Source organism: Pipra filicauda, unplaced genomic scaffold (assembly GCF_003945595.2).
Source record: "Pipra filicauda isolate LSUMZ 115617 unplaced genomic scaffold, ASM394559v2 scaffold571_size334496_pilon, whole genome shotgun sequence".
NCBI classification, from domain to species: Eukaryota; Metazoa; Chordata; class Aves; order Passeriformes; family Pipridae; genus Pipra; species Pipra filicauda.
The window spans coordinates 90-71,577 of record NW_024104722.1 but is presented as its reverse complement, the minus strand read 5'-3'; the positions used below and the strand labels follow the sequence as shown (position 1 = coordinate 71,577).

The window sequence follows — 71,488 nt, the reverse complement described above, 5'->3', positions numbered from 1 at the left end:
GCCCGTACCCACCTCAGCACCTCCAAAACACACCCCAGACCCAGAAAGCAAACCAAAGCAGCCCTTGGCATCATTGCTACCTCACAAGTTAAAGCAGCTCTGTGGGTTTTCAGCTCTGACTCAGGATTTTTCCGTGCCTGGAGCGGCTGAGCCGTGACTGCAGGGGAATCAATACTAAGGAAGTTCAGGTCCTCCAAACTCTTCTGAGCATCAATAAATGCTCACTTTGCCCTGTAATTTATCCAAACTAAGAGGCAGATCTTCAGCAGTTCCACATTTGCTCCATGCTTGTACCCATGGAGAGGCAAAGCAGCTTTCCCTGTTCCCATGTTCCACTGGGACTGGATTCTGCACCCAGCTACTTGTGCTCTGGAAGCAACTCCCAGTGCCACTTAAAAGACTCCAAAAGGACAGGGATGGTGCTGCCATCCCCAGTAATTTTATGAGGTTCCTTCATTTAATGAAACACAGTTTATACCCCATTGGCTGCAAACAGCTCAGCGAGTTACAAAAGCCATAATTGGCATTTAGAGTCACACAGCCAGGATGGGATTACAGCTCACAGCCTACATCCCCACATCAGGGACTTCACCCCTCCCACACTGGGAAGTGTTAATTAACATGGACAGAGTGAGCAAAGCAGGAGTTTGGATTTGGGAGAGAAGAGCCAGGAATGGCACCTCCTCCAGGCATCACACATCCATCATCTGGGAGCTCTGGAAATGGGATTCAGGAAGAGGAGATGCCCATCCCCACTGGCACGTGGGGGGGGTGGCTTTGCTGTTCCTCCAGTACTGGGGGAGAGCAAAACCTTTCAGCAGGAGGTTTTGGAGGAAGTTTTCATCCCTGTTTTTCTCAGGGACAGGCTGACAGGGCTGGGCAGGGACACTCACCCACCACCCACATCCTTCTCCAGTGGGTACCAGGAGGGAAGAGCCCACAGGATCCATCCAGCAGCACTCTCTGACTCCTGATACCTCCCTTTTTTTTTTCCAATATATTATTTATGATATCCTACCAGAATGGCTGCTCTCCCCCCTCCAGCCTCCTCCTCTCCCACTCCCTACTCCACCTGACCTTTGGGATGCTTCTCCCACCCCATCCAGCTCTTCCTTCCACCACAGAGGTGCCTCCCCTCTCTGAGCACAGGGATTTATCAGGGACTTAGGAGCAGTGCAGCCTTTCAGGGCTCAGCTTTCAGCAGGACTCCAGAGCTTTGGTGCTTTTCTTTTCAAAACCCAGTTACATATATTATATGCATATATTATATGCATATTTACATATTAAATAAATTTTTATATTATATAAATATATTACCTATTCATATATATTACTATAGATTAATATATTTTATACGTTATATAAATATATTTTATTATCTTTTTATATTCTATATATTTGTATGTTCTATAACTTTATGTATTATATAAATATATATTATATATTCATATATATTAATATATAAAATATATAGTATAAATCTAGTATATTATAAATATATAGAAGTATATTAAGTATCTATAAGTACAATATATTATAATATAAATATATATAAATAAGTATATTGAGTATAATATAAATATAAAATATATTTTTATATATACACTATATACTTATATATATAAAATATATTTTTATATAAATATTTATATATATACACTTATAAGAACAATATATTATAATATAAATATATAAGTATATTAAGTATAATATAAAAATATATTTATATTATAAATATAGAGAATCATTACAGTTCAAAGGCCACCAAGATCACCAAGTCCAACCTTCAACCACACACCACCAGACTCACCAAACCACATCCCAGAAAGTGCCCCATCTACTCATTTCTTAACACTGAAGTGTTCCAAACACAAATAAATATAAAAAAATATAAATATATAGATAAAAATATAACATAAATATAAAAAATAGGTATATAGATATACAAATAAATAGGAATATTTATTTCCCTTTCCCTCCCACCTTTATTCCCTCCCAAGCTGAGCCAGCAGAGCTGCCACTCTGCATTGCTGGTTCCTGCCCTGGTTCAGGGACAGGTGAGGTTGGGAGGTTGGACTCTGCTCTCCCAACACATCCCATCATTCCAGCAGCAAAACCCCCCAAAACAAGGCAGAGGCCCCGGGCTCGACTCCCCCACACCGAGGGTTTGCCTTAATGAGGCAGCAACGAGCTAAATATATTTTTAATTTCATATTTTAATTTGTCAAGAGCATCTCGGCGGCTCTTAAATGAGATTTAAAGTGTGGTTTATTCCGCCAGGAATCAATCCAGTCACTGGCTAAAATTAGATTAGTGGCTCCAGTGCTTAATTAGCAAAAAGGTTTGGAGGCTGCCTTTTGGAACATTCTGGGCCACATCTCATTAACCCAGCCCTGAGTAACTTTCTGTGCTGATGTGTGATTTGTAAACAAGGGGGGATTCAGGAACAGGACACAAATATGGAGACATTTTCCCAGTTTATAATATATTATATTCCTTCCAACATCCCATTTAAATCTCCACTCTTTTGGTTTCAAATTGTTGTGAAAGTCAAGCTACTAAGAAAACAAACCAAAAAAAAAGGAGGGAAAACAGTGCAGGGTTTGGGGGACAAACTTTTAATTTCTTTTGTTTTTGGCCAATTTAGTTTTTACTTAAACTTCCCAGATACATGAGCAGACTTTCCAAGGAAATCAGTGGTTTGGATGCTCCTGAATATCCAGTTCTTACTTCTTGGATGAGGCAGGATGTGACTTTGTGTCTGTTTTCAACCTACTTATGGGTAATTAAAGTGGTTTTTACAAGCCTCAGTTATTTTTAGTACCAGAATATTCTTAAAAGTTGCAGCCTGTTCCTCTCTGGGTTTGCTGCTCTTGTGCCTTTGAATCACATTCCAAATTGTCCTGTATTTATGGGGCCTGGACTGACCCAAAAGCTTTGCTCTTACAAGGTGGTACTTTTTATTTTCAGCCACTTTGTGGGTTGGTTTTTCACCAGTTTCGTGTCTTCACACAAAAGGCAAAGGTTGGTATTTGTGACGTGTGTGTTTTTAGCTCGGTTTTACCGAGGACATTGAGGGGATATTGAAACAACATATTGTTGTTCTGGCCAGAACTTCATTTCTCTTATTTATGGAAGCACTGAAGCTCCTTCTGTGTCTTCACTGTCATGAAACAAGTGAAGAGAAAGCTCTGTGGGTTGAGTGGAATTCTGAGCTCAAACATTCCAGTGACACACTGGAAGGATGAGAAACCACCACACAGGTGGTTTCACGAGCCTCAGGATCGTGCCAAGAGCCCCCAGCCATCAGGAGACACAGGGTTAGGAATCTTTGGCCAAAGGAAAAAGGTTCTTTTTTTAATACAGGATTATAAAAACGAAAGGTTGGCCCACTCACGTGGCCATAATTTATCTGTTGAGAAGGAAATGAAAACCAGGAGTGCTCCTGAGATCCTGTAAAACACCAGCCAGAGGCAGCCCAGCCCTGGGAATAAACCCAATAAAAGGGATGTGGAGGTGAGGGAAGGAAAAAGTCTGAATGGGTTCTTGGTCAGGATGTTTGGACCCCAAGCAAGATTTTGGGATGGGACCTTAAACTTGCTTTTGTATTTTAACAGGAACAACCACTGTTCTTCTCCAGTTTGTGAAGAAAACATGACAAGCCTCCCAGTGCTGAGGGGGCCTTATAAAGGACAGGGAGAGGGACTTTGTACACGGGCAGAGAGTGACAGGAGAAGGGAGAACACTTTCAAGCTAAAAGAGATTTAAATCAGGTGTTAGGAAGAAATTCTAGGGCTGGAACTAGATGGGCTTGAAGGTCCTTCCCAACCCAAACCATTCTGTGATTGTGCAATAGAAGACCTTGAAAAGGTGGGGTGGGAGACAAAAATAGCAATAACACCCCATGTTTTACAGTTTTACAGTTTCCCCCCTTATCCTGTCCATGTGCCAACAGAACTGTTATTCCCAGGCTACACTGAAGGACAGTTCTCCCACAGGGATCCAACACCACAAACTCTTGGACTGCACGTGGGATCACTGCAGGCTCAGCCCAGAGTCCCCCCACTAAACTAACTCCTCACTCTGAAAGCTTTTAGACTCTCCAGAACCTGTAAATTCCCAAGGAGGGCCATTCCAGGAGCCATTCCCTGGGTTTGGATCATAACAGCAACTTTCTCCCAAAGCACTTTCCACGAACCAGCTGTGGCAGCACCAGGTACAATCAGCTGGGAGGAAAAAGGAACCAAAGAGCAACTTCACTTTGCAAAATAGAGTTTCCCTCTCTTCCCAAAATTCCTACATGGAAAGGCTGATGGAATAATAATCTATCTCAAGCACTACTATCCTCACTAAGCTGTTCAAATTTCAGTTGTACTAACAACTAAATTTTTGCTTTGTTTTTAAATCATGGAATCGCTGAGGTTGGAAAAGCCCTCTGAGATCGAGTCCAACCCATCCCCACCCTGTCACCCAGCACCACGTCCAGTCCTTCCTGGGACACCACCACCCCCTTGGGAATGTCACACTTCCTTGGCATTGAGCACAGGTTTATCAAGGCCATTCAGAAGGACCTTTAGAAATACACAGAATTGTCCCAGCAAGTGGCCTGAGCAACAGAAAACCCAAAGCTTCCATGCAACAATTTCTACATCTAATCTTTAAGATTTTAAAGGATTACTGTAAAAAAATACTTGAATTCTATTTTTATTTATATTTGTAATATATGTGTATTTATATATAATGTATAAATACATATTTTGTATTATATACTATCTATATAATGTATAATATATGTATTATACATTATGTATATAATATATAAATATACAAAATATAAAACCTACGTTTAATTTTGATTTAGAAGATGAACTAATTTTACAGAGATTCCCTTTCAAAAGATTATTGAACACTGTGAGGGATCAGGCTCAGAGCACAGAGGGCTGGTGAGAAGGGGAGTGAGGGTCCAGGATTTGCTTCTGCTTCCTAATAAAGTTACAAGGGTGAAGGATATCTCACAGTACTTGTACTTTTGGAGAAACCAAGGATGCAGAAGGACAGAATTGAGTTTTTGAAGGGCACAAATGGCCTCACAGACCTGTGTGTCCTCAGCAGCAAAAACCCAGTGACAGCCTGAGAGCTGGGCAGGGCAGCTGGGCCCTCCCTTCTGCTTCAGCTCTGCCCCCTCCCTGTTCCCTCCCAGCACATCTTGGATGGATTTGGTCCATTAGTTTTAAGACACTTGTGATACACTTGTTTTTTCCCCTGTTTGTGTGTCAGATGACAGAACCTTCAGACACTTGGCAACGTCCCACTGAGCTCCCTGCCCATCCTGAGTTCAGTTCATTTAGTTAAACCAATATCCCTTGGAAAGGACACAAAGGAAAGGGGGAACCCACACCCTGCCTCAGCTTCCCCACTTGAGCTCTTGGAATTGTTGTTTGGCCAGTGGGTGCTCAGAGAAGCTTCCATCATGAAATCCCAGACTGGTTTGGGGGGGGAGGAACCTCAAATTCCACCCAGTGCCACCCCTGCCATGGGCAGGGACACCTTTCACCAGCCCAGGTTGCTCCAAGCCTTGTCCAACCTGGCCTTGGACACTTCCAGGGATCCAGGGGCAGCCACAGCTGCTCTGGGAAACCTATTCCAGTCCCTCATCACTCTCCCCAGCCAAGAATTCCTTCCCAATATCCCATCCAACCCTGCCCTCTGGCAGTGAGAAGCCGTTCCCCTTGTCCTGCCACTCAGACATGGGACTCCTGCTGCTGCTCATTAACATTAATTAATTACCTTTGCAGCCTCTCTCCCCAACTACAGCCCTGGGCAGGGGAAACAAGAGATGAACTCCAAGGTGCTCTTTCCCATACAAATAACCTGGAAGATGAGGGAGGAGAAAGCTCAGCTTTAAAAGGTCAAGCCTTGAGATGTTGTTGGTTTTTGGACAAACCCCTGCTCGGGGGGAGGGAAGGAGGAGACCTTGGCACTGTCAGAGAAGTTGAATAAAGTTCAGCACCTTTTTTAAAGAGCAGGAGTTTGCTGATCTTTAAACTTCATTATTGGCTTCCTGACAGCAAATGGAAGGTCTCAGCTAATGTCAATACTGATTTTCTGGCACTCAATCTCCCTCTGCCTTCTGGGTTTCACCGAATTGCAGCAAACTCTGCCATTTCTCCTCCCCTTTCCAACAGGGCCCTGCCAGGAGTTCCCATTGCAAGCTCTGGGTTTGTCCCAACCTGGAAAAGGCAGTTTGAGAGAGAAAAATCAGGGTGTTGTGCACGCACTCAAATCCCCAACTTCTGGAACAGGGCAGGTGGAGTCACCTCTGGGAATTGTTTAGGTTGGGAAAACCCTTTAAGATCAGCAAGTCCAACCCAGCACTGCCAAGGCCACCACTGCCCCATGTCCCCAAGTGCCACATCCACAGGGCTTTGAAATCCCCCCCAGGGATGGAGATTCCACACCCAGGGCTGGACAACCCTTTCCAGGAAGAAACATTCCCTAAAACATCCACCCCAAACCTCCCTGGCACAACTTGAGGGCAGTTCCCCTCATCACATCACTCCCCATCTCCCCTCTTTTCACAGAGCAGGTCAATAGATTTGTGTAACCAATATGTATTTCAGTGAGTTACTCCTCCTGGCAATTAAAATGTTAACACTCATTATAATAAAAACATTCCTAAGACTGCTGTTCATAAACACTTATCTGCATTTATTGGTTAAAAACCACTTTGTGCAGACTTTAAAATAGAGCAAAGGACAAAAACTAAAAGCCACAGCTGGTTCCAATTCTTGCTAAAATAAAGGGAGATGAATTTAGGGATTGTGTAAAGTCCCACCAGAGAGCAGCAGATAGTCTGGAGCCGTGTGTGTTTACAGCCCCTCACACACAGAGACACACCAGGGACCCCAGAGCTGCTCTGGGAAGCAGGTTATGAAATTCTGCAGGAATTCCAGCTGTTCCAACCAAGCCTTGGATAACCAGGATCGGTAAACAACACTTAAGTGAAGGTGTAAACAACACACTGGCTTTACAAGGGGTGCAGAGTGGCCAATAAAGGCAAGAGAAATGAGAGAAATAAAGAGTGTTTTGGTAGCAGGCCCCGGCAGGCACGTCCCACACTGCTGGATGCAAAAAAGTGTAGATCTACATTTAATATCTTCACTACCAAAGCCACAAAAATCTGAGTTTCCACGGAATTTTCCAGGCCAGCCAGCACTGAGAGACAATTCACCCACATCTCCTGCTGGTGCTTGGAAATCCCCGAGATGCAACATTGAGGAGAGTCAAGAAAACTGTTGGAAAACCTCAATAAAAACTGGAAAAAGCAGGAAAAAACTCAGTCCCAATCATGGAAAGGGCAGCCCAGGCAAGGGAATGGGCTGGGGGTTCTCAGGCCTGGCCAAAATTGTAATTCCAGCAGGAACAAACCCCCAGAACATGGATCAGCTCGGTCCAACTCGCTCATGGATGGCATCATCTCTTGTCACTAATTAATAGCACATTGAGCTCCCTAATATTACAGGATTGTTAACATTAAAACAGGATCATTCTGGAGGCTCCTTCCCACCAGGCAGGGATGTAATTATTCCTTATCTTCCCAGACAGCCAAGCCCAGTAAACACAATTACAAAAAATTTACGTTCGCTGGAGCGTGAAAAAATAAGTCATGAAATTAATATTGTATTTATCCCCTTCCTTTTAGCAGTTATTAAAATGCACCAGTGCTTTCCTCACTATTCCTTTTGAAGGCAGCTCTTGTTTGGAATTAATTTTGACTTTGGTTTCCTGCTTGTTTACAAAAAGTTTTTTCCCACCTCTCAGAATTCCAGAGGCTTCCATGCGAAACCAAAGGGCTCCCTCTTTCCCTGATAACAACCTTGGATCAGCTGGTCAAGGATGGTCAGAGGGATGGAGCAGCTCTGCTGGGAGGAAAGGCTGGGAATAGTGGGAATGTTCAGCCAGGACAAGAGAAGCTTTGGGGTGACCTGATTGTGGCCTTGCAGGACCTGAAGGGGCTCCAGGAGAGCTGGAGAGGGACTGGGGACAAGGGATGGAGGGACAGGACACAGGGAATGGCTTCCCACTGCCAGAGGGCAGGGACAGATGGGAGATTGGGAAGGAATTCCTGGCTGGGAGGGTGGGGAGGGACTGGAATAGAATTCCCAGAGAAGCTGTGGCTGCCCCTGGATCCCTGGAAGTGTCCAAGGCCAGGCTGGAGCAACCTGGGCTGGTGGAAGGTGTCCCTGCCCATGGCAGGGGTGGCACTGGAGGGGCTTTGAGGTCCCTTCCCACCCAACCCACTCCAGGATTCTGGGATTTCCTCACTAAAACTCCTCTCACTGGCACGTTTGGCTCCAGCCTCTGGAAGCAGCACAAGGAATGTTCTCAGAGGAACATTTCCAAGCGGATAATGCCCCTGTAGGAAGTTTTTAAGTGTTCCCCAGTCAGCCAAGTGTCAAACAAACACCTCCATCCCAGCCCTGAGTTCACACAACAGCAGCTCCAGCAAAGGGGCCTTTCCCAGGCTCAGACAAACAAAAGCACAATGATAATAATGCAAAAACAAGGAGGCAAAGCCTTGTTTGCAATTCCCCCTCCTCTCCTCTGCCTTCCCAATGTAAAAGGGGGAAAATAAGGAAAGAAAAATGGCTTTATTACGTGCAAATAGTACCTTTAGTCCAAAGGTATATTTCTGTCATAATATGACAGACTTTCACAACAGCCACATTTCCCTCTACTCTTCCTTTTAAACCTCATCCCAGTTTCCATATTATTTTACTCTTATTTTTGCTTAAATCCCTGAGCAAAGCATTCCCCGTGAGGGAAGATGACAATATTCACAGTTCTCACTTTGCAGCAGGTTTTTATTGCCAGCAAACAGGAATAGAAGTGGTGATCCAGGGGTGACTGATGGAATTCCTGAGTTAAATCAGCTGTCAGAGCTCTGGGAGAGAAAGCCAGAGCTGCTGGAAAAGGCAGAAAAGCCTCTGAGCCAGCCCAGGCTCTGCAGGGAGAGTTTCCTTCCCTGGTGCTGGAGGGAAAGGGAAAATCCTGGATTTCATGGTTTGCTGGGGTGGGAGCACCTTTAATTCCAGCAAACAGGAGCAGCTCCAGTGATCCCAAGTCCCAGCAGAGACATCAGGGAGTCTGGGGTGGAAACCTGAGCTTGGAGCCATCCAGGGAAAACCCTTTTCCATCTGTGATGACACTTTCCTAAGAGACCAGGCTAAGACTTGCTTGGGAATAACAAGCCTGGAGTTGGAATGATGCCTTTTCTCAGCCCTTCATTCCCAGAGTGGTTTGGGTGGGAAGGGACCTCAAATCCAGTGCCACCCCCTGCCATGGGCAGGGGCACCTTCCACTATTCCAGGGTGCTCCAACCCCCATCTAACCTGGCCTTGGACACTTCCAGGGATCCAGGGGCAGCCACAGCTTCTCTGGGCAACCTGGGCCAGGGCCTCCCCACCCTCCCAGCCAGCAATTCCTTCCCAATATCCCACCTAAATTTACCTTCCTTTAACCAGTCACACTCACAGTCCCATCCCTGTGAAAATACCCAAAAAACAGTCCATTGAGCTGATTATTGCTGTCCAAGTCACTCCAGAAATCAGGAGGGGAGGTGACCAGACTCTCCAAGAACACATTAAAAGTTCCTGGATATTTATTCTCACCCCATATCCCAACAAACCCAGCAGTCCCTCTCTCAGTTTATCCCTGACTTATAAACCTGCCAAGGGTTTTGTGGGATTAATCCTGCCTGGCTTGCCCCGAGCATCGAGATGGGGAGGCTAAAAGTGATCTCAGGCAATAAAGCCCAAGTACCTCAGGTAAATATTGCTCTTAAAAAGCCATTTACAAGGTCGACAATGCCCAGCAACACCTTAAATAAAACAAAGCACCTCATTGTGTGGAATGGTCTGGAAGGGGAGGGGAGAAATAAGTCAATACACCAGGGCTCTGAAACCCAGAGCAAGCCCCTCCATTTATCCAAATTCAGCCCCAGCACATCAATCCTTCTCAAGTTTCCTCCAGTTTCAGGAGGTTTGCACAGCAGAACTCCTCAAACACCCCTTTTTCCTGCATAAAAGGCTTTTTGTGTTACAATAGTTTATTTTTCCTTAAGTAGTTCTTAAAGAGAGACTTTAAACTTAAGGAGATCTCAAAGAAAACAGGGTCCCTGCACGGTAGGAGCCCTCAGAGGGGTTGTTCTCATCTCCAACGCTCGTGAAATGGTTATTTGAGCTTTGCTAGATAAGCAATTAACTCCCCAATTAATACTAATATTTTGTATGCAACTGGGTTCTTATTTGAATAAGCAATTATGTGAAGTTCCTTTGATTCCAAATTAGTACCAAAAACATCCTGGCATGGATGGAAATTGTTCCAGAAGGGTTTGTTTAGATCCAAGCTCTCTGTACGTGCAGAACAGAGCACACCCCTGGCACAGAATTTATGAGAGTAACTCGTAAAAAAAATAAATCCCTGCCCAGGGTTCCAATGAAGACGTTTCCCCCCTTCTTTGAAGGCTCTGGAAATCATCCACCTGGTTGAAAAAGGAGCAGGGGACAGGACTCCAGTGCCTTGGAGGACACTTGTGCTGAGGGTGCTGCTTTTAACCAGCATAAATCACATTTATAAATAATATAATACAATAATAAATAATATAATACAAAAGCCACAATTCAGTATATCCCTCTGTGATCCTTGGAGGATAATTGAGATAAGAGAATCCCCAGGGGAGCTGAAGGTACATGTTGACAGCACAGAAAATGGGACTCCAGGCTGTTCTGGGGAATTAACTGGGAATATGTGACTGTCAGCCCCTCCAGATCCCACAGAGCCATCCCTGCCATTCCCAGCAGGACCAGGCACACCCGGAGCTCCCTCTGCCCCTGCCCATCCCTGTCCAGCTCCCTGGATTTCCCTGAGCTGTTCTGGCTGACTGGAATCCCAGCTCTCTGAGCAGGGCAGTTCCAGCCTCTTCTTCCCTGTTCCCTCACTGCTTCCAGAGGCTCCAGCAGCACCTTGGGAATTGTCAACAAATCCCGGGCTCCCCAGGCCATGGAGACACAGAGAGCAGGGAGGGAGGGCTGGTTATCCTGGAATCAAACTCGTTTGGGATGGAAGGGACCTCAAAGTCCACCCAGTGCCACCCCTGCCATGGGCAGGGGCACCTTCCACCAGCTCAGGTTGCTCCAACCTGGCCTTGGACACTTCCAGGGATCCAGGGGCAGCCACAGCTTCTCTGGGAATTCCATTCCAGCCCCTCCCCATCCTCCCAGCCAGCAATCCCTTCCCAAGATCCCATCTGTCCCTGCCCTCTGGCAGTGGGAAGCCATTCCCTGTGTCCTGTCCCTCCATCCCTTGGAAAGTCTCCCTCCATGTTTCTTGTAGCCCCTCCAGGTCACAATCAGGTCACTCTGAGGCATCTCCTCTCCAGGTTGAACATTCCCACTATTCCCAGCCTTTCCTCCCAGCAGAGCTGCTCCATGCTCTGCTCATCCCCACAGACCCACAGTGTCTGTGGCACCAAACCCCTCTGACCAACACACAACCACCCTCTGCTTTTCCCCTCTCAGCTCCCTTTCCTCTCACTTTTGTCACTGAAGTTGAATCCCATCCAACAGCACGAGACAAAAGCCCTGGACAGTGCAAGGATTTTGAGTGAGGAAAAAACCCAGAAGTGAACACAACAAGTTCCCAACGGTACTTTTTTGTGACAAATATGACTGAGAAAAAGAAGAGAACTTTATTTTGGCAGCTTCCTCCACAGACCAGAAGATGCTCCTTAATTTCCTGCAAATAATTCTTATTATTTGCACCACAAAGCAACCAGTGATATACAAAGACCTGGACCACAAACTCCACTCCCAACTGGACATTTCCCTCTGCAATTAATGCTTTTGATTCCACCCAAACAGAACTTGACAAGAATTAGGTTCCCTCAATTTCAGTCTTGACTCATATATCGAATTTTTTTTAAAACACATCCCATTTGACTGGAATTGGGTCTGGAAATGCCTCCTCCCTGTCAGGGGAGCTGCACAACATCCCAATGAGCTCGTTTAGAGAGGCAGGAGGCTGACTGTGGGTCAAGAAAATCACTCTAAGACATCACTGGCTCACTGTAACTGCTCAGCAAATAAATCACAGTTCATTACTGGCACTCTCTGAATCCCAAATAGAAATTACAAGCTGCAAAGACTGAGAAACCCTTATTGTTTTCAATCTTTAAACCCCAGGAAAAGGTCACTGAGGTAATTGCTGCAAGAAAAGATCACAGGTCAGGAGAAATGTTTTTTTTTTCTTTTTTTTTAGCTTGAAATGATCAGGAAAAAGAGGTTGCACCGTGGAATTAAAGAGTGTATTTAATCCCATCTCCAATTCCCACCAAATATTGCATAGATGGAAATTCCAGTTGTGAAAATCGACCCTTGGGGGTCTCATTCAATCAGGGGGGAGCAGATGGTGCTTTGGGGGGGATCAAGGGGTCCTGTGCTGGGACAAACAACGTTGTCAGAGGTGTCCAGGCACTCCTTAGTCCCATTTTCTTCAGGATTTTAAGATGTTCTAGTACAGAACTGGTGACAGCCACGGACACAGGGCACAGCCAATACCCAGGGACAGAAAACACGAGTGCAGAGGGAGGATTCCAAACTTTAAAACACCTCATGTTGTCAGAGAAGCTCATTTGTGAAGCAGCTTTGGACTAAACTGGGCTGGAATGAGATGATCCTTAAGGTCCCTTCCAACCCAAACCGTCCTGTGATCCTACACAGGAATTATTTAAGGGATCCTTGGATACACCAACAAGCCTGAGCCAAAGGCAACAACAAATGAAAACTTGTGAGAAAAACACTTGCTCGGGTTCCAGGGGCTGCCTGAAATACGAGATTGGTTTTAATATCATCAGTTTTCATTTTCACCTTTACTTTTCATGAGCTGTAATTTGGTTTCATGACAACCAATTATTGTCCCCAGCAAAGCTGGAGAATAGAGAAGTTCAAAGTGTCTGATGTTATTAAACCAGAAGTCAGGCTAAACGTGACTCAAGCAAGAATTAACCCCCCAGAGGTCAGACCCAGGCACAGTCACACAGAGTTTGGCACCTCAGTTGTCCAGGCTTCCTCTGGGGGTTTTTCTGAGACAACCATTCCCTGCTCTCCTGACCCTGCAGGGACCTGGCTGTGCTGGATTTCCTTCCTTCCCTGGAACACAGGTGGCCACTGAGAACCCAGCTCAGGAAAAGCCAGGCTGGGAGAGCTGGGGGGGTTCACCTGGAGAAGAGAAGGATCTAGGGAGAGCTGAGAGCCCCTGGCAGGGGTTCCAAGAGAGCTGGAGAGGGACTGGGGACAAGGGATGGAGGGACAAGACACAGGGAATGGTTTCCCACTGCCAGAGGGCAGGGATAGGTGGGATCTTGGGAAGGAATTGCTGGCTGGGAGGGTGGGGAGGCCCTGGCCCAGGTTGCCCAGAGAAGCTGTGGCTGCCCCTGGATCCCTGGAAGTGTCCAAGGCCAGGTTGGAGCAACCTGGGCTAGTGGAAGGTGTCCCTGCCCATGGCAGGGGGTGGCACTGGGTGGGCTTTGAGGCCCCTTCGATCCCAAAGCATTCCATGAATCCATGACAGCTGCAGCCCCAGGTGTTTCTGCTCTGGATAACACCAGGTCACCCCACCCAGCCCAGCTGGGGCTCCTTAGCTCTAATTGGGGTGTGGAGCTTTCAGCCCTTCCACAGCCCCTGCAAGGCTCCCAAAAATCCAGCACCCAAACCCAGACCTGCAAGAGCAGGATTTTACTTCCCAGTCCTTCCCTTTGGAGAAGGGAAGCTCCTTTGTGCTGCTGCCACCACGGAGAGGGGCTGGGGATCTGCTGCAGCAAACTGCTCCCAAGGAGATAAACCGAACAACTGCTGCCTTCTTCCAGTCAGAACACACCCCAAAACACCCCTCACCCCTGCACCTTCGTTTGCAGCAAACACAGGCTCCCTGGAACTGGAAACACAGGAACCAGAATTCCCACTCACTCCAGACTCCAGAGCCCAAGCACTGGGTCAGCATGTGCTCCTCGGCACAGCCCCACTGCGAGCACACCCAGCTCCAGCCACCCACCCCAACAGGGAATTCCTGACAAACACTCAGCATCACTTTTGGCATCCTGGGGAGAGGCACCGTCCCCCCAGCGCTGCATTTGCCTCCCGAATTATTAAAAGCAAACCCATTTTCACTGCACTGAAGCTGTTGTTGGAGGGAGACTCATCCCAAGGACCCAGCACAGTCCCAGGCTGGGTGAGCCACAGGCTCGGCTCAGCAGCGCTTTGAGATCCTCCAGGGAACAAAGAAAGCACCAAGGATAACATTGCAAGGTGCCTGCCTTAATTCCAGGGAAAAGGAGCTGTAATACCCAAATTGCACCGAACCTGCCACTGAAAACACCAACACAACACCCACAACAGCAGGAGGTGAGTGCTGGGGCAGCTCGGCCTCCCCCCTCAGTAAATGCAAGCATTCCTTTTTCCCTGGCACATAACGAGGAAAGCTGAAGCGCCAGGGAAGCAGCAGGAGAAAACTCGGTCAGAAACGGTAAATAAACCAACAAATAATGGTACCAAAAGCACGGAGCACTCACCAGGGCCAGCAGAGAGGACCAAACCCCCGGCACAGCAGCTCTCCCACTCCTCCGGGGCACAGCACCAGCCCGCCCCCACCCTCCTTATATGGGCTCCTTAATTACAACTGCAAACACCTGGGGTTAATTACCAGGCAGAGCTCATTTACGGAGCCCCTGCTGCAGCTGAGCACCCAGAGACACCCAGCAGGACACCCAGGGGGTGCTCGGCACCCTCCTGACACTCAGGCCCCCCCTGGGATGTTCAGCACGTCCAGGTTGCTCACAGAGCTCCAAATATTTTCCTGCTGTCCGACAGATAATGGGTGGGTTTGTTCTGTGGGGACTCTTGGAACACACTTCCCTTTTCAGGGTGAAAATCCTTGTCAGTGCCCAGAATTCCCAGCAAGAGGGAGGGCCTGGGGAAAGGAAAACAAGGGGAAAATCACCAGTAAAAAGGGGCCATCCCGATCAGCAGGTGGGGAAACAAAGGGTACAAGGACAATAATCCACACTCAGGGGCCTCCTGTGGGTCGGGAGGGGCTGGAATTCCAGAGTGCCCTATTGAGAAGCCACTGATCTCCCGTGCTAGGAGAGCCTGTGGCTCTGCCAGGAGTTTTTTAAATGAATTTTTTTAAAAATGACCATTCCTGGTTGCCTTGGAGTGGTTTTGGGGCACGTGAAGTTGTTTTTTTCCCCTGAGGGGTCAATGCCTCTGGGAGTGCTCAGATTAACTCATCCCACAAATTCCAAGTTAAATGTGGTCTCTGTTATTGCTGGGGTCAGAATTTGATGAAACAAGTTTTGTGTTTGCTGATGAGGGGAGTTGATCCCAGTGGAACTGGGAGATGCCCCATCCCTGGAATTGCTCAAGGCCAGGTTGGATGGGCTTTGAGCAATGCTAATGGGTATTTTTTCCCCAAAGTGCATTATTTTTACAGTCCCTGCAGACACTGGATATCAGGATGCAATAAACCCCGCTGGAAGCAGTGGAGAGGAGCTTCCCAGGGGACACCCACCAGATCCATTCTGTCCCTCAAAGCTCTTCCCAATATCCCATTTGTGCCCACAGACAAGGACTTCGGGCTGCTCCCAAAACTTGTGTCTCCCAGTTTGTGTGTGGGAAGGCAGCCAAGGTGTAAATGAGTCCGTGCTAGTGCAGAGTCACACCTGCAGCTCCTACAGAGGATGATTAGCTAATTGCAGTTAATTACTTTGCAAACAAAGCACCCGGACCCGACAAAGCGTCATAACGAGCGGGGTTTTGTCACTTCATGTCTAACAGGGTAATAAGGCCCCAGCTATTCCCCTACAACTGGTTCTTTGTTTGCTTTACAGGCTGATACCTGCTGATAAAACGCTTTACTTTCAAGTGATAAATTATCTTAATTAACTTTAATTGTTTGCAGACGAATTTATGCAAATGGAGCCGTTTCAGGAGCAGAGGCAGAGGTGGGACTGTGGCTTGGGAGATGGCAAAGGAACACTTGACCTTGTTCAGATCAGTGGGGCTTTACTTCTTTAAAATAAGAACACGAGGCCTGGGGTGAGGTGGGACAGCAGCTGGAATGGGAGGGGAAATACAATCATGGATTGTTTTCCCAGCCTTTCCCTGAAGGATCAGAGACTGCTTTGGGTTGGAAGAGACCTTAAAGATCATCTCATCCCACCCCCTGCCATGGGCAGGGACACCTTCCACTAGCCCAGGCTGCTCCAGGCCCCTTCCAGCCTGGCCTTGGACACTTCCAGGGATGGGGATTCCCAGAGAAAGATTTCCCTTCTTTTGCCTTTATTCCTGCCTGTGATTCCACCCCCACTGCAGCAGTCCATCCATCCTTCCAGAGCATTTCCCAGGAGCCAGGTGTGCCATGGGGGGCTGAAAGGTTTTCCAAGAGCCAGGACAACCAGGAAGCCGAAATCCAGTGGGGCTGGAGTGGGTCCTGCTGCTGCTGCTGTGACATCCTGTGTCCCTCGGTGTTCCTGGTGGAACTGGATTGTCCTCCTGGAGCAGCTGGAGGAAAACAACAGAAGGATAAGCTGATCAGAAATAAATCCTGGCCCCCAAAACAACGTGCCATGAATTTACACCACCCCTTCCACGTCCTCAGCTCCTCCTGGATGTCTCATTCCTGCTTTTATTGCTTGGGAGGGGGAAAAAATGAGGTTACTGTGAGCAGCCTTGGTCTAGTGGAAGGTGTCCCTGCCCATGGCAGAGGGGGGAACAGGATGAGTATTGATTCCTATCATATCATGGAAGGATTGGGGTTGGAAGGCACCTTAAAAACCACCTAGTTCCAACCCCCTGCCAAAATGCCACCACCCAAATCCCTGTGGGGAGCTCGGACCCTTCCCCACCCCTAAAGCCACACCCCCCTCGAATGCCAGGGTCCCCCAGCACTGCCACGGTCTGCACACGGGGATTAGTGCAGGAAGGTTGAGAGCTGGGGGGTTGATTCTTTTTTTTCCACAGAAGGCAAAACACCCAGAAAACTTCAGGCCAAGGAGCTGCGTGTCCAGGCCACGGCTGGCCACAAATCAGGGACAGTTGAAAAATGCTGATAATGAACTGCAGGGATGACCCAGCACCCCTGAAGGGACATGGGGCATGACCCAGGCACCCAAAGCAGGACTGCCCTAATTAGGCACTGCCCTGGGGAGGGAGGGTCAGGGCATTGCCATGGCAACCAGAGTCCACGCTCCGCCTGGAGCAGCCCTGGGAAGCAGGATCACAGTCATTCAGGCTGGAAAAGAGCTCTAAGATCTCAGAGTGCAGCTGCCAACTGGCACTGCCCAGCCCAGCACTGCTTGAGCTCCCAGCTCCCTGCACTTCCCAGGCAGGAGCAGTTCATCACCAGTTCCTGGTGCAACTCCCCTTCAAGTCTTTGGGCAGTTTATGTTTCTCGTCCCGCTGGTTTGACTTGTAACTGGAGATGCCACCACCACTCCCTTTTCCCATTTGATTTTCAGGCAGACAGCATTAAAGCCCCAGATTTCATTTCTGAAGCCAGCTTGCAGTTCAATCTACTGGGAACACAGTTGTTTGTTTGCTGCTTCCCAGGGTCAGCACCTCCTCTGCTGTTGTTTCAAGGTTGGCAGTGATTTAAACTCGGTGTATTTTCACAAGCTGAGCCTAATCCGGGGGATAAATCATCCCGAGGGACGGTTGTTCCTGCCTGTCATTTCTCAGGAAGGTGCTCTTAGGGCTGGGCTCGGAACAATGTGCAGTTCCTAAATTTGCTGTCTTGTGGAGGCCCCAGGTTTTAATGAGCTGTGAGAGGCAGGAGGGATGGAGCTGATGCAGGTGAGCAGAGCACAACTGCTGCCCCTCACTCAGGACCATGGCAGTGGGTTCTCCTCATGAATAGAAGGGATTCTGCATTGTAAATGCACCCCTGCTATGTAGAGACTGGGTGAACTGGGCTCACTGGACACTCGTGAGTGGGACACACAGCCTGTCATCCCCTCCTGGGAGGAGCCCCTGGATCTGGGCTCTTCACCAGCACGGCACAGAATCCCAGGATCCCTGGGGCTGAAAAAGCCCTGCCAGCCCATGGATCCCCCCTGTGCCCGATGCCCACCTTGTCCCCCAGCCCAGAGCACTGAGTGCCACGGCCAGGCCTTCCTGGGACACCTCCAGGGCTGGGCACTCCAAAGTTGGGAATCTAGAAAAGGCTTCTTAAGGTTTCCCATCACATCCTGACATGGATCCCTGCCCCATTCCCTGTGTTCTTCCGTGGCCCAGGTCCTGTGGAGCCACAGGAATTGCCTTGCAGGTGCTCTGAGGGTCTGTGTCCCACCTCCCTCCCTGGTCCTGCTTTAGGCTCAGCCCCAGCTGCCAAGTTTATCCTCTCTCAGACCTCAGTGGAGCTTTGCCACAGACACGTCCTCCAGGGAATAATGACACCAGTAACAGCATTAAAGGCAGGAAAAGCCACTGATTTCAGTTATTTGTCAGGCTGGGTGCAATCTCCCAGCTGTGCTGCAGCCCCAGCACAGACAGGCCAAGCCTTTGTGTGCCACCCTTGACATGCCTGAGTCGATGACATTAAATGCCAATGGAAGGATTTCTTGTATTATTTTAATAGCACAAAGCAAGAGTTCCTTGTCCAAATCCCATTAATAACCACTTTGAAAGTGGAGCCTGCAAAGCCCATTAAATCCAGACAGATATATTTTAGGCAAAAGCTAAAACTGTTTGAACTTTGCCGTGTCTGAGAGGGCACTTTAATTGAGCAGCAAACAGAGCATTTCTAATCCAGCCCAGATGAGAAAAGAGGGAGCAGAAAGGACACACTTTGAAAGGAGAAGGAAAATAAATAGCAGAGAGGAGCAGTGTCCTGGAGAGGAGCACCAGGAGAGCAGGGATGCAGGGATGGGAATGCAGGGATGGAGACACCAGGACCAGAACAGTGTCAGGTCAGACCCTTCTGAGAGGGGATGGGATCAGACTTTACCTTCCCCATGAGGGTGGGGAGGGACTGGAATGGATATCCCAGAGGAGCTGTGGCTGCCCCTGGATCCCTGCAAGTGTCCAAGGCCAGGTTGGACGGGGCTTGCAGCAACCTGGGCTGGTGGAAGGTGTCCCTGCCCATGGCAGGGGGTGGGATGGGATGGGCTTTGAGGTCCCTTCCAACCCAATTTGTTCCATGATTCTCTTTTCCTATGAAATCAAGGAATTAGCAGTGGGAATCTAACCTAAAGTATGAGCATCCATTTTAGTCCACAGCCTCATTTTGCTCTGGTATCACTGACCAAAACTGTCCCAGAGGGTGGGATCCAGGGAAGGTTTGAGCTCCCTACAACAGTCCTGGCTGTTCCACAGGTCTCCACAGAGGTGGCTGAACATTCCCTGATTAAACCCCGTCACTTCAGCCACACTCAGAGGAAAAAAAGGATCCAAATGGCTGGGAGGGAACAGGAGTTCAAATGAAAACTCCAGCTGCAAAGACCCAGAGCTGGAGAGGGAGGAGAGATGAAAGTTCCTCTTCAAGCCCAGGCTCTCCAGGAGGAATTCACTCCGGTTTATCGGAGCAGACATGGATATTTCCCATTTCAAACCAAACTGCCTCAAAGCTTGGATGGGAACCTTCAGGTTCCGAGCAAGAAGTGGGGTGGGAAAGTAAAAGAACAACAAAACAAAGGAAATCTTTATGGAAAATTGGTGATACCCTTTCCTGGGAATGCGTATTGGGAAATATTCAAAAGGGCCACTGTGTATTCAAAAATTCAGGAGCCAGTTTTTGCCTCTGAAGCTGCTCTGCTGCAGGGGCTTGGCAGGAAGCCAGAGGGGGGGAATATCCCTCTCAGTTTGTGCCTCTTCTCCTCCCAGCCAGGGTGGGAATGGGGATTCCAGAGGAGATGGATGCTCTGGTGCCACACAAGTGATGTGGTGCTCTGGTGACCCCACACGAGATGTAACAGGTACCCCATGGAACCATCCAGCATTTCTGGACAGGCCTCAGAAATCCAGTGTGATTTTGGCTCTGGAAGAGAACCCCCAGCCCAGAGCAATTCCCACATTCCCGACACAGCAGCGGGGAAGGGCCTGACAGGGAGAGACCGGGAATGCTGAGCCGGATCCTTCCACACCCCAGCCCCTCCCAGAGCCCGTTGCAAAGGCTCTGAAGCCAAAAGGCAGATTCCCTGTGGCTCATCAACATTCCCTGGAACTCTCCCCTCATTAATTTGTTGGCAAAATCCTGCAAACTTGACAAGAAGCACAGGGCAGGAGTCAAACGCTGCAGCCCGTGTGATTTCTGGGGAGATGTTAAATCTGCAAGAGAACAGCCTCTCCATAACCTCAGAGATTAAAAAGATGGGGAGTATTTTGCTGTAATTGGTCTTATTCCTATTTGTGCTGCATTTATGAATAATATTAACTCACACAATTGGAGACATATGGTAGGGAGAAAATTAAAAAGTTACAGAGAGAAAATTAGCTGTGGGGATGTTTGGTGTGTCTGGGAGATTTTCTTGGGAGGTTTCAAATCATAAATCTCTTTTTTTAGCTGCACATAAAAGCCAAGACAGGTTTTTAAGATGGAAAATTGTTTTTCTCATTCTCCTGGCACAAGAATGGCCACTGATGGCACTGTCAAGTGTTGGACAAGGCGCTCAGGGACAGGGTGGCATTGTTGGGGTGTCTGTGCTCCACCTTCATCCTTCCCTCCCTCCAGGGATTTATCCACAGGGATAAGACCCTGTGTCTCCTCCAGGCTCAGAAGGATGCTCCAGGCCCTTTATAGCACTTCCCATGGAATCACAGGATGACAGGATGGTTTGGGTTGGAAGGGACCTTCTAAAGGTCATCTGGTCCAACCCCCTGCCATGGGCAGGAGAAAACTATCCAAAAAAGGGTACTTAAGGGCAAAGCAGGGCAGGAATTTCATTGAAGTGATACATTTACCTGGATTCTGCTAAACTCCAAGAGCCAGGAGTCACCCCAGCAGAGAGATGAACACCAGCACAAGCCCTGGCTGGCTGTGCCCCCTTCCACCCCCCACCGAAGGGAAATCTCCTCTGGCTGTGTCATCTGCCCTGGAACAGGAATTGTTCTCCAAAGGGCACTTTGGAAAACAGACCCAGCCCCGTTTAGGGACCTCAATTCTCTTTGTGCTCCTCTAAGCTGAATGAAATGAGGTTTCAGGGTCCTCAAACAATACAATTAATGCCATTACAACAGAGTGCTTTGCAGTAACGACCTGGCGCTGGAATGGAATTGCTTTTCTGGGGCTAATGGGAATTCTTGCATTTCTAATGGGGCACATTTAGTGCAGACATATGTTTTAGAGGCTCTCTCCCATTTGTAAATATTGCAAGGTGTTTATTCCAGGGGTGGGATGCAGCTTTCCCCACAGCCCAGCTGGTTTTCCTGGTGCTTGTCCAGCAGCGCTTCCCCGGGATCCATTTGTGACTTTTCCAAGCTTTCCCCCCTCCTGCTGCCCAGAAGCTGGAGGAGGTTTAATAATAGATAATAACTCATGTAGCATTACCATGATTAAGTGCTCCAGCAAAAGCTCTGCCGAGTTCAAATGACCAGAGATGTAAATCCAGAAGGGACAGCTCCACTTTTCTCAGCTCACTGCACTGACTTCTCCAAGCATCCACTTTGTCTCCCTGGTACCCTGGGGGTTGTCTCAGAAGTTCTTCTGTTTCTCCTCTAACTGCCCTTCCCTAAAACACACCACGCTCCTCAATTCCATCTCCTGATCCCTCCCCTTAAATAACAGCTCAGCAGGAGTTATTTTGCAGTCTCAGATGACACCAAAGTCCCTGGTCCTGGGGACGTCTCCCCTGTCCCTGTGCTGCCCCAGGGCTGCTCTCCTGTGCCACGTTCTCACCCAAAACAGAGGCTGTGTCCCCATGGGATGGTGCAGCAGGTCCAGGAATAGCCATCAGACCTTGTGTCCCTCCTGCTGGAATTCACAGGAACAAATGCACAGGGACATGGAGTCCTCAGCCAGGTCACTGCTGCTCCTGCTGGTGCTGCTGGATCACGGGACCATGGAATGGTTTGGGTGGAAGGGACCTTAAAAGCCATCCAGTGCCACCCCCTGCCATGGGCAGGGACACCTTCCACTAGCCCAGGTTGCTCCAGCCTGGCCTTGGACACTTCCAGGGATCCAGGGGCAGCCACAGCTTCTCTGGGCAACCTGAGCCAGGGCCTCCCCACCCTCCCAGCCAGCAATTCCTTCCCCATATCCCATCTGTCCCTGCCCTCTGGCAGTGGGAAGCCATTCCCTGTGTCCTGTCCCTCCATGCCTTGTCCCCAGTCCCTCTCCAGCTCTCCTGGAGCCCCTTTAGGCCCTGCAAGGGGCTCTCAGCTCTCCCTGGAGCCTTCTCTTCTCCAGGGGAACCCCCCAGCTCTCCCAGCCTGGCTCCAGAGCAGAGGGGCTCCAGCCCTGGGAGCAGCTCCGTGGCCTCCTCTGGGCTCACTCCAGCAGCTCCACATGGTTATGTCAGCACGTTCCCAAAACCTGGGATGTATCCATCCATCCCTCCATCCCATTGCATGGATAACAGTGGGATCCCCCACACTGGTGTAACCAGTGTAGCCACAGCCACAGTCACAGCATTCAGGAGACCCAAATAAGACTTTCCCTCCAGGAACAGCCCGGCCTCCCTAAAATCCCCATTCCTGTCTGGTGATGAGGGAGGACCCTGGGCTCAGTAACCCCTGAGGACTTCACTAAACAAAGGCAGAGCCACTCTGCAGTGCCCTTCTCCACTGAGAGTGCCCAGCTGGGCACCTTTGCTGGCTCCCAGCAAGAAGAATTCCCTCTAAAGGGAAGAGGATTCCCAGGCAAACAGGAGCACGGGCAGTCTCAGCTAATGGGGGTGAGGCCTTGCGAGTCCCCCAGTCTCAGTGTCATTAGTGAACATGTTGTAGCAAAGCCGAGGAGAAACCATGGACAGGCAGGGAGTGACCTCCTCGTGGAGGCTCAGGATCAGGATAATTAGTGGACTCATTACCCCTTCCCCAGCACAGACCTGTCTCCTTTTCATCCTGTGCCTTGGTACCAAACCAGGCACCTTCTGGTAAAACAAAATGTCAGCAAATGAAGGTCACGAAGCAGGAAAAGCTGCTTCACACACTCTGTGAAATCACTGCCACCCCGAGGTCACCTCAGCACAGCTGCTCCTTTGAGTTGGCTGTTTTATGGGATGTGTGATCTCCAGCCCACTCATCCATCATTTCCAACTCTCCCACCATCCAGCACCAGCCATGTTTGAGCCAACACTGATCACCAGCAGCACAAAGAGACCCTGCCCCTGTAACAGGGAATTTGGGTCCTGCTCACACAGGGGGGTCTCTGGCACAACCCACGGGCTCCTGGGGGAGGGGGTATCCAACAAAACTATGGGAAGCCAAAATCAAGATGTCAAATCACTGGAAGTTATCCTGGTTACAAAGTAAAGGTCAGGCTGTGCTTGCTGGGAGCGTTGTTAATGTAAATCAACCTCCCAGGGCACCGTGGGCTCAGCAGATCCTGCTCCTGCAGGGAGTGCAGCTGGAACACGGGATCTGGAGTTTTCCACAGGAGACACAGGGGAGACCTGCTGGGTTACACCGTGTCAGAATGCACAAAGGGAATGCTTGGAAGACAAAGGGGAGTTTTGCTTTGCATTTTTTGATTCATTCAAAGAACCAGCTGCAAATCTTTGCCAGAGGGAACCAGAGCTGGGGCCAAAGTAATCCTGGAATGGTTTGGGTTGGAAAGGACCTCAAAGCCCATCCAGTGCCACCCCTGCCATGGGCAGGGACACCTTCCACCAGCCCAGGTTGCTCCAGCCTGGCCTTGGACACTTCCAGGGATCCAGGGGCAGCCACAGCTTCTCTGGGATATCCATTCCAGTCCCTCTCCACCCTCCCAGCCAGGAATTCCTTCCCATCTCATGAGCCCAGCCGGGCTGTAATTAGTGCCCCAATATCCCCCTCCCCTTCCCAGGCCCACAGGGGACACCCTGGGCCAACAGTCCTTTGAAGACCAAACTGAAATGTCCTGTTGGCACTCGGATCCCCCCCGGGGAGGAATTCTGCAGCACTTGGTTGTGCTGCACAGAATACCAGACATTTATTAAACATCTGGGGTTGCTGCCTAGCTTTGGGGTGACTTTTTCAAGTCTGTACATTGGTGAGAGAGATTTTTTCACACTGAACAGCACTGGGCTGTGAGAGCTGCTGCTTTCCCCTAAATACTGGACACCAAAGCCAAAAACCCTGAGCAGGTTGAGGTCCCCAAAGCCTTTTTAGGGCTCACCTGTCCAATGGCTTCACCCACAGCTGAGCTGCTTGGTTTTATTTCCAGCCCATAGAGAAGGATTAGACTTAGAAATGGGGGGGATGTGTATTTTGGAGCCTCTGAATCACTGTCTGTATCTCTCCAGGGAGAGATTTTGTGTCTTCTCGCCACCTTTCCTCTAAAGGAAGGACAATCAGCAAACCCTTCATATCCATTTCAATAAAATCACCAGCTGGAGACACTGGCGAGGCCATTCCTGAGTTTCTGCTGGAACACCAGGGCCTGTGTGAAGCTGTTGGTCCCAATATCTCAAATATTCACAGTTAAATATGAACCCAGAGGGTAAATGCTCATCCTGTGAGCCTAATGATGCTCCTGGAGAGGGGAGGACTTCCTTGAAGAGCTCCTCCATGGAGCTGTTGGAGCAGGATAATGGCATCTCACAGGCTACAATTAGGGAGGGATGTGGAAAAAGGTGTCAAGGAAAGCAATGAAAAGGGCAATTTATTTCTCCTTTTTCTCTCCACGTCTCCCGTGCTCCCTTTAGGCTCAGGTTTCTTCACAAGCGATTCATTCTTGTGACTTGTCATTTTAACAACTGCTCACACTTTTAGAGGACATTTCCAGGGGAAAGAAACCCATGGAAAAAACTGCTGCGAAGCTGCAGTGGAAAACGGGAAATATTTTACTTTTCTCTCCCTTTATCAGTGGCAGAACCATCTCCTGCCAACCAAACCATCTCTCTGTTATTAAATAACTCATTAAGGGCTCAGACAATCCATGGCCTGCAGGGCTGCTTTGTAGGAGCTGAATTCCATCCCTGTTCATTCCTGTCTCTGGGATGGAGAATCTGACAGGAGTAATTTGAGGGTGAAGGAGGAGAATTCTGTTGTCTGTCATAAACTGTGATTAAGGTTTTACCAACCACCACTGGATCCTTATATTTTTGGGAGAAACACATCCATATATACTTTAACCACCACGAGGGCTCTGTCCTGTGGCACAGGGTGGGAGATGAGCTTTGCTGACCTCCTTTGGTGCCCTGACAAATTCAATGTCCTTAAAGCCTCCTCCTGTTGAGCACAAAGGCCACAAAGCTTTTATTATACCCTTAGAAATGAAAGACACTGTGATGCCTTGTTTTTTCATATTCTGTACATCCCCTGAGGTTTAAAATTGACTTGTGGATCCCAGTTATTCCAAGTAAACCCCTTTCAGGCTGTTTTCTGAGGAAGTTTCTTGTATATGAGCCTTTCCTACCTCTTGCAGGTCAAGTGGAGCAAGGCCTCCTCTTACACAGCATCATCTCCCATCTGTCTGGTTCAATGCCAGTCAGAAACTTCAGGTCTTTTTCCAAGTCTTCAGGGGCCCAAGACTGTGGAATTCAATGCAAATGGAAAAGCTCAATTCCCTGGAAAATCATGGACCTCATGGAGCCCCAGCCCCACATCCCTCCTGCCCCCCCAGATAAAAACCCAATGGTTTGGGTTGGAAGGGACCTCAAAGCCCATCCAGTGCCACCCCCTGCCATGGGCAGGGACACTTCCCACCAGCCCAGGTTGCTCCAAGCCCTGTCCAACCTGGCCTGGAAATCCTTTAGAGCCAAGGGCTGCAGGTTCATGAACAACCAGGAGCCTAAAAGAGAGTTTTGAGGGAAATGTGCATGTGCAAGTGAGGGAATAAAGAATGGGGATAGAGACCACCAGGAAAGCTGCATGGAAGCACCAGGATAAATGTGATTAAGGAAACCAGGGAATCCCAAAGAAAGGAGAAACTGAAGAATAATCCCACAAAGTGCATCAGAGACCAGAAGAAACTGGGTAAGTCCATGAGTGAGTAAAGATCAAACAGGGACCGTGAGAGCGGGTCCAGGAGTCAGGGAGAAGGGAAGAAGGATTTGGGAAGGTTTGGGAAGGGAAGGTTTGGGAACAGAAAGGAAGGGAAGGTTTGGGATGGTTTGGAAAGGGAAGGTTTGGGAAGGTTTGGGAAGGGAAGGTTTGGGAAGGGAAGGTTTGGGAAGGGAAGGGAAGGGAAGGTTTGGGAAGGGAAGGTTTGGGAAGGGAAGGGAAGGCAGACTGACAGTGGGGCTGCATGAAGAGGGATGAGAGTGCCCTGGAATTCCAGGAGCACAGGGAGCTGGGAGCAGGGGAGCTCCCTGAGGGGGCACTGCAGTGTCCTGAGGGAGCTCAGCTGGGCCGTGAGAACACAAATGTCTCATTTTTGTCCGTACCTTGGAGATCTCTCAGACTCTCAGGGCTTCTGTAGTTGCATCCCAAATAACTCAGAGTGGTTTGGGAATCTGGGAAGTGGTGGCAGCTGACAATGAGCCACTCTGAGAAGGAAAGACATGGAAACCAACTAAGTAAAAGCAGCCAGTGCCCATGTCCATGATCCAAACAGCTGGATCGTGGCATTATCCCATTACAGCCCCTCCAAACCATATTCCTGACCAGGAGGGACCACAGGACACTCAGGAGATTTCCTGCTGGGAGCCCTTGAGCATCACCACTCTCTCCATATCATGGTCTGGACGTAATTCTTCAAACACAGGCCAAAGCCAATAATTAGCTCAGTGTGTAATTATCTCTTTCAGCACCTCTACAGTTCAGACTCTGTGAGGAATTTATTTCCTGAAGGGCTTCGGAGGGTTTTGCAAGTACAGAATGAAATTTGTTAACTGTTAATAACTCCCAAATTAGCTCATTTATTAAGGGCTGGAAATAACTCAGCCCTGTCAGCCAGAATCAACAAGTTATCTGGGAATGTAAAGAGGCAAAGAAACAAAAGGGTATTTAACCCTTTCTCCAGTCCAAGGCAGGGGGAGGACCAGAGATATCAAAGGATGTCTCAGTTCCTGGCTGGGAGGGTGGGGAGGCCTGGAATAGAATTCCCAGAGAAGCTGTGGCTGCCCCTGGATGCCTGGAAGTGTCCAAGGCCAGATTGGAGCAACCTGGGACAGAGGAAGGTGTCCCTGCCTGTGGAGGGGGTGGCACTGGATGGGCTTTGAGGTCCCTTCCACCCAAGGTGTTCTGTGATTCCATGGCTCTGCTGGACCCTCTGAGCTTGTTCACCAGTTTATTTTATTTTGGGCTTTTCCCCTTCTGAGCACTGGGTGAGGAATTGTTTCAGAGTTCAGCTCCTCTCCCAGCACAACCCCCAGGTCTGACTGATACAAACTCCATGGTGAGCAATGCCCTGGGATGGCACCAGGAGCTGAGCAGGAACAAACACACAACTGCTGTGCCAATCATTCCCGTTTGGGAGCCCTTGGAACAGACCTACAGGTCTCATGGATCCAGGAGGAAAGTCCTCCCTGTGCCCTGGATCTCTGCCCCCTGCAGGGGTCACTCCTTTGTCCTCCTCTCTCATGGCCACTGCCCTGCCTGGGAATAAATATTGTGTCTTGGAAGCTCTTCTCTAGTCCTTGTGTCACATGTGAGCCCCAGGCAGGCTGAGGGAAGTAATTTAACAGGGGGAAGTATCTCTCAGTGGATTTGACAGGAATATCACATGCACTGGGTGAAATAAGGGCAGCAAATTGACTGCAGGGCTCTGGGAAAGCTCTGAGTGCTGGGAGTCTAATGGGTTATCCCCAGATAGAACCAGAGCAGCTTCAAGGGGCTGCAGCAGCAGTGACTGAGCCAGAGTGTCCCTAATGAGCAGCACAGTCCCCGTGGGACTCACTGAGCAGGACCCTCTGACCCCGCTGGGAGAGCAGTTCTGAGAGCTCCAACTCCCACAAAACTCGAGCTGGGAAGGAGTCTGGAGCAGCAGGAGGGGCTGAGGGAGCTGGGGGGGCTCAGCCTGGAGCAAAGGAGGCTCAGGGGGGACCTTCTGGCTCTGCAACCCCCTGACAGGAGGGGGGAGCCGGGGGGGGGTCGGGCTCTGCTGCCAGGGAACAAGGGACAGGAGGAGAGGGAACGGCCTCCAGCTGTGCCAGGGGAGGCTCAGGTGGGACAGGAGGAAAAAATAATCATGGAGAAGGTTGTAAAGCAACCTGGTGAGCGCAGTGGTGCAGTCCCCATCCCGGGAAGTGCCCAAAAACCGTGGGGATGTGGCGCTGGGGGATGTGGTTTAGTGGTGAACGTGGTGGTGCTGGTGGAGAGCTGGACTTAAAGGTCTTTTCCAACCTTAACAATTCCATGAGTCTGTTTTACAAACACGTGAAAGAAAAGCCTAAAAGAAACCTTGATCCCCAACCCCTCAGGCCAGAGGTGTTCCTGGTGCATTCCCAGCCCTGTGGGCACTGGAGCTCCAGAGGCAGCACCATCTCCCCGTGACAAATGGGGCAGCTTTATCTCCAAACACAGACAACACAAAGCACCCTGATAAGGGCAAGGAATTTGTTTGCTTCTAATGGATTTCTGCCACTGGGAACAGAAATAAATGTCCTGTCAATTTGTAATAAATATACACCTGCCTTATCTCTGGTGTTAATCTGAGGAAGCAAAAGCTGTCTAATAAGAAGTGATAATATTTATTTTAACCTCTCCAAATCCTCAATGACACAGAGGAACGTTGCATATTCCCAACTCCACGGGGTTTGTAATCCATTCCAGTATTTGGAAATATTATTTGAGGCCATTTGTTATCCCTTTGGATCAAAATAGAAATAGACTGTAAATACAGGTTTTTTTGGTCAAACTCAAAAGGTCACTGACTCTCTGAAGCTTTGACCGTGGTAAAGGAGATGCTGGGACTCCTCTCCAACCTGTATCCAGTGGGATGATCACTTCTTATCTGAGAACTCAATTTAAAACCATCCAAATCAGTAAGAAAACACCTTTAAAGCCAATTTTTGCCAGTGATTTGAAATGAGTTACCTGCAGAGAGACTCAACAGATCTTAATCTGCTACGTGGGACCTGTAAGAACATTTAACATGAAAATCTATCAGCTCCCACATCACTGTGCTGAACTCAGGGAATAAATTGCTGTGTTAGTAGAGGAGGAGGAATTGCAACTAAAAGAGAGGGAAAAGGGGCAGGAAAATGTTTCTATCAAAAATAGTGTGGGCACAGGCCCAGGGCAGGGACTGTCCCTGTGCTGGCACTGCTGGGGCACCTCCAGCCCTGGGGGCACTTCTGGGATCTCAGACAAGAGAGACACGGGGGTCTGGAGCGTGTGCAGGGAAGGGAAGGGAGCTGGGAAGGGGCTGGAGCAGCAGGAGGGGCTGAGGGAGCTGGGGGGGCTCAGCCTGGAGCAAAGGAGGCTCAGGGGGGACCGTCGGGCTCTGCAACCCTGACAGAGGGGGATCCAAGTGTGGGTCGGCTCTGCTCCAGGGACAAGGACAGTAGAAAGGAGGAACGGCCTCCCGCTGTGCCGTGGCGGCTCAGGGTGGGACAGAGAGGGATTTCCCTCGAAGGTGGGTGAGGCCTTGGCAGGGGCTGCCCAGGGAGGTTTGGAGTGCCCAGCCCTGGAGGTGTCCCAGGAAGGCCTGGCCATGGCACTCAGTGCTCTGGGCTGGGGGACAAGGTGGGCATCGGGCACAGGGGGATCCATGGGCTGGGAGGGCTTTTCCACCTTTAATGACTCTGGGATTCTACGTTTGGAATTGGCTGCTGATGGTGGGAAGTGCACAGAGGGCAGTGAAATGTGTCTTCTGACTTTCCTACAGCTCAGTGGGATCAGTGCCACAGAAGGAATGGGAATCAGATCCACCAGGACAAAACTCTGCAGAACTCTGGGGGGCTTAATCAGCCAAAATTTCCAGCCTAAATTAAGTTTCCAGCTCCCATTGCAGTGACCCCCCTGATCACACACACACTGCACACGGGGCTGTGGTGGCTCCTGAGCACTCCAACCCATTTCCATGGGAGTCCATAAAATAAACCAGCAGTTGGCAGGAGAGAGCAGGAACCTTGATCAGGGAGGAAAACCTTGGAAAGCACCTCTTACAGGCCAAAAGGCTCCCTAAGGAAATCAGGTGAGGCAGGGACTGTGCTGAGCCAAAAGGCCTGATTTAGGTGAAACCCATCTGGATGAAAATGTCAGACAAGGGGGTGCTAAAAGAAAGGAAAATATAAAGATTGCTGGTGAGGGATGTCAGAATCAGGAGCTGATCCCCTCTTATGGCTTCTCATTTTTCAGTAGACGTTGTTCATATCAAAAAATGAGATTTTTGGGATCCAAAATTATTAGCATTTGGTTCTGTATAAAGTAGCAAAGTTTGGGTAAGGCTGTTATCCCATCCTTTCCTGTTGTGCCTTACTCCCTTGGCTCAGGTTAGTCAGACTTTGCCAAAAGAGTAATTTATGTGCATTTTAAGCATTTTCTAAGACACAAAATCTGGGGAGGAGGAAGAGACAAGGCACCAGAGTGGACAGGGCCTCGGTGGGCAGCTCCTGGCTGTGGCTGCTCTCCCACCACAGCTGACTCAGGAAGCATCTGTGGTCCCACATTCCCTGTCTTTCAAGCCTTTCCAAGGGACAAGTTGACATTTCAGAGCTTCCACCCCTGCCCATGACGGCAGCCAGTGGCAACTGTCCCATAAATGGATGCTTGGTTACAATTCCAGCTCAGTCCTTGAGCCCTGGGGAGGGAACCTGGGGCGGCTGTGAGATTCAAACCCAGGGAACCATCCCAAACTGCTCACAGCAGAAACACTCGACCTCAGAGCAAAGGAAGGGTTTTCCCTCCTTGCCAGGGCTTGCTGCCCGTCCTTTAACGACGGAGCACAGAGGACTGGGGTGATAAAGGCAGATGGGGCACTTCTCATTTCTGTGCCCCTCCTGCCCCCTGACTGGCACCAGGCCATCAGTCAGTGGCACTGAGTCCCTGGTGCCCCCTGCACATTCCTGCTGCTTCCCAGCACTGCCAGGCTGGGGTTAATGGATCACTGACACCGACAGATGGGATCAACGGGGCTGTGGAAGCTCAGGAGGGAACCTCAGGGTGACCTGAGCAGCAAAAGGTGACCTTGGACAGGAAGGTGACAGATAAAAGCTCAGCTCTGGCTGTTCTAAGGCAAAGGAAGCCTTGGACATGTGAGCAGGAGGATCCAGGCTCTCTTTGTCTAAACTCCCTGTTGGCAGAGCAGTTGTGGGAAGGGATGGACACAGGCAGAGCTGGTGGGGGGGTGTGACCATGACAATCAGCATTAGAGAGGATAAAAATGCTGCTTTTTGGGCAGGATTTGCCATTGCACTGATCACAGAATCACCAAGATTGAGCTCTGAGCTCACCAAGTCCAACCATTGCCCCAGCACAGTGTGTTTACCACATTCTCAAGCGCCACATCCCTGTTTTCGGAACACTTCCAGGGATGGTGACTCCACCACCTCATTTGCTGCAGCCTTCCAGAAACCCAGACCATTCCATGCTTTCAGGAGCCAAGGAATTACCACACCTTTGGGATCAAGGCAAACATTCCCAGTGATCTCACTGTCACTGTGTTTCTCCATATGGAAAGTCAGTTCTGAACTCAAACCATCCTGACATTTTTGGAGTGAACAGGGATCTGCTGTCAGTCTTGGAGAACTCTCAGAAACTATTTCCATTTGCAGGCAATGCCCTTTCTGAGGACACTCTTCCACACTCTTTCCCAAAGATCTGTGCTCTCAGTGCTTTCCCTCTGCATCCCCTGCACAAAAGCTCTCCCAGCCTTTTCCTCCTCCATCCAACTGAGCAGCTCTCATTTGAACTTTTTAATGGATGCACTTTAGGAAACCAAACCCTTTGGATCTCGTTCCTCATTAGCTGGGGAAGGCTGATCTTTTGTCTTGGCTCAGTTTGGCTCCTCTGTGTGTGATCTGTGGGAGCTGAGCTGGGCTGACCACGGCACCAGTTCCTAATCCAATTATCCCATTGTGTTCCCCTTCTCCTTGTCAGGGACCTCGTGTCTTCTTTGCACAACATGAAAGACACCCTTAAATCCTGGCACTAATTAGTTCACACATTAATATTGCCTAAGGCTGCCCAGATCCCTCTGCCTGAGGGGCTGGGAGAGCTGGGGGGGTTCCCCTGGAGGAGAGAGGGATCCAGGGAGAGCTGAGAGCCCCTTGCAGGGCCTAAAGGGGCTCCAGGAGAGCTGGAGAGGGACTGGGGACAAGGCCTGGAGGGACAGGACACAGGGAATGGCTTCCCACTGCCAGAGGGCAGGGACAGATGGGATATTGGGAAGGAATTCCTGGCTGGGAGGGTGAGGAGTCCCTGGCCCAGGTTGCCCAGAGAAGTTGTGGCTGCCCCTGGATCCCTGGAAGTGTCCAAGGCCAGGTTGGAGCAACCTGGGCCAGTGGAAGGTGTCCCTGCCCATGGCAGGGGTGGCACTGGATGGACTTTGAGGTCCTTCCATCCCAAACCATCCCAGGATTCCATGATTATCGACCCTGGACCTTTACAGCCTGGTTTGTGCTCAGGGAGCTCTGTGTGCTCTGGGCTTTGTGTTGATGGCTCAGCCACTGCAGAGAAGCTTTAAATGGCACAAACCCTCCCTGGCTGCTGGGAAAGCCTTAAAGGTTATTGCAAGAATTTTGATAAAGGTGCTACAAGACACAGGGTCCATTTTGGAGCTGTAAAGCTCAGACCTGCCTGATTCCCCTGTGTTGATTACAGGGTAACAGGATTAATCTTCCACACAGCACTGCAACGTACCCCATGGAACAGAGAGCCTGGAGATGAACCCTGTTAACTGGGAATGAAATCCCACCATCAAGGGGGGCCTGATCCAGACTTACAGGGACCAAGGGAGATGAAGCCTCTGCTTTTTTTTTTTTTTTTAACCTTGGGACAAGGTTTCCATGACTTTAAAGCATCAGTGATTTAAATCCTGCCCGTTTCAGCTGCTCTTCCTGAGTGCTTTGGTCATTCAGAGCCGGGGACCAGCAGTGTAAACAATGTTCATTAATGAGGAAATAAATCCTTTGCCAGGACTGCGGGGATTTCAATGAATTTTAAACCTTCCAAACCACCTCTCTTGCTCTGTAAGGATTACAGCAGCCAATCGATTCCCCTTGATTCGGGGTGTTCATTTGTTTGGTTTCTTCTAATAAAAGGAACCCCAGGTGTTTATTAGCTGAACAGTTTATTTACAGCACTGTCCTTAAATCATGAACAGGGAGTGAAAGCAAACTGCCCGTGGGAAGGGTGTTGTGAGACCCAAAATGTAGGTGTTGGGTGAGGTTGGGGCTCCTCCAGGGGGACAGGGAACCACCTCCTGCTCCTGTGCAGTGTCCCAGCAGTGGGCTGCAGGATATGGAAATTCCTGTACAGCCCCATTCCACGTGGATTGAGGGAAGCTGCTGGTGATGTGAATGACTCACTCCCAGCAGCACATTAGGGGACTTTGCTGCCTGCAAACCCACTGCTTGTGCCCTAAATGTGACAAGAAGAAAGGGTTTCTTGCTCAAGCAAAGATAATCCTCTGACAGCCAAGCGGGGATGGGATGAGCCCCTGCTGCTTGATGATCCTCTGACAGCCAGGAGGGAATGGGATGAGCCCCTGCTGTGTTTGTGGGGTCACTGAGCATGGCTGGCACCCTCCAGGGCTGGACAGCCCTTTCCATGAAGAACAATTTCCTAATATCCAATGAAAAAGCTTTGTTTTCCATGCAGCAGCTGGGAGGAACTACAACACATCGAGCATCTTCTCTCAGTATTTTCCTGTGTGTTATCACGTTGTTGGAAGAGGAGGAAGTTCCCAAACACTTCCAACCAAATGCTGGCTACTGAAAAATACTTCTTGGAAAATCCACAGGCACTCAGGCAGGTCTGTGCTGGGAAAGGGGGCATTAAACTGAGCCTTATAAAGGCTGGCACTGAATTTTGGGTTTTCATTAAACAGAGGCTAATTTAGGTCTTCAGCACTAAAATACAAAACATTGTTTTCATAAAATCATGGGATCCCAGACTGGTTTGGGTTGGAGGGACCTCAAAGCCCATCCAGTGCCACCCCCTGCCATGGGCAGAGACTCCTCCCACTAGCCCAGGTTGCTCCAACCTGGCCTTGGACACTTCCAGGGATCCAGGGGCAGCCACAGCTTCTCTGGGCACCAATTTTGGGAGTGGGTTGTGCAGAGCAGGATCTCAGAGAGGAAAAAGGCAGGATCTATGACCAAGTCCTGCTGTGGGCAGAGGAACTCCAATATCTCCAGAACACAGCCAACCCACACCCTGCCAGAACTCCACATTTGGTCCTTCATCTCCTGCTCAACGTTGGCTGCAACATCCACAAGGTTCAACATTTATTAACCAGGACAAACAGCATTTTCCCAGACATCCCATCTCCTTGGGGATCCTGGCTGGAAGAACAGCCAGTGACTGAGAGCCTGAGCTCCTCCCGTGCCAGACTGCCCGTGACAGGCTGCTGGAAATGCTTTGTACTTGTAATGTAATATGAAAATCAATTAAAAAACTCCTCTTCCTTAATTAAGGCCAAACACATGTGTGAAACTGTGTGACAGGTTTTTCAATAACTCAGCTGGAGCAGGGAGATGGGAAGAGCAAACCAGCTCTGGAAGGTGTTTAAAGCTGAGGGTGAGAAGCAGCTGATCCGAACAGGAATGGCAGATGCTTTCCCTCCGTGTCCAACAAGTGTCATTGCCCGAAATAAGGGAAGAAACACTTCAGTGCAGCTGACAGGAATGTGGGAACAAGGATGGGCGGGTGGGACACTCCTGACTGTGCAGCACCTCCATCAGCCCCTCCCCTGCTGCTCTGCCTTGGCCCTCCTGGGCCAGGGCCAGCCCAGCCACCCTCCCACCCCTCCCTCTGCAGGGCACAGGGATCAACTCCAGGGTTTTCTGTGGAGGTGAGGATGGGCAGGGTTCAAATCTCCAATTCTTCAGCTTCTGCAGTTTAATTTTCCACCTGCCCAGCCAGAAGGAGCATTTGGAGCAGTCCTGGTGCATTTGGGCTTGTTTTGACACGTGTAGGGATGTGCCACTGAAACTCGGGCACTGAGTCAGCCCTTGGGTTGGAAGGGACCTTAAATCTTGTCTCCTTCCACCCCCTGCCATGGGCAGGGACACCTTCCACCAGCCCAGGTTGCTCCAAGCCCCGTCCAGCCTGGCCTTGGACACTTCCAGGGATCCAGGGGCAGCCACAGCTTCTCTGGGCAACCTGTGCCAGGGCCTCCCCACCCTCATGGGGAAGGATTTCTTCCCAATATCCCATCTATCCCTGCCCTCCTTCAGCTCAAAGCCACTGGTGGTTTGCAGCAGGCAATGTCTTACACTCTGTCTGGGAGGAAAACAGGGAAGAGTCTTCTGCCCTGAGAGAGGTGGCAAAGGAAGCCAAGGCCTCTCCATCACTGACACACAGAGCAAAGCACTCAAACACCTTTTGTGCCTCTGCTCTGTCTCACAGAGATTTATGATTCCAGGCAACACTGCCTTTATTCTACGCCATGTGCAGCTGCAGCCCAAAGATGTGTTTGCTCTGTGGGAAATGAACAGTCCTGAACAAACCTGGAGCCATTTGGGAGCTGCTCCATTAGGAGCTCCTGCACAGGCAGGGCCCAAAGCAGTGCAGGACAGGGGAGGATGGATTGCAGGAGCATCCCTGGGTCAAAGTGCTGTGCAGGGAAAAGAGCCCCACTCCTACAAAAAGAATCCTTTTCCTGTGTGAAGCAGAGGAAGGAGCACTTGGAGTGGGGCTGATGGTCCTGGGAGAGGGCAGCTCCCGGGGGGGCTCCCCAAATGCCTGGGATTGAGATGGCACTGGGGCTAAAGTGGGAAGGGAGAGGGGGCAGGAGGCTGTGTTTTACCCCCAAAAGCCTCCTGGGGTGCAGGGCAATGGACCTGTGCTCAGGGTCACTGCTGACGAGTGACACAGACCTGAGATGAAGCAGCTCCAGGAAACAGAGTCCCTGTTTTTAAACAGAATTCCTTGTGGAGTCAGACAGGCTCCTCAGCACCACAGGGAGACTGGATTTAGCTATTCCAGTGGCACTGCTCAGTCAGGATCAGGTCCTTGTCCTTCCCTAGTGAGTAACAGAACAGACCTACAGGGTCAGAAACCTGGAGCTCCCCTGGAGTTATGGAATAAACCTGCAGACACAGTGCCCACAAGCTCAGGTGACTCCTGAGTCCTCAGCCAGAAACTCATTCCCTCATTAAACCCTGGACTGGCCTCCCTGCACACAAATGCACAGACACTGGTTCAGTGGGTTCAGTAACTCCCAGCTAAGATAACACAACATCTGTTCTCCCTTCATTTGCTCCCCTCACAATTCCACTGGTGCCTTAAACCCAGCAGGGAGGAAAATTGGAGCTGCTGGAGAGGCCGTGGAGATGCTCCCAGGGCTGGAGCCCCTCTGCTCTGGAGCCAGGCTGGGAGAGCTGGGGGGGTTCCCCTGGAGAAGAGAAGGCTCCGGGAAGACCTGAGAGCCCCTGGCAGGGCCTAAAGGGGCTCCAGGAGAGCTGGAGAGGGACTGGGGACAAGGCATGGAGGGACAGGACACAGGGAATGGCTTCCCACTGCCAGAGTGTGGTACCTTGTCCCACTGTATCCTGGAATCCCTCTGGTCTGTTCAGAGCATCACAACCCCCTCCCACCCCTCCCTCTGTGCCCAGGGCAGGCAATGTCCATATTTCACTTCCCAAACTTCCCCAACAATCCCAGAGAGTGACAGATCCACACCACAGCTTCAGAGGATCCGTGTTCCGTTCCTTTTACCCCCTGCAGGTGATTTGACAACACATTTCTTCCCCTGACACTTATCAACGAGTCAGTCCTTTCCACAAGGACAAAAGCAAAATTCTTGGTTTTACTCAGACCACCAGTTAGAGCTGTGCCCTGCCAAGCTGTTCTCTTATTCCTGGAGAACTGACATTTTCCTGCTTGTGCTGGACACTGCTGTAAGCCCAGAGTTCAGCCCAGCCTGGACACCTCCCTGTTCCAGCAGCAGGAGGATCAAGCACAGAATTGTTCTGATGACCTTCAGTGTAGGACACACATGAGCAGCAAAATTGCCCCTGATGTGCCCAAAGCACAGCCCTGCAGAATTTAAGGGCTCATCTTCCTCTTGCCACAAACAGGAAAAAGGACCTACTTTGGGTTTGACAATTAAAAAAGTGATTTTTCAGGATTGTTCACCATTTTAGCCCCTGTTCATCTCCTCCCACGCCCTGCCCTGTCGCCCCAGCACATGAACCTTTCCTGGCTCAGTCTCACCATCAAAGACATTTCTGGCAGAAAGAGAAAAATGCCCCCAAAAATGTGGTACGTGGTGGGTTTTTGAAGCAGAGGGAGCACTCTGTGTCACTGTGGCTCTGCAGTTCATTACAGAACTCCCTGCCCCAGGACAGTGCACTCTGCAAGCCCCAATTTCATTTTAATAGGGGAGGATCTTATCCATGTGGATGAATTCCTGAGGGGAGGGAATGACAGGGATGGAATCAGGATTCTCTCAGCACTGACAGGACAGAGGCACAAATTAAACACTATAAAATTCTGTCTGAACACAAGAAAACACATTTTTCCTGTGAAGGTGGGCACAGGTTGCCCAGAGAAGCTGTGGCTGCCCCTGGATCCCTGGAAGTGTCCAAGGCCAGCTTGGAGCAACCTGGGCTGGTGGAAGGTGTCCCTGCCCATGGCAGGGGTGGCACTGGATGGGCTTTAAGGTCCCTTCCAACCCAAACCATTCTGGGACTCTGTGAGACAGAGGAAAAGCAGTGTCCTAGCCCTGCTGCAGTTTCTGGGCCTTTCCACAGGAAGCTGACAGGAATCCTAAGGCATTATGCTAATGGATTTGGGAATATTAAAGAGCCCCCTGCTGTGCACTCACATCCCTGTGCCATCCCTGGAGCACAGGCAGCTCCTGTGGCTGGGACAAACCCAGGACTGAGGCAGACACAGCCCCAGCCCCTTTTCCAGGTGTCTAAAGGGAAGAACCAGCTCTTGGAGCAGAGTTCAGACCTTGGTTTGGTCAGCACAGAGCAGACTGAGCTGATCCGTGGGGACTGCACCTCTCCATGTGCCCCAGGCCATCATCACTTCCCAAAATTCCTTCCTGTGAAAGAGCCCAGGCCATGACACCCCACCCCAGGGATTATGGCTGTCCCTGCTGCCCCCAGGGCCTGTGGGAGGCTGGCACAAAACCCCCTGCCAGAATCCCTGGGGATTTACACTGGGCATTGCAAATCCAGGCCAATTATCTCAATGCTCATTAACACAATGAAACCTTGCAAAATTTGGGTTGTGTGCACTCATGGAATCCTGGAATGGTTTGGGTTGGAAGGGACCTCAAAGCCCATCCACTGCCACCCCTGCCATGGGCAGGGACACCTTCCACCATTCCAGGTTGCTCCAAGCCCTGTTCAGCCTGGCCTTGGACACTTCCAGGGATCCAGGGGCAGCCACAGCTTCTCTGGGCAACCTGGGCCAGGGCCTCCCCACCCTCCCAGCCAGCAATTCCTACCCAATATCTGAATAATGTTTAATTCCAGCACAGGACCTGCTCCAGGCAGCCCAGGATTTCCAGAGAACAGACAGAGCAGGACTGGAGGAGAGATGCCAGGCCATGATGGTGCTGTTGGGATGCACGTCCTCTCCAGGCACAGCTGCCAGGAGGACTGGGAGCTCTTTGCTTTTAACATAAAACAAACACACTCCTTCCCCTCTGCCCTTCAGGTCACACATTCCATTTGTATTCTTCTCCTCCTGAATCCACAGTGGAGAGTAATTGCCTGGGAGTGAGTGACTGGACTGCACAAGCAGGAGGGTTGCTAATTCTGGGGTCATTATCCTGCTGGGGAATGGAGGAGCCAGAGCTGGCAGCTGAGATGAGATTCTGAAGGCAAACACTTGTTACAGTCAGCTCTTAAATGATTCGCTCTGAAACACAAGTTTGGGCCACTAATTACAAGAATGTAAAACTTTTTACTATTAAACAGAGAAGTCCATCAAGGAAAACTGGCCTTTCCTCAACAGAATCATGGAATCCTGGAACGGTTTGGATTGGGAGGGACCTTAAAAACCATTTTATTCCACCCCCTCCATGGGCAGGGACACCTTTCACTGTCCCAGGTTGCTCCAATCTGGCCTTGGACACTTCCAGGGATCCAGGGGCAGCCACAGCTTCTCTGGGAATTCTATTCCAGGGCCTCCCCACCCTCCCAGCCAGGAATTCCTTCCCACTATCCCATCTCTCCCTGCCCTCTGGCAGTGGGAAGCCATTCCTCTGTCCATGGCCTCTCACAGTCTCCCAAGCCCAGCTGAAGCCCCACATCCCTTCCCAATCCCCTGTCCCTGAGCAGCTCTGATGCCACTGGATCCCAGGCCCTGGTAGCCAGGTTTTTTCAGCCAGACTACAAAAGGCCACCCATGTGATTTTTGGATCAGGAAAGCAACTCCTAACATTGCCAGCCAGCTGTAACCCACTCCCACACCATCCCCAGCGTCTCTGAGGGCTCACAGGGAGCTGGGCTCTCACGGGGGTATTTCCCAACCCCACGTGCAGACGGGAGCACCTGGGACTTTGTCTCTCCACAGGATGCCCTGGAGCATCCCAGCTCCTGATTAAATCAAATGCCAGCTTGGATTCTGTCTCACAACTTTTCTGCAGATCTCGGTGTTCGGCTGCTGAGCAGAGCCCATCACAAATTATTAATGAGTGAGTTCCATCTCCCTGTGCCCCTTTATTAGGCTGCTCAGCAGAGCCAAACCTTCAAAGTCCAGAGAGTGAAAGGATTGAGAAGCAGTGGGTTATTGAGAGAGGTGTGTAAATCCTGCCATTAATAATGGTTTAAAGGCAGGGAGTGTACACAGGGATAATTCCTCAGGCAGAGCCAGGAGTAGTCCAGACAATGGCAACAGCATCTCTAATTAAAGGATGAGTCAGTGATTAATTAAACTTCTTTTAGAAAGAAAGTAGACACAAAATACCCCCCTTCTGGAGACTTGCAGGCCATGCACTGGGCACAGGGAGGGGGACTCCCCAACACCTGGGGCTGCTCCAGCCCAAACTACCTCCAGGCCACCATTCCCACTGTTATTGTCCGTGCCTCCCTCTGTAACCACAATCCATGGAATTTGATGCTGGTTTGGATTTACCAGTGACATTTTACTGCCAGGTTTTCTTTAAATCCTGTCCCTTGGTGACATGCTCACCTCCACATGCCCCAGGAGAGGTTTCCCTGCTGCTCCAGCAGTGCCCAGTTGTTCATTGCTCTGATCTCCACAGGAAGCGCTGTCGGCACCGAGGGGCTGATCCAGGACTGTCCATCCTCTCCTGGGAACAAAGCAGGGACAAATCATTTGTCTCTTCCCAGCATTCAACCAAACTACTGCTTTTCCAGTGTTCCCTTTCACAGGCTGAAGACTCTCCCTGGGCCAGTGGAAAGTGTCCCACCCATGGCAGGGGCTGGAACTGGAGGGGCTTGAAGGTCCCTTCCAACCCAACCCACCCTGTGATTCTGTGATAATTCAGTCCCCTCCTGATGTCCCTGTGTACATCTCACCCATCATCACCTGATTCCCAAGTGCAGGGACACCTCCCACTAGAGCAGGATGCTCCAGGACTCCTCCAGCCTGGCCCCCCCTCCCAGTTCCCGGTGCCAGTGCCGTGCCCACCCGGCTCTCCCAGCAGGGCTCAGGCTGGTTTGGCTCCACGGATGGAAAGTTCACCCTGACTTGCCCAAGGCAGAAATATGGTGATGGCCTCAGTCGTTCCAAATGTCATGTTTTTTCCCTGTGTTTCAGCACAAACCACCCTGACATTTCAAATCCCTGCTCGCATTTCAATGAGGGGTCACTCGGGGCTGGTTGGGAATCGCTGCAGTGCTTCCCACCTGTTATCCCTGCACTGCTTCCCACCTGTTATCCCTGCACTGCTTCCCACCTGTTATCCCTGCACTGCTTCCCACCTGTTATCCCTGCACTGCTTCCCACCTGTTATCCCTGCACTGCTTCCCACCTGTTATCCCTGCAAAGTCCATAAACGCTGCAAAACGAAGGAGCTGCCTTCCTGGGAAATTCAGATGCCACTGATCAAATGGGTATCCGACCCCATCCTGCAGAAATGATGAGCTATAAATGCAGATTGCAGGTGAGCTGTGTTTTGGGAGCAGGTCTGGGGGAGCAGCACAGTGTGTGCCCTGCTCACAGAGTGTGGGGCTGGTTGGGATCCAAACCTCTGCTTTTGCTGGTTTTCTCTGGTTCAAATTATAAATACAAGTGGTTCATTAAATGTTTTTTAAATTCATTTATGCAGCAATACCTGACACCTGGGTAGTGCACTAGGAAGGCTGTATTTTATATGTACATGTAAGATTGGGAATTTTATTATAATTCTAGAGAACTGTAAATTTGCAAGCAAGAAGAAGCAGGCTCATAGTTACAAAAGGGGTAGAATTGGTTATATATCACTGAAAAAATAAGATCAGCTTCCCCTGGAGTATCCACAGGGATCACTCCAGCTGGGGGCTCAGTCCAACACTGGATTTGCCCCCTGCTCCATCAGCTCAGTGCCACTGGGCCACTCGCCAGTTCTTAGAACAAGCTGGTTCTCAGAAGTTGGTTTAATAAGTCAAAGAGACACCAATTTATTCAATCAAATCAGTGCTCAGATTTGGGAAATCTTATTTTCCTCTGTACCCCCAGCTTTGCACTGACATGGTTTGTGTTGGTGTCAGTGGGAGGAATCAAGTCAAGCAGTCAGGGAAAGAATCATAGAATCCCAGACTGGTTTGGGATGGAAGGGACCTCAAAGCCCACCCAGTGCCACCCCTACCATGGGCAGGGACACCTTCCACCAGCCCAGGCTGCTCCAACCTGGCCTTGGACACTCCCAGGGATCCAGGGGCAGCCACAGCTTCTCTGGGCAACCTGGGCCAGGGCCTCCCCACCTTCCCAGCCAGCAATTCCTTCCCAATATCCCATCTCTCCCTGCCCCTTCCAGTGCCTGACCACCCTTTCCAGGAAGAAATTCCTGAGGAAGAGGCTGCCCCAGAAATACCTGGCTCCTGCAGCAGCAGGTGAGGGACAGACCAGTCTGTGGGTCTGCTCTGGTGGCACCTCGTGCTCAGCCAAGGGACAGCTTTGTGCCTCTTGCAGCAATTCAATCCAGGGATGATCAGAGAGACAGAAAAAGCTTTGTAGTTGTGCTCGTGGTGTCCTCCCACACCCCCACAGGGACTTTGATTAGTTATTGGGTTCATTCCCTTATTCCCTCCAACTGCAGTGCACAGACAGGAATTCATTACAGGCTTTGGATTAATCTTAAAAACCACTGACAGAGACAAGACTTTGAGGCCAGTTCCTAATGCGTCATCTCCAAACTGACACTGAACTTCCAGATCCCCTTTGAGGGCACAAAGTATTTGAAAAAGTTTCCTGAGGTGACACAAAACTTTCAGTGTCAGAGATCTCACAAAAGACCCTGTGTTCCTGCTGGTCCCATGGAGAGATCTGAAACCATGAAGCAACAAGTGTGCCTGTTCAAGCCCGTGCCTTTTGTTGGATATTTCCCTGGCATGAGGTGGGAAATCGTGGAGCCCCATTGTCCAGGAGCCCCATTATCTCCTGGTTTTAAGAGCAGATTTAAGAGCTTCTCTTAAAACTCGGAGGTTTTAAGAGCAGATTCCGCCTCGGAGTTTCATGTTCCTCTCCAGATCTCGAGCAATGGCTCCTGCTTTGAGGTTCTTTATCTTCCCTCATCCTTTCTTCTTTAAGGAGCAATTTTTTGCTCTTCCTCGTGCTGGAATGAGCCTCCATGTGGGAATCTGAGAGCACAAAGGATCAAAGTGCCCGGCCCTGCAGAACTGACAGAAATGTCTGCGGGTTTCCAGCAGCACTGACACCACATCCCTGCCTTTCAGTGGCCCAGGATTGTCAGGGCACTGGGAAAGGCAGCCTTGGAATGACATCCTGGGCTCAGGCTCCATCCCTCTGGGCTCAACCTGGGCAGGACTGAGTCGTCCTGATGTGAAGCATCTGGAGCTGTGAACACCATCTGTGGAGCTGCTCAAGGTACTTCTGAGCAGCTGCTGGGAAGGAAAAACCAGACCCAGCTCTATCCAGAAGGGAAGTTTGAGAAGTCCATGTTTTCCCCAGCAGAAACAGTTTTCCCACGATCCATTGCCTGGATCCCATGTTGTGGTGGGAAGGTCCCACCCAGCCTGGGTGTCTGTGCATCCTCCTGGAGCACCACAGGACGTGGATGCTGCTTCCCCAGGGGGGTTGTCCTCCTGTGAGCATTCCAGGTACACCATCAATCCACATGGAGCAAGCCAGGCCACCAGGCACCAGGGGAGAGAGCCCAGCCCCAGAGAAAAGGGGGATCCAGCCCTTCCCAGTGCCAAGCTCCATTCCAGGCACAGAGACCAGAGCACAGCCCTAGGCTGGGTTAACACAGGTAGGAAGGGTGTTGGGATGGGAATCCCCAGGCCTGGATTCTTCTCTGGCAGCTTTGGGAAGCTCCCCAAGGAGGCTGAGTGAGAAACTCGTGGGGAAGTGCAGATCCCTGCCAGCAGCACCCTCCGAGGTGCCCACTGCTCCAGGGAAGGACAGGGACCAATCCAGCTCCCGGGGGCTTTCCTTGGCATCTCTCACTTCCAAAGTGCCATCCAAATCCAGGATTTCCCTTTTCTTTCCCTCAGGGATAATACACAGGGATGCTGGGCCTCCCTGGCAGCTCTTCTGGCATCCAGGGAGAGCACGAGCTCGGGTGATTCAAGGTCCTGCCCCGTGGAATGAACATGGAAGGGGAAGGTTTCATCCCCTGCTGTTCACCAGGAACACTCCTCATCCAGGGAAAAGGAGAGACTTTGCTGGGTGAAGACAGGAAGGAAGCAAGCAGGGACTTGGGTTATAAAGATCCATTCTCACATTCCCTCTCCAGCTGTCACAAGGATTGTTTCCCTGTGGAAGGCCCTGTCCCATGGGAGCAGGGGCTCAGCAAAGTGCTTTTAGCACTTCCAGCAGTGCAAACCCCCCTGGGCAGGGAAGTGGAGGGGGGGAAGTACTGCTGTGCCACTAAGGTGAGCATTAAAAAATACAGCTTTTGCCCATGAAATATTTAGGACAGAACACATCCATATTTATACTCCAATCAAACAGAATGGGAAAGTTCTTCTGGTGTCAGCTTTTGGAAACCAAAACAAGTCCGGCCTGACAACTGCTCTTCCAGAAAGGAAATCAAAAGTCTGGGGAGGAACAAATGTTCAGAGCACAGAGTTTGGGAACCACTGCCCAAGGCAGGCTTGGAACACCAGCAGGAATGACAGTCAGCAAATCCAGAGAGCCCAGAGGCTTCCCAGCCCTGGAATGTCCCAGGCCAGGTTGGACGGGGCTTGGAGCAACCTGGGCTGGTGGGAGGTGTCCCTGCCCATGGCAGGGGTGGCACTCAATGGGCTTTAAGGTCCCTTCCAACCTAAACCATTCCATGATTCCATGATTTGTGGATACATCTGTAACTCTCTCAGGCTGTTTGGGATGCGTGGCCATGGTTTTGGGGTGTCTGGCCATGGTTTTGGGGTGTCTGGCCACATTTTTGGGGTGTCTGGCCACGGTTTTGGGGTGTCTGGCCATCAGGTTCCAGCCACTGATGTCACAGAAATGGCCCCACGTGGAATAAGATTCTGCAATTTTACTCCCTGTGAGTAAACAAAATTACTTCTTCTTAAAAACCCAAAGGTAACCACAGTCTTTTCAAAGCGTGTGAAAGGGTGGGGAGTGGATCCCTGTTCCCAAGACATTAATGAAATCCTGGCTCAATTTAATGATGGCAGCAGCCATGTGCAGCTTTCAGAACATCCAAAGGGCTCCTGTTGGAGTTATTTGATCTCAGGCTTTTCGTTCAATGTTTTCAGAGACTCTGAAATGTCTGAGAAGCTTCATGTCCTGAATAGGGAAGGGATCACAGGACTAATATTACTATTTATTACTATTTTTCCCCCTCAAGCAAAGCTAAATTTCCTGCACGAAGACTCAGGGTGATGTGAGGGACATAAACACCCATGTTTAGTGTTTTGATCAGGCACAGAAGAAAGCAAATCATGAGCTCGTCTCTCTGAGCTGCCAAAGTCGGGGATGATGCTGGGAAATAATGAGGTGGGGGTTAGGAATGAAGTTTGTGTGAAGGTAAGGCAGTATTCCAGCATTCCAGCATCCCCCTCGGCACCACAAACAGGCCTTTGATGAAACTTTCAGGAAGGGTTTAATTTTTCTCTTTTATCTTCTCCCACACTCTCCTCTGCTTCCTCAGAGCAGCACCCACTGAGGAGCAGATGGTCCAGGAGGAGGGAGACCCCTCCTCAAGGTGAGAGGGTTCTCTGTGGCTTGTTGGAGGAGAGAGCCCAGTTCCAGGTGTTGGATATTCCCAGAGGGACCACAGACCCTGGCCTGGCCCATGGACAGCAGGCACAAACAGCATCCTCGGGACAGAACTGGGATTTCCCAATATCCCACCTTGGACAAGGGATGGAGGAACAGGACAGGGGGAAATGGCTTCCCACTGCCAGAGGGCAGGGTTAGGTGGGACATTGGGAAAGAATTCCTGGCTGGGAGGGTGGGGAGGCCCTGGCCCAGGTTGCCCAGAGAAGCTGTGGCTGCCCCTGGATCCCTGGGAGTGTCCAAGGCCAAGTTGGACGGGGCTTGGAGCAGCCTGGGAGCAGTGGAAGGTGTCCCTGCCATGTCCAGACAGAAAACAGCTTTCCCTGAGGAACAGAACAGGCACTGGAATCTTTCTTCAGGTAAGAAACAGAGGGAGCAGCTTCCAGAGCAGATAATTCCAGCAGTGCAATGAAACCATCCCAAGGGGTGTCTGAGCAGGGCTGAGTTGTGCTGGGAAGGGTCAGGAGCAGGGAAGGGCGATGGACTCCAACACACACTGGCACTGACCTCAGCTGCCCATCTCCAGCAGAGCCCAGAGATGTTCCCAGCCCTGTCCTGGGAGAAGCACTGGGGGATTCCCTGGAGGATCAGGATGGAGAGGTCAAGGACAAACTGCCCTCCCCCTTCACTGGGCTGCCTTGTTCACATCAACAACCCACAGCAGCCACAGCTGGGAAGGGGAACAGCTGGAAACTCAGAACAGAAACTGTCTCTGTTTGGAATCTGTTTGTGCTACAAGAGTATAACATCTTTTTTTCTTTATTGTTCTCCAGACACACTGTGGTCTCATTGAAAGACTCAGCAAAATGTGATATCACCCATGTGGAAAGTAGGAAAAAAAGGGAGTGAATTCCTTTACTGGTCTGAAAACTGCTGGATGTCTCTTCAACAGTTATTTTGGAAGGATTTGCTGGTGCAGGATCCCCCACGCCCCATTCCCAGGTGTGAGTAATGAAATTAAATTAGAATTAATTGCAGACAGTCTATTCCCTGTCAGAACAAAATGGTTGGGAAACACATGGCTGGGACACCTCTTCCTGCAGTAACAACTCCAGCGTGCAAAGGGAAGGATGAGGTTGGTCTTACACACCAAAAACTGGAATGAATTTCCCTGGACACTCACCTTCCATGTTCCTTTCCATGCTCCCTGTTGTGCCACAGTGCCCAGAACCCAGCACAGCAACAGGAGCAGGAAAATCTGGGGGAGGCCACATCCCTGTGGTTTTGGACACTTCCAGGGACGGGCACTCCACCACCTCCCTGGGCAGCCCCTTCCAGTGCCTGACAACCCTTTCTGTGAAGGTATTTTCCTAAATATCCGACCTAAACCTGCCCTGGAGCGACTTGGGGCCATCAGTGTTTGTCCCTCTCACGTCCAAGGCACTTTATTGATGATATCAGTTATTGGTGTTGCTGTGATTGTCCTGTCATTACTGCAGGATTTCTTAATGGAGCTTCCTACAGAGCAAATCCCACCTTCCCTCTGGATGCCAACCAGCTCCAAAGGGAACAGTTAAACAGGTTTGTGCAGATTGATGCAAACACTGAACCAAACTCATCCCCAGAGCCACGACTTGGCCTTTGCCCAGAGAAGCTGTGGCTGCCCCTGGATCCCTGGAAGTGTCCCAGGCCAGGCTGGAGCAACCTGGGCTGGTGGAAGGTGTCCCTGCCCAGGGCAGGGCTGGAATGGGATGAGCTTTAATGTCCCTTCCAACCCAAACCACTCTGGGATTCTGGGAGTCTATAAACAGGCTGGCTCTTTGGGAATTGAGGAAATCACGGAATCTTCACAGAACCTCAGAGTGATTTGGGTGGGAAGGGACCTGGAAGCCCATGAAGATCCACTCCCACCCCCTGCCAGGGTAGGACACCTCCCAGGTGACTCAGACATTCCCTCGACAAATCCCTGTTTGTCACCTAAATTTATGGATATGTGAGACTGTGGGGAAAGTGTTTCTGGGCTTCCACAGCTCGTACAGAAACACTATTTTGTTATTCATTAAATGTCTAAATAAATAATGCACTGCTGTGCTGCTCGGGAGCCTTTTTTTTTTCCTCCCCTCATAATTTGGATATGAAAAGTTGAAAAATGGAAAAGTTTTGCAGCCTAACTGGATGTTTAATCCTCTCTGCAAGCCTGGGTGAGGGTTTCATACCTGCAGGCCCTGGTGCATAATTACCATGCCCTGCTCCCATCGTGGGGTTGCTCTACAAGAAGGTTCTGGATGGCATCAGAAAACACCTTCCCTAATTTTAGTATGCAAAGTTCTAATTACAGTATGAATTTTTTATTTCTTAATTCTTTACCGTTTTTACTCACCCTCCGGGTACTGCAATGTAATTAATTCTGCTTTACTTTTTTTCTAATAGATTTATGTGTATTATCATATATATTGAATTTTCAGCTCTGTAGCTTTTTTTCATTTTTATTGCTTCCCACGCTGACAGTGTTCACTTCATTAAAAACATGTAATCCCTGAGCTGTGATCAAGACATAATTGCACTTTTTTTGTGTTATAATAACATGCATGTTTTTTCCTATTTTATTGCTGAACCCCTGTTATGCTTCTAGAACTTCAAGCAACCTCCCAACCTGCAAGGAGATTCCAGGCTGGAATTAAGGCTTTAGGGGAACTGTGGGCTCAGTTTCCATGCAGTGAAATGTCCTACTCAGAGAAAACAATAAAATAGTGCTTTTTGCCCTCTTAATTCCCTTGCACCATTCATGGAGTCCTGGAATGGTTTGGGTGGGAAGGGACCTCAAAGCCCCCCCAGTGCCACCCCCTGCCCTGGGCAGGGACACCTTCCACTGGCCCAGGTTGCTCCAGAATCATTCAACTCCCAGAAAAACCTACAGATGAAATCAGGGTTTTTACAGGACCTGGTTCAAATCTGGCCATTTGTTGTTTATTCTTGTTAGAATTTGATTTAATTCTGGCTCCTCTGAGCCTGAATTATGTAATACCATCATTGAACTCCTCGTGCAGTTCTGTGCAGCTCTGATATGATTCTTTATATCTATATAATTCTTTAATTCTAACAAACATCACTCACACAACTATGGGAATTCTTGTCTCCACCATAAGCAGCCCAAAAATCTCACAAACTCGTGCAAACCCCAGGACAGGTAATTGGTGAATTAAAACTGAGTGTTTCCCAGTGGCTGGCAGGATGGTGGGACAGGAAACAGGAGCTGAAGAGGGAGCAATCCCTAAGCTGTGCCTGGCAGAGCAGGCACACCCTGTTTCCCAGCAGGATCCGTGTGGGATGGAGGCCAGCAGGGTGATGGAGAGCTCCACTCACACCCAGGGGCAGTGCCACGGCCCCCAAACCATGCTCACATCCCTGGAATTGCTCTGGATCAGCGGGAGCAGGAGCCTCCCCTCAGGAAAAAATGAGCTCTGTACCTGACACGGAGAGATGGGGATGGATTTGGGAGTGACTGGACTCTTAATCAGCCCATTGTATTTCTTTCTTGCTCCTCAATTAAAGAAGGAAGAGGCTACAAGATGAAGACACTTTTACAATAAAGCCAGACTCATGGTATTCCACACAGATCACAGAGTGGTCCATAAAAATGGGAGACTTCCTGAGGTTCACAGAGACCAGGCCCAGACAATTCCTGCTCCCAGAGGGATGATAAGGAGGGAACCCTTCAGCAGCACTGGCCAAGTGTGGACAAGTACAGAAACAGGGAGGGAACTGGGAACAATTCCTTCCTGGAAAGGGTGTCCAGCCCTGGCACAGCTGCTCAGGGCAGGGGTGATTCCCATCCCTGGAGGGATTTAACAGCCCTGTGGATGTGGCACTTGGGGACAAGGGGCAGTGGTGGCCTTGGCAGTGCTGGGGATGATTGGACTGGATGGTCTCAGAGGGCTTTTCCAGTCTGAGTGATTCCATGATCAGACTCGTCCCTTTGTACGAGGTGAGCAGGGAAGCCTTGCAGAACAGAAGGGTTTGTCTTCCTGATAAGAAAAACCCAAACTCCTTGTGCCTTCCCTGAGCCCACCCTGAGCCCTCAGAGCTCACTGTGCCCCTCCCAGCCCGAGCCATGGGGGAGCTGCTCTGAGCCCACCCCCCAAAGGGAGCTGGAGATCCTGGTCCAGCCCCCCCCTCTGCCTGTCCACCTCCAACAGGAGCAGTTCCAGCTGGTTCCCAAATCCTTTCACACTTCCTACATCACAGACACAACCTCAGTTGCCCAGAGGAGCTGTGGCTGCCCCTGGATCCCTGGAAGTGTCCAAGGCCAGGTTGGATGGGGCTTGGAGCAGCCTGGGAGAGTGGAAGGCGGTGACCAAAGGACATGGGGGGAAGTTCCAGCTGCCTCTTCCTTGGAACAGGGAATTCCAGAAGCAGGATATTCCATTTCCTTCATGTGTGTGAGTCTGGATGGGAAAGGGCAGGTGGAGGCTGTGCTGGTGAGGGAGCACCTCGGTGGCAGGGAAGGACATGGGCTCTAATTCTGGATGGAAGAGCATTTCTGTCCTTTCTTTCCTGGTGCAAGTGCTCATGCTCTGAAAGCCCAGACACTTGCAACACCATCTATCAGATGTGAGATTTGCTGCTTTGGTTATTCCATAGGATCCCAGAATGGGCTGGGTTGGAAGGGACCTTAAAGTCCTGCTCTGGGCAGAGACACCTTCCACCAGCCCAGGTTGCTCCAAGCCCCAGCCAACCTGGCCTTGAACTCTTCAGTGTTTAACTTTGGGAACAGAGAGCCCATGGATTTGCCCAGCAAACCTGGATGATGCCCCCCAGCAGACCCACAGGGCAGCCCAGGAAGGAATCCAGGGAGTCACTGTCACAGTGCCTGGGAAGCAGCACTTGCTGGTGCTCCGGGATCAGGCACAGGTCCTGCAAGGCTGCCATAAGTGATAAATCTGCACCTTCCAGTGGGAAAGATGACCCACTGGCAACCCTTAGGAATCTAAACGTCCTCCCAGGAGCCAGGGCTGTGCATTATTCCCAGGAATAACCCCAGCAGCACCAAGGTTTGTGGAGCGTTTCAATGGCCCGGAGATAATGAAAGATTTGTTCAGGGAACAAAACTGGAAACCTAAAAATCACAGCAGCTGAACCAATTATTCCAAAACCTGCCTCATTTATTTCATGGTGGTGGAGGTTTGCAGAGAATTAACATAAGATGCAACTCCAGTAGCTTATGTTGAGCTGGGGAACACAAGGAAAAGCCTGGCTGTGGGTTTGGGGGAGTTGCTGTGGACAGGAGCCCTTGGCACTTCCACTCCTGACTCCTGGGTGAGACAACTCTGGATGATGCTTTGCCCACGTTTTGGCCCTGAAAAACCAGGGACTGCCAGCAGGAATTGTGCCCAGTGCATACCCAGTCTGCAGGTTTCCTTTCCCATCTCTCTGGGCTGGGCTGCTCCTCTGTCACCAAACTCCTCCTGGTTAAAGCCTTGGATAGTAACTCACTCCCTTTTGAGGCAGATCCAACCTAAGGAATCCTTTGCCAGAGGGTATTTTATCCCTCTGGCACATTTCTAGGTGGGTAACACAGGACTACAGACAGACCTAGCACTGAATTCCCAAAATCTAATCCCAGGAGCTATTCAGTGACACATCCGGTGCCCTCGGATTTCACAACAGCCCCTCTTTTAACCATGACAGGAACAACACCTGGATTTTAACTGCCAGGGATCCCAAAGATTCCTGTTTCTGTGTATTTTCTGACGAGCAGAGTGTGCACAGTTCTGCTGGAGGTGGCTGTTCTCTTCAAAAAGGGAACCTGCTGCTCCAGCTCCGTGGAAGTCAGCCCTGCCTCCTGCACCTGCCACAGTCCCTGGATCAAACACAGCCCCACCTCCAGCCCGGAGAGAGGCAACAAAGATGTGGGAATGAAATCCAGATGGTGACAAAGATGTGGGAATGAAATCCAGACTCAAAATACAAACGAGTCTAACACAGGGCTCTCCCCCCACCAGTGTCTGCCACCCACATGTGCCAGACTTTTCCTGTGGTTTTTCCAAAATACCATTTTCAAATACTCTGTGAAGATGGACAGACTCTCACACTGCTGCTTTGGCATGAAATCCCAGAATGCCTGAGGCTGGAAAAGCCCTCCCAGCCCATGGAGTGCCCCCTGTGCCCGATGCCCAGCCCTGGGGAGGGCAGAGAACCCAGCCCACAGAGCTCACCCAGCACATCCCAGCAGTGCTCCCCGTGCCTCTGGGGAGGGGCAGTTATTCCCAGGCACTTCCTGGGATTCTCTGCTCCCTCCACCCCCACGGCAGAGTAGGAACCGATGAATGCTGAACAATGTGGGCAAAGTTCTCTGGGGTTCTGCTTTGATGCCAAAGCACCGAATCCGAGGACTGAGCCGATGTGGCTGCGGCTCCCGAAAGGGCAGGATGGAAGGGAATTAATAATTCCTCCTGCTGTTCCCAGCACTTCAGGAGGTTATTCCCAGCAAGACAGCACAAGGGTTTGAATTTGCTTCCAAAAAATCTTCAGCTGTCAAATTCCCCAGAAAGTCGTGTTAAGAAGAAAAACTTCCCAGGAAAGCAAGTGAAACCTTTTTAGTGCTGAGACAGAATATATGTATTTTTCAATCAAAAAGCCCTAAAGCAGTGACAGAGCCACCAGGGTCAGAATAAAGCTGGTGTCTCTCCACTAAAGTGAGCAATGTTTCCTCTTTGATGTCTCTAAAGACACATGGTTAGTCAGGATTGGATCTTCCCCAAGAATCCTTTGCCATGAATGTCAGTCCCTGAAACCACAGGCAGAAGCCACAACTAAACCTCTGGATGTGGGGACTGGAGGTGCCAAACGGCAAGGCCACATGTATTAGGATTAATTCATGTCACAGGCCACAAAAAGAGCACCAGCTGCAGCTGTTTTTGTGGGAAGTCACGGGAGAACAAGAGAGAGGCATTTTCAGGACAAGGGGACATTGATTTCCCCAGGACAGATTCTTTCCCTTCCTTTGTAGGATCTCCTACCAGCAGCAGATTCATGGGGTAACTCTTTGCTGTCTTCACCCCATCAGTCAAAGGAACCTGCTGGCCAGACATCCCTAAAAACCTGTTAAAGCTGTATCCACAGGTCATGGAATCCTGGGATGGTTTGGGCTGGGAGGGACCTTAAAGCCCAGTTCCACCCACAGAGGACAAAGCAAACATTGAGGTGTGAGGTACTTGAAGCCTCTGCCCAGTGCCCTCCAGGCTCAGCACCAGCCCTGGAGGTTGTTTTGGCCTCCAGTGGGATTTCCTGAGCGTTCCCAGAGTGCCAGGAGCGTGAACCAGCCAGTGCTGGTGGAAAATCCCAGTCCCTGACAGCAAATCTGCTGCCTGCACGAGTCAGGCAGAGCCAGAATCCCAGGAGGAAGCAGCACAGCTGAGGTGCACAGGAATGGGGAGGAAAGGAGCTTCCTGGCACCATGGAAACCCTCCAATAAAATGAACTCCAGGGTGGTGAAGGGACACTTCACTGTGCCACTGAGCTTGTGGAAATAACTCTTGTGGCTGTGCTTGTGTCTGGAATGGTGTGAACACCAGGAACACTCGAATCCCACACAATTCCTCACTGTAACTCATCAGCATTTCCAGCCTGGGCTATCAAAGGCTTTTGGGGGGTTGACTTCAATGGTTTGAGACTGTTACAGAGCACCTGAAAAGCCTCTCAAGCAACACTGGCTTTGGAAACACAGAACTAAATCAAACAAGATCTCAGGCCCAACAGCTGAACTGCTGTGTCCCACACGGCGAGTCGTGGAAAAAGGAGGAGCCACCAGAGGAAGGAGGACCTTGTAGTGGAGGTTTTAGGATATTCCACAATCCCTCTGAGGGTCCTGCACCCCCAGCAAAGCAGGGCAAGGCAGCTGCTGGGTGCTGGAGGGGACTCCCAGTTCCAAGGATGTCAGATGAGGACTCTTGGTACCTCCAGCCCTTCCATGTTTGAATTTAGTTAAAGAAGAAGGATTTCAGTTCTGGTTAGAGAAACACCCCTTACCTGCTCAGGTGTGAAAAATCAGGAAGCTGACTCCATGGCATTCCTCTGCAGAGCAAGGCCAAGCCATCCACAGCAGAGGGACTTTTCTGTTGGGTTGTGACCACTGGAGCAGCACCTGGGAAGGATCAACAGATTCCCAGGTCAGTTTGCACTGAATAAACTCCACATACAATAACATTCAGTAGTAACACTCCATCATATAATAATATTATAAGACAAAATACAATAATATAGTAATAACAACAATCAACAAACTCCACATTTCACATCTGAGAACAGTTTTATTGTTCTCTTTTTCCACTCTCTTTCCTGCTCAGAGGCCACAATGGAAATGTTTAAGGAGAGTAATAACTTCCCTACATACCTCTTCTCATACAAGAAGCTTATTTGAAACAGAAATTCTTAAATTACATTCTAAAGGCAAATATGAACCAAACAACAATTACTTGAGGCTGCTGATGCCATCTCCTATAATCTTCTCTCCTGACTCTACAAGAGGCATTTTCTCTGCCTGACAATGACATTCCCAGTGTTCCAGGTCAGCACAGACTCTCTCCTAGTGCAGGTGCCTTCACCAGCCAGACCCAGTGCTGACCAGTGTTACATCACCCTCCAGACACACCAAACCCAACGTTCACCAGCCAGACCCAGTGCTGACCAGTGTTACATCACCCTCCAGACACACCAAACCCAACCTTCACCAGCCAGACCCAGTGCTGACCAGTGTTACATCACCCTCCAGACACACCAAACCCAACGTTCACCAGCAGCTGCCCAGCAAACAGCCCCAGGGGTCACAAGTTCAGGATCCTGCAGAGGGCTCAGGGCTCTCCTGGCACACACAGCTCCAACTGGAGCTGGCTGTCAACCCCAGCCTCAGTTCCCAGCCTCTCCCCAGGACCTCTGCTGTGTAACCCTCCACTGTCATTCCCAGATACATCAGCCATGAATAAAAGATGCTGCAGCCAAGGTCAGGGGTGGGGTCAGGTTGGAGCTGGAGCAGTCCCACATCACTTGGCAGCACTCGACCTCCAAATCCCAGATCCCACCACAGATCATCCATTCCACCCACGGGCTGAGCTCTGCAGGAAGGAAGCTCTGTTTGCACCTCTGGGAGCACGAGGTAACTCTGAAAGCTGCCCTCCTTTCCCAGGAAAGCCCAGTGGTTAATTAATCCTCCCTGAGGGCAGGGCAGTGTGTGGGGCAGGACCCGCCGTGGGCTCTGCAGCAACCCCGAGGTGGGAAATGCAGCACTTGGGGGACACTCTCATGGGGCTGGGGGGGATTTTCTTCTTTAAGATGTCCAAGCTGTGCTCGGGCTGTAAAACTGCACCTCGGTTTGGGGAAATTATTCAGAAATGAATGGATTGCCCAGAGAAGCTGTGGCTGCCCCTGGATTCCTGGGAGTGTCCAAGGCCAGGTTGGAGCAGCCTGGGCTGGTGGGAGGTGTCCCTGCCCAGGGCAGGGGTGGCACTGGGTGGGCTTTAAGGTCCCTTCCAACCCAAACCCTCCTGGGAACCACTGAAACAAGAGGTGTCCAAGTGACCTGGGGGTCATTCCTTGGGATCTGTGCCTCTCTGATGCACTGACTGGGCTGTCAGGACAACTGCACCAAAGAAAAGAAAAAAAGGAGCTGCTGAAGCTTTAGCTGTAACTCTGCACCCCACAACAAGCCACCTTTGCCTGGGGCCTGCTGCAGGACTCCCTTTTCCTCTCCATTCCCTGGCAGAGGAATTCCAAGAGAGGGAAGGCTGGAGAGTTTCCCAAGCGTGATCCTCCACTGCTGATTTTGGATCCTGTTTAAGTAAAGCCCCCCCAGGCAGCACCAGGAAGTACCTCCTCCAGCAGAGCAGTCAGTTTTCTCAGGAAGCTCCTGATAGCCAAGGGAAAAGTATAAATTCTACCCTGTTTTCATAGAGTCACAGAATCCCACAATGGTTTGGGGTGGAAGGGACCTTAAGGATCATCTCATTCCAACCCCCTGCCCTGGGGGTGATTTGTTGAAGCTCAAGGAAAGATCTTCAGAGTTTTCTCTCATCCAGCTGTAATTATAACAGGAGTTTTAACTCCATCCAATGAAATGATTGAAACGTGCAGAGAGGGGTTATGAAATGGAGCTTCTCCTGTTTCCCTTCCAAACCCTCAATAATTTATGGATATTCAGAAGTTTAGGATGTCACAGGAAGGTGTTTGTCAGGGATTGCTTTTAAGAGTGGGGTCAAAACAAACCAATAAAATCTCCGAGTCACAAAAGCTGTGTGGGACAGAGGGATTCCAAGAGAGCCCAGCACCTCTGCCCAGCCTCAGATCAGAAGGAGCAATGAGTGACTGACAGTCAAGAGGGGGAAAAGTCTCCCTGCATCCTGATTCCGTGTCTCCTTTGCTGACTCCGGGGCTGTCAGTCCCTCCCAGCCCTGTTCAGCAGGAAGGAGGTTCTGTCGCCATTTGCTGCTCCTTCCACACGAGGTATTTAAATGTTCTCATCTTGTACTCAACAGAAATGTATAATAAACCTCCCAATTACCTCCCACCCCGTGAAATGTCAAACCAATCAAAGGGCTGAAGGGGGAAATTAAAGCCTATTTTCAGAAGAGCAACTCGCTGATGTGTCACTGACCTTCAAGAGAAGAGCAGGGGAGCACAACTTCTGCAGTCCCGGGTTCCAGCCCTCAAGAGGAATTCAGGAATGTGGGATCTCTGAGATAATGTAATCAGATTTAATCGAGGTATGACCTAAAACTGCCCCATCTGGTGGGCTCTGGGTTCAGTATCAGCTCAGAGACCTTGATGAGCTGCAAGATCATTTTGTGTGGGAGGAGCAGAGACCAGACTGGGTCCAGACTGGAAATCCATCTGCTTCCTCATCTCCTGACAAAGAGAGGCCATGTGAGGCTTGACACATTACCTGGGGTAGACCTGAAAGCTCATCCCATCCCACCCCCTGCCACGGGCAGGGACACCTTCCACCAGCCCGGGTTGCTCCAGCCTGGCCTTGGACACTTCCAGGGATCCAGGGGCAGCCACAGCTTCTCTGGGCAACCTGGGCCAGGGCCTCCCACCCTCCCAGGGAGGAATAAACTCCACAGCAGCAGAACAAGGAGCCCTTTAGAGCTAATTTAGCCACTGGTATCACCCCAGGAATGGGGCTCTGAGGAACATCCCAGTGTGATGGAGCCCTGGAGAGCTCTGGATTGTACCTGTCACAGCCATCCCTCCTGCCCAAGCCAGGCAGGAAGTTTGACACAGTGACAGGGGTTTTAATCCCCAGGGATTTGCTGGGACACAGGGAGCACTGGAATAGCTCCTGGGGAGAAGGGGATTATTTCCCAAATCTCTCCTGCCCTTCAGTTCAATATTTTCCTTGAGAGAAAAAAAAAAAGCCCAACAAAATCATTCAGCCTTTTTCCTTAAAGAAACCCTTCAGTTTTGGAAGTTTCTGATCCCTCTCTAAGGTGACACAGTTGGCTCCCCCCTCACTGCCTGCCTGGGCAGGATTTATCTAACTGGGAGAATACTGGTAATGATTATGGTACCAAAATCCATCTGTGATAATTACTGACCTTCTACCACTCTTGGAATTAAAGTTTTATGCTTTATTTTCTTCTAAATCAAGTAATTGATCCTCACATGAACTGGAATTATCCCAAACACACAGACTAATTGAATAGTTAACTGAGTGTTCAATAAACTCCATGCCTCAGGATCACACCCCTTAAACTGCTTAATTAGATTTTGCACGAGGAGCTGGAAATGGAGCTGCCTGGTTTCACTTCCCATCTCACTTCCCCCTCTGAGCACAGTGACAAACTAACCAAGGGCTGAGCAGATTTCTTGACATTTTTCACAAAATGGAGCTGCTGGAACAGCTGGAAGGGTCTGACATGTTTGTAAGTGCTCCTCAATCAGCTTTCCTGCAGCCAGAGTCTCCCTGAGCCCAGACTTTGGACCCCCAGCCCAGCAAAGCACTTAAACCACTGCTCAGCCCAGCTTAAGCTGTTCCAAGAGCTCTGCTGAACCCCACCTTCCCACATTTGCACCCTCAGCAATTGCAGGGGGTTTGTTTCACAGAATCCCAGGATGGTTTGGGTTGGGAGGCACCTTAAAGCCCATCCAGTCCCACCCCAAGGACTTTAAGGTGCCTTCCTACCCAGACTAGTCTGTGATTCCAAGGAAAATAATGCCAGGGATGGGCTGCAAGAGGTCACCTCGTCCAGCCCCCCAAAGCAGCTGCAGCCAGAGGTGAGTCTGTCCCCAGCCAGGCTGTCCCAACCTCCTCCTGGCAGCCCAGGAGGCTCCAAGGCTCTGGGCACTCTCCTCCTCTTTCCACTTCTGGACTCTCATCCCAAACTCCAGCAGAACAGAGAGTCCTGAGAACGCACGGAACGTTTTAAAATAGAGCCTTCCAAAAAAAGCAACACACCAGAAGGGGCACTAAATCACCCCCCCAGTTTGTTCCAGTGTCATTTACCCAGTGGGTGGGTTATTTCCAGGGAAAGCTTCCAACAGTCAGGCCCTGCAGCCACTTAAAACTTTCTATTGGCAAAGGCAATCGACCTGCCAGCCCTGAGCCCCAGGTATTTAACAGCATTAACCACCCCATTATCCACTCCCTCACTTAGCATGGTTGCCGGGGTATCCACCTTTGTTGTGCTTGTGTTTCCAGCTCCATTAAGTGCTGCAGGAATCACTGTGTCTGAGACGATGGAAAATATCAGGCTCCGAGGGCAAAGGCAAAAGGAACCTGTATTATATTTAACTCACTTACAGATTTGTCATTTAAGCTGCTGAGGCCATTAATCTGCAGCCCTGATATGCCCATCATGTTAATTTTGGGTTCATTTAAGCTCCGTGGACACAAAAGAAGCGATTCCCAGCCTCTCCTTCCCGCTGTCACACGGATGCAGGGCAGAGCGGGGGCTGGAAGGATGAGAGAGCAGCACCTCTCAACTCTGCTGCAATTTAACGGGGGGACAATTAAACTCACTCTCGTGGCATTAACTGGCTCCACGTGACACAGAATAAACTCTGAAAGCAGCTTTGCTTTTGAACAAAATAATTGTGAAAGCTTCACATGGGCTCTGAGAGCAGAACAGCCACGTCTGAGCTGATCCCTCCCACGGCATCCACGGGGATGGGGCAGCCACAGCTTCTCTGGGCAACCTGGGCCAGCCCCTCCCCACCCTCCCAGCCAGCAATTCCTTCCCAATCTCCCATCTAACCCTGCCTCTGGCACTGGGAAGCCATTCCCTTGTCCTGTCCCTCCATCCCTTGTCCCCAGTCCCTCTCCAGCTCTCCTGGAGCCCCTTTAGGCCCTGCCAGGGGCTCTCAGCTCTCCCTGGAGCCTTCTCTTCTCCAGGGGAACCCCCCCAGCTCTCCCAGCCTTTCCTCCTTAATTCCAGGCCATGGAATCAAGCCACAATTCAGCTCTCCCTCACTGGAGGCTGCAAACACCCATCAGAGTGAAGTGCCAGGAGCTTTTATTGAAATGAATCCTGTGATCACATTAAAAATTCTGTCCCTATGAGGATCATTTTTTAATTACACTTAAAATCAGGTAATTGCCCACTTCGGTTGTTTGGGTTCTCCAGGGGCCACTCACAACAACAGTGATTATCCAACCTGGGGGTTCCATATGCAGCATTCCAGGCTGAGCCACAGAGGGGCACATTACACATCAAAATCCAGGGAGAGATTGGCACTCCTTTGCCAATTTGACATCCTAAAATGATTGTCTGGAAGGTTTTAAAGGCAGAACAGGACATGTGTGTTATGGTGGTGGAATAAAAGCTGATGCAGGTTGTTAGATGGGGTGAGGAAAAGGTAGTCAGGGAGAAACACATGGATCATAATCCAAGGCAAGAGACAGACCAGGCACAGGAAAAGCCCTCCCAGCCCATGGATCCCCCTGTGCCCGATGCCCACCTTGTCCCCCAGCCCAGAGCACTGAGTGCCACGGCCAGGCCTTCCTGGGACACCTCCAGGGCTGGGCACTCCAAACCTCCCTGGGCAGCCCCTGCCAAGGCCTCACCACCCTTTCCAGGAGGAAATTCCTCCTCCTGTCCCACCTGAGCCTCCCCTGGCACAGCTGGAGGCCGTTCCCTCTCCTCCTGTCCCTTGTTCCCTGGCAGCAGAGCCCGACCCCCCCCGGCTCCCCCCTCCTGTCAGGGGGTTGCAGAGCCAGAAGGTCCCCCCTGAGCCTCCTTTGCTCCAGGCTGAGCCCCCCCAGCTCCCTCAGCCCCTCCTGCTGCTCCAGCCCCTTCCCAGCCCCGTTCCCTTCCCTGCACACGCTCCAGCCCCTCTGTGTCTTGGCCCTCAAGAGATCCTTCTATTTTACCAATGTTACCCCAGGAAACTCGGCCCTCACATGTGGAAGAGAATCTGAAAATCAAGTGCTGGGCTCTGAAATGGGAGAGATCCCCTGGTCCCTGACACCTGCCCTGCTCCACTCACTGAATTCCAGGGCTTTCCATCCCTAATGGAGAGCTCCCTGCAGATGGAATCGGGCTGTGAGTGAAGAACCTCTGAGATATTTAGGGAAGCAATTCCTCCTGCTCCTAATCCTGCCAACACTGAGTTCAGATAAAAACCAAAACCCAGCAGTTTTTATTGGAAGGGGTTTAGTGCCTGTGTTTAAATGTTTAAATAAGGGAAAAGAAAAACCCAAACCCTGGCTCACGGTGGGAGCAGGGGATCCGTGCTGGGATTGTGGCTCAGGGCATTTTCAGGGAATAAAAGGAATTATCCCCTCCACAGTTCTCCAGGTGGGCTTTGCTGCAGCATCACTGTGTCCAGGGAGAACAGGAACGAGCTGTGCCTGTTCCAGAGAACAGTTAAACAGGAGAGCTCACCCTGCTTTAGAGCAGTGCAGACAGTGAGGATCAGAACAGCACCGTGGCAGAATTCCTGCTCCCAGAACTGGCTGGCAGGCAGCAGGAGGGAGATCCACACTTCCCTAAAATCCTGGAGACCAGCAGGGAATGTAATGACTCTAAATGTGCTCATAGATTAAAGAAGCACAAGGAGTAAACAGAGCAAGGCAGTGGAAACACCAGAAGTAAGGGAATTTTACAGGTGCTCAGCCTGCTGGGGGGGCTTTGTGCCACAAGAAATTTAACTTTTTTGTGTGTGTGTTTTTAGGCTTTCAGGGGGGTTAAGCCTTCCTTTGGCATTGCCTCTGTTTGAAACCTAACCCAGCTGCAGCACTGCCTGCACACACTGGAAATGCTGCCGAGTCAGGATTTATCCCCTCGCTCCCAAATCCTCCCCTCTGCTTCAGCCCAGCCCCAGAGCTGCTACAGAACCATGGAATGGGGCAGGCTGGAAGGGCCCACAGTGGCCCATCTGGTGCCACCCAGAGCACAGGGATTGTGTCCAGAGGGCTCTGGAATATCCCCAGGGAGGAGATTCCCCCCTCTCTGGACAGCCTGTTAAATCTTTGTAGTCCACGAGTTAAAGACACAACCAAGGGAGCAGAACACGTGACCTGGGAGGAGAAATGGTATTTCTTCAACTCCAGACATGCAAGTGGCCCATCAAAACTCAACTATGGAAACAAAAATTTACCCTGCCAAAGGCTGGGATTATTTTGTAATGAACTTAAGGATCCCAGCACAGGGAGGACATGGAGCTGCTGGAGACAGTCCAGGGAAGCACCAAGAGGATCAGAGGATGGAGCAGCTCTGCTGGGAGGAAAGGCTGGGAGAGCTGGGATTGTTCAGCTGGAGAGGAGAAGCTCTGGGGTGACCTGATTGTGGCCTTGCAGGACCTGAAGGGGCTACAGGAAACACGGAGAGAGACTGTGGACAAGGGATGGAGGGACAGGACACAGGGAATGGCTTCCCACTGCCAGAGGGCAGGGAGAGATGGGAGATTGGGAAGGAATTGCTGGCTGGGAGGGTGGGGAGGCCCTGGAATAGAATTCCCAGAGAAGCTGTGGCTGCCCCTGGATCCCTGGAAGTGTCCAAGGCCAGGTTGGAGCAACCTGGGCTGGTGGAAGGTGTCCCTGCCCATGGGATGGGTTTTGAGGTCCCTCCCAACCCAAACCAGTCTGGGATTTGATGACAGTTTTTGCTGTCTGGGCTCCTGGAATCAGCCCTGCAAGGACCCAGCAGCCCATCCATGCAGGGTGGTCCCACCTGGCTCCTCTCTGGGCTGGCAGGGAGGGGGTGATGGAGCCCAGGGGTCCCTGTGGGACAGGGGGGGGTGTTCAGTGCCCAGGGACCCCCGCTTGATGCTGGCACAGCCCCTGCACCCACTGTAGGGTTTGCTTTTAAAAATCAATTGAGAGATAAATTTCACTGCAGAGCTGCTCCCCCTGATTGCTGCTTGCAGAAAAACATAAATAATTAATTGCATTAGAGAAATGTCACTCAGCCCCAGTTTTGCTTCACCTGAAGTGAAAAATGACCACTTGAAAGACAGAAAAATTGTCAGGCACTAAATCTTTACTGAGTGCTGCTGTCTGTTCCCCTGCTTTCACAGAACCACTGCCATGTAAGCAGGGAATTCTCTTTGGAGACTCTCAGCCATCCTGATTTATCCATGGGGGGAGGATGTTATCCCAGCCTGACCCTGCAAGAGGAGGAGGATGGCATCAAGTCCCTCATGGAATCAACAGCAAGGATGTCCTGGAAGACTCAGAGATCTTTGCCAAGACTGAGCCCCTCCAGAACAACTTCATTTTTAAAGGACACATAAAACCTTCCTGCTTGTGGCACAGAGAGAGCACCGAGCCACGAGGGGACACGGGAGGTTAGGGGGGGTAAGGTGGGATCTCATCCCCATCTCCCAGGGTTCTTTAGGATCATCCTAGACCAGCACTGGTGGGATCAAGCAGATCTTCTCCCAACCCTTCTCAGCAGAAGGACACAAGCAGAAATGTTCCCAGGGCTGGAGAGTCAAGTTGCAGTTTCCCATTTGCCAGACCCTGCTTTGCTGTGTCACCCCTGGGGAGGGACACACTGACGGGGTTTCCTACCCCAGCAAACCAACAGAAAATGGAGTTTTACACAGAGTTTGCAGATTTCAACTCAAAGAAGGCTGGATATAAAATGAGTTTGTTACTCTGATGCTCCAAGAGCCTCTTGTCTCACTGGAGCAGCAGCAGGAGAGTTTTCAGGGATGGACTGACTGTTGCAGTTCATTTTTGGGCTGGAGGAAGAGTTGGCAAACTTGAAAGAGGACAATTCTGAGTAATGATTCAGAGTGAGCAAGAGACACCATGAGTGCCAAGGATCTGCCCCCACCTGTAAACACGGGGTGGCTTCAGCTACAGCCTCCAAGGTCATTTATTCCCATCACCTCTCCAGAGATATCCCAGGGGGGAATCATTGTACAACAGGAATAAAAACCAGTATTAAACTGCAGAAAAAGGCTTCTTACCCTCACCAATACACTTCAGAAAAGTGCTTTTAACTGGAGACAGTTTCAAATGGGAATCTTTATTCATCTGTCCGTTTTCAAAGCAACTTGTGACTTCACTCTGTGGAAAAACCACCCCATTCCAAATGCTTGAGGACAACAGGAACAAGCAGCCGTTGCCTCTGCTGCCCTTGTGCCTTAAACCAGGTTCATCTCAGGGTGATATTTAACCCAGGATGGCATCACCCCTCGTGTGACCCTGATAAATGGGGCTCCTCCTCTGTTCAACCTGCACAGGAATTAAAACCTCCAGAATATCTGCACTGCCACAAATAAATTACAGGTCTGCTTGAACGAGTCTGAAATCTCCCTCTGACAACTGCTGAAGGAATAAATAAGCCCTGGAGCTCTGCAGGGAGATGAACAGCCCCGTTCTCACCATCGTAGCTCACCGAGCAAACGACGCTCGGGTTTCAATCCCAGCAGGGCCCGTCCTGCCCAAAGGGGTGCCAGGAGTGTCTTAAGCAAGCCTGGCTCAGCTGGGTGCCAGGGGGCAGGATGTACCTCAGGGGGTCTGGATGTGATTTACAGATCCCAGAGGAGCATCCTTGGGCAGTTCCCCTCGTGCCAAAGCCTCTGGGTGTCAGCTCAGGGGGCGGAGCAGCACGATGGATCAGAGCCTGGCATCAGAGCCCAACACCCACCTTGGGCATGCAGGACTGAGCCATCCCAGTGAGCCCCTGGCAGTCTACAGGGCACCTTTCCTGGGAGACACACCCCAGAACAGGGACCACTCTGTCTTCATCTCCCTCCCTCCACCATGAGACAGAAGCAAAAGCGGAGACAGCAACTCCCTTCCCGGCCTCCTTTGGGTTTGGGGAAGGCCAAACTGCCCAAATGGATCCGTATTTCATGGCACAAGAAGAAGCAAGGCAGGGCACCTACTGGGATAATGCTGGGTTTTCCCCCTGTGCTGGCTGGAGCAGGAACAAGGGTTGATTCCAGGGACTGCAGACCCTCAGTAACACACAGGACTCATCGGGACTATGAGGGCTGGAGGGATCTAAGAATGATTTCTGGCATAAACCAGCAATTCCATCATCACTTTCCCTGGCCTGGGTATCCAGCTGGTCCTTTCTCTCTCTTCCATCTCTGAACAGCTTCTGAGCAGCCAAACCCAACCTTTAGTTTCCATGAGGAACCAGTCCACAGTGTGCTAACAAAGCAAGGGTCCCCTTCCACAGCAAATAACATCACATTTCATATTTCACTGGCAATAAAAGCAATTCCCCTGAAGGGCTGATTTTCACCAAACCTGGCACTTGTGGCATTTGATAACTCAGTTGCCTTTTATTTCTGGTTTTGAGACATCAAGTGGCAAAAGGGGAAATAAAAATGGCAGGAAAGAAAAACTATTCTGAGGACGTAACGGTCCATTAAGCAAAATTTTAAACCAACCTGTCTCTGGCTCTCTGTGGCTCAAATGCAATCCTGCTCCTGCCCTCCAGGCTGTTATTAACGCTGGTGTAATGAGTAACTAAAATAAAACTCAAGTGAATAAATATGCTCAAAGGCACTTCGTTATTTCTGCAATTAGAGACAAACTGCCACGGGAGAGCTGAAAGCTTTTGGGAAATCACATCCAAGGAAACACTTGCCACGACTGCAGTAATCCTTGGGCTGCTCTTGGTGGGAGGCTCCCAGTCCTCCCAGTGCTGTCCCTGCCCCTCCTGGGTGCCCAGGGTTTGTTCCAGAGCAGAGCTCACGGTGTGAGTTGAGCCCTCCCTGCCCACAGGGCACCGTGCCCAGCACTGCAGGTAACGATCACATTAACTCAGTAATTATTTATCCCAGCAAAACTCCAAGGGGATTTATTCTTGGAAGAGACACAGCAGAAAAAAGGGAAAAAGGAACAGACAGGCAAGGTTTAAAATCCCTCATGTTCCCTGTGCCTGGCTAACAGGCTTTGGGAAAGCACCAGACAGTAAATGTCATTTATTCTGACTTTAATAATCCTTCTGAGGCTCTTTGGCCTGACATTTCCGAGAGAGCCAGGGAAACACGGATGGAACAAAGCAGAGGGAGGAAGCCAGAACGTCCCACTGAGAGAGCAGTTATCCATGAGCAGGGACAGCTGAGTGTGCCTCTGCATAGCCCTGCAGCTGGTATTATTTGGCTGTTCCCTGAACAGCCGGGGTGAGGAGAAGCACCCCAGGCATGGCAGGCACAGCAGGGACCGACCTGGGGCAGTCTGTGAGCAGCTTGGGCAAACAGACTGAGAATTCCAGGGAATTGTGACAACTGGCAAACGGATTTGAACAAAAAATACTTCAATTTATGACCAAGAAGAGCCTGGTATTTCATGGAGCAGGGCATGCTGCAGAAGGACAGGCTGGGGAGAAAATGGGAGAGCAGGAGCTCCCCGGAGAGGGGCTGGACTTACAAGGGATTGCAAGGGAATTCCAATGGCAGCAATTCCCGGTCTTTAGGGAAAAGGGGAAATGGGCTCTGGGCCCATGGGTGGCTTTAACCACCTCAGTGCTGACAGATGGGCACTGTCATAGAACAGAATCCCAGAGTGGGTTGGGTTGGAGGGGACCTTAAAGACCCTCTTGTTCCACTGCCATGGGCAGGGACACCTTCCACTGTCCCAGGTTGCTCCAAACCCCATCCAGCCTGGCCTTGGACACTTCCAGGGATCCAGGGGCAGCCACAGCTTCTCTGGGCAATCTGGGCCAGGGCCTCCCCTGAGTGCTGCAGGGCATTCCCAGCAGGCATTAGACATTTCTGCTGGTGACTGATGGGATGAGCAGGGGAGGTGCTGTGGGACCTGCTGCTCACCCAAGGAGGACAGTTGCTGGGTGACACAGCCTTGGACACAGTGACCATGAGAGAATGTGGAGCTCAAGGCACCCAGAGGACAAGCAAGATAAACGGTACAAATACAACTGTGGGCTTCAGAAGGAAACCACTGTAGCCCCTTCATGGACCTCACTGGCAGCATCTGCTGAAGATACGTCCCTAGGGGGGTGAAGGGGCCCAGGAGAGCTGGGTAATGGCCAAGGACAGCCCCCTCAAAGAGGAGAATGGCTCATTCCACTGCACTGATCACACAAGTCCATGGGGCTCTCTTGGGCTGCAGCAGTTCCAGCAGCTCCACACAAGTGTTCCTCAACCACTGAGGGCTCTGTCCAGCTTTGGGTCCCTTGCATACGAAGGACAAATGTGCTCCAAGTTTACTTTTAGCTCTCTGACTTTGTTCTTTGTCTGTCTGTCCTGCAGGCTGACAGAAATCCCGTGGCTGGATCTCTCCCTAAATCAAGGCAACTGAGAAGAACCAATGTTTTTAACACACCTCTTTCAGTCTGTACCCACCGAGGATGATCCTGTGGCTACAGATGAAAACCATGGACTGGGTTTTCCACTTTGGACACATCTCCTGAGCAAGAAACTCCTTTATATTTTAATAGTGAAGCTCCTCAAGAACCCCTGTTTCCAAGTAAACTCTGCCAGGATGTTTGGCAGCATCAAAAAGACCTTCAAATAGACTATTTAGCAAATAGCCTTGTCTGTGAGAGCTGAGAGACTCGGCAACGCTCCGCAATTTATGTCCTGCTTTTCTTAGGGGAGGTGATAAATCAAAGCAGGGATTTTACCTGGAGATACAGAGAGAGAAGGTGCTCTCTGCTCTGCACCTTCATTATTTGTGTGCAGCTTCAAAGCACAGAGCTGGCTGAGAGCTCCGAGAGGGACAGATAATGATGCCCCGTAATCAGCAGCGTAATCAGGAGATGGCTCTGTTACATTCCTCTCCTGGAATATTAATGGAGTGAGGACACTGCAGACTGATGTGCAACCAGGGTCTAAAATCCTTCCAAATGGCTCCCTAGTCCGTTCCTCCTGCTGCTGTGCTGCTCTGCTCTGAGGGCTGAGGGGAGGAGGAAGGCATTCCGGTGAGGAGCAGTGCAGGCTGCACCTCCTGCTCCCACAGCACAGACAAAACACACTGTGTGCTAAAAACCAGCCTGGGTTTGGCCTCTGGGACTGAGCCTGCACTCACTCAGGCTTTAGGCTGCCCTGACAGATGTCCCCAAGTGCCACATCCACAGGGCTTTGAAATCCCTCTGGGGTGGGGGCTCCAAACCTCCCCAGGCAGCCCCTGCCAAGGCCTCACCACCCTTTCCAGGGACAAATTCCTCCTCCTGTCCCACCTGAGCCTCCCCTGGCACAGCTGGAGGCCGTTCCCTCTCCTCCTGTCCCTTGTTCCCGGGGAGCAGAGCCCGACCCCCCCCCGGCTCCCCCCTCCTGTCAGGGGGTTGCAGAGCCAGAAGGTCCCCCCTGAGCCTCCTTTGCTCCAGGCTGAGCCCCCCCAGCTCCCTCAGCTGCTCCTGCTGCTCCAGAGGAGGGATTTGGGGACAAATTTCCAGTCACTGTTTCTGCTGGGAAGCACATACAGAGAAAGAATTCTTGGCTGTGAGGGTGGGGAGGCCCTGGCCCAGGTTGCCCAGAGAAGCTGTGGCTGCCCCTGGATCCCTGGAAGTGTCCAAGGTCAGCTTGGAGCAACCTGGGCTGGTGGAAGGTGTCCCTGCCCATGGCAGGGGGTGGCACTGGACAGGCTTCAAAGTCTCTTCCAACCTAAACCATTCTGGGAGTTTATGAATTCCAACCCCTGCCACAGACTTTAAGGCATGAGGTGAAACAAGTGGAGCAGAGCATCTGTCAGAACCCACCACGCTGCACTTTGGACACCCAGCTGAGGAGAACACCCACGGCCTGGGCTCATCCTAAATCCCAGTCCTTTGCAGGATGAACACTGGAACGTTCCCTCCCCAGGCAGAAAAGGCTGGGAAGTCTATTCAGCAGGAGGTCTATTCCATGGCTGGGAAGTCAGTTCAGCAGGAAGTCTGTTCCATGGCATATCCTGCCCGGGGAAAGCGTTTGCATCAGGACCCGCACGAGGAGCCAATACGGCTCATCCCACCCCCCCTGCGGTGCTCATGCAAGGCAGGAAACACGATTTAAACAGGTGTTCCAAGGCTGCCGTGTCGCTGTTCCCGGTTATTCCCGCGGCTGGGAACAGGGATGAAATCCAGGCTGGGCCCGCCACCTGCTGCTCCCGGTGGCAATTACAGGGAGCAGCGATGGGAAGCCCTGGGCTGCTCCACCTGCCTTCCAGGGAAGGGGCACCTGGAACGGGGCTGCTGGCACTGCCACCGGCAGAACTGGATGGAGAAAACGGCCTGAGCCCTGTTCCACACAGGAATGACGGGATAATAACCCTGCTCCGGTGCAGTCCTGCGAGAGGACACAAACCAGCTGCTCCTCGTTCCATTCGGGAAGGAGGAAATGGCAGAGACACCTTCCACCAGCCCAGGTTGCTCCAAGCCCCATCCAACCTGGCCTTGGACACTTCCAGGGATCCAGGGGCAGCCACAGCTTCTCTGGGCAACCTGTGCCAGGGCCCCCCCACCCTCCCAGCCAGCAATTCCTTCCCAATATCCCATGCACCCCTGCCCTCTGGCAGTGGGAAGCCATTCCCATGTCCATGGTGTCCTCAGGTCTCCAAATCCCAGAGTGGGATTTGCCAGGGAAGCCTCACATCCCTGTGAAGGGAAACACCTCAGCATCACCCCCGAGTGTCTTTGGGGTGACAGTGACATCCTGAGGATTCCACTGATTCTTCACTTCCACATTTTCAGTTCCTTCCCCGCAGTGACAGTGAGCTCTGTGCCGTGACTGCAGAGCTGGGACGTGACCCCAGGGCTCCCGTTACACACATTCCAGAGGCCCTGGAGTTGGGAAGTCTGCACCAGGTGAGGTCTCAGGGCTGTCCCACACCTCCCCACTCTCAGCCTCCCAAAGAGTTCAGCAGCAGGCAGGGCAGCCAAAACTCCCTGCAGGGAGCAGCCCTGGGCACAGCCATTGGCACCACCGGGTCTGAGGGACAGGAAGCAGCAGCCAGGCAAGAGGGCAGAGCCAGCATCTGGAGCCATTCAATCTGGAGTTAACCACATAAATTATGTAATGAGAGAAGATGAACTGAATTAGTGTTTCAGCAGGGAGAGCGTGACCGGAGCCTGTGCCCGGAGCTCAGCGCTGACACTGCCCAAAACACCTCCTGTGGTGCATTTGGCCAAGAAGTATTGCAGGCTCCAGAGAAGAAGACCTGAGGGCTGCAGCACTTGCCCTTGCCCCCCAGGAGAGCTGCTGGAATACCTGCTGGCACTGGTGACCCCGGTGCCAGCCCCAGCTCCGAGCTCAGCGTGTGCTGGCTCACGGCTGACCTTGGGCTCCGCTGGAGGAAATGAAGGTGCCGCAGGAGCAGCCAAGTGGAAAACTGAAACTACCATTTTCCAAAGATATTCAAGGTAAAAAAGCCTCAGGGACAATCTTTTGTCAGTTCCTGAGACTTGATTAACTGCCTTAATGCCACATGATTAATGGCTTTCAGAGGCCCAGTCTCCATGCACGTGGTGTGACTGGAGTGTCTCCCTTCTCCAAACCCCCACGAGCTGCTCCAGAGCCATGGCCCCAGTGACCCTGAGGGACCTCACAGCCTTCCTCAGGCTGCATCCTCCTCCTCCCAGCCCAGGCAGGGGGATGCAGCAGGGAGCACACTGCACATCAACCCGGGCCCTCAGACAAGAGACACGGAGGGGCTGGAGCATGTGCAGGGAAGGGAAGGGAGCTGGGAAGGGGCTGGAGCAGCAGGAGGGGCTGAGGGAGCTGGGGGGGCTCAGCCTGGAGCAAAGGAGGCTCAGGGGGGACCTTCTGGCTCTGCAACCCCCTGACAGGCGGGGGGAGCCGGGGGGGGTCGGGCTCTGCTCCCAGGGAACAAGGGACAGGAGGAGAGGGAACGGCCTCCAGCTGTGCCAGGGGAGGCTCAGGTGGGACAGGAGGAGGAATTTCCTCCTGGAAAGGGTGGTGAGGCCTTGGCAGGGGCTGCCCAGGGAGGTTTGGAGTGCCCAGCCCTGGAGGTGTCCCAGGAAGGCCTGGCCGTGGCACTCAGTGCTCTGGGCTGGGGGACAAGGTGGGCATTGGGCACAGGGGGGACTCTTCCAAACCTCAGTGATTCCATGAGTCTGTGACACCTACACAAGAGATCTGTGACACAGAGCAGAACAAGTGGTGAGAAGAACATTAAAGAAAAGGAAAAGGAAAAGCCTCTAAAAAGTTAACAAAACTCTGCTGAAGAGTCAGCAGGACCCTGCTGAGTACAGTGCTGACCACGGGAGCAACAATCCGAGCAATTCCACTCTCTCCAGGGATCACTGGTGGATGCTCCCCAGGACCAGCAGTGACAGGAAGCTCACAGAGATCATTTCAGCCCTGGAACCTAAAGCAGTGGCCAAACTGCAAATGGGAAGAGAAGACCAGGAGAAGAAAGAAGCAAGCACTGGCCTCGTGCCCTCGTAGGACTGGCTGTGTCAGCACATGTTCTCCAGATGGATAATCCCTGTTTCACAGCTCATGGCAACTCTGGGGGTGCTGAACACTTGGATTAATTATCACAAACAAGACCAAATGCCTGTATCCCATGAGCAGGAGGTGGTTGAGCACACGTGCTCCACACAGGCCTTACACAAGCCAGCAGTGAAGCTCCAGGAGTGAATCATTAATCACTTGTCAGTGGTTAAACCAGTACAGCCTCCAGGAAAAATTCACAGCCTTTTCTGCAGCCCTGGATCAAAAATTCCTCCTGTTCCTGCCCTTGTTAATAGAATGCAAGAACTGTGCATCTCAGGGATCTATAAATAAACTTCCAAGGCTGACTTGCTGCTCCTGTACTTAATGGTAGGAAATTGCATCCTGGAGTTGCTGGGGCAGGCAGGGACCCAGAGGAGCTGGTGTGGAGGGAATCTGGGATGGTCCCTCTTGTACCCCTCACCAGGCTCCCTTTCTCAAAAGCACTGGGAAACAGGATTAGTGCCCCTGTGGCAGGATGTGTGTGGGAAATGCACACTCAGGTATCTGCATTACAGGGCTCTTGCAGCAATAAACTGCTCATTACATGGTGCCATTGCCAAAATCATTCCTCTTTTCCCAGAGGAATGGAGCTCATGGAGATGGCAATGCCTGTCCATTCCCAGCTTGGAGTTCTCCCAGGTTTTTAGGATCCTTGCTCTATGGGGAGTTCTAGTGCCAGCCCAAACTCAAGTCATTTTACAATACATATTTATTTCCCTGCTTCTTAACAGAACAATTTGGAAACCTCCCAAATCCTTCAAACAACAAAAGTACTTTTCCTTTATGGCACAAGAACAGGTTCTTGCCTTTCTTTTCCCAGGGAGAGCAGCCAGCAAGGGCAGCCCCCCAGCTTGCACAGGGATGGATTTTTCCCTTAAAAACTTCAGCAGTTTGGCATTTCCAAGCTGTCACTGCCACAGCACTGCCTGTTAATTACATTAATGATTCCTTCAACGTGGGCAGCAGAAATGGAATATCAGGTAGAATTGACTTTGTCTCCCAGAGAGTGGGCAAATAAAACCTGGCTGATCTTACTGTCATTTCATGGCATGAGGTGGTGAGAGATCCCTCAG

The 71,488-nt window shown here is 50.8% G+C and overlaps 1 long non-coding RNA gene across 1 annotated transcript; it reads right to left on the bottom strand.

Annotated features, from left to right (window-relative positions):
- Positions 1 to 16,302: 16,302 nt before the first annotated feature.
- Positions 16,303 to 53,703, bottom strand: LOC113986454. Its single transcript, XR_003540199.2, has 5 exons — positions 53,589 to 53,703; positions 40,398 to 40,518; positions 26,579 to 26,680; positions 25,609 to 25,723; positions 16,303 to 16,616 (listed from the first exon to the last, which is right to left on the bottom strand). It is a non-coding gene; the product is annotated as an uncharacterized LOC113986454 (long non-coding RNA).
- Positions 53,704 to 71,488: the final 17,785 nt, after the last annotated feature.